Raw genomic sequence first — 72,089 nt, forward strand, 5'->3', positions numbered from 1 at the left:
CATGGGACTAGCTGAATCCACTGAGCCACACCAGCTCAGGCCCACGTTTTTTTTGTTGTTGTTTTTTTTATCCTCACCAAAAGACATTTTTTTCGATAGAGGGAGAGGGAGGGAGGGAGAGAGGGAGAGAGAGAGACACACACACACATCTAGTGGTTGCCACCCACACGACCCAACGAGGACCTGGGACAAACTGCAACCGAGGTACATGCCCTTAGCGGGAACCGACCCGGGCCTGTCTGGACCGCAGGCCGACGCTCTACCTCTGAGCCAAGCCGGCCAGGGCCCACGTTGTTTTTATTAATGGTGGCTGAGGAGCGAGAGGAGGAGGCAAGAGCTGAAGAGAAGTGGGTTAGTTAACTGGGTGTTGTTTTACTGTCTCTTTCCATCATACGCTCAGCGATTTTTGAAAATGTATTGTTTTTGCGTAGCAATTCTAGAGGCTTAACAAAGCAGCAAAGTTATGACAAAACCTGGTCAATAGGTTAAAAAAAACAAAAGAAAACCTTGAGTGCTTAGCCCCGCCCCCTACAAAAGCGTCCCGGAGGCGTGGGAACGGGCGGGGCAGGGGCTGTGTCCCGCCGGAGCATTTATAGGTCACCGGCAGGCCGTGGAGGCCGCGCGCGAGCTGGACCTCCCGCGCACCGCAGCCAGCCCGCACCCTCGCCGCGGCCCAGCGCGTCCGGCGCCAGCGCCGCTGTCCGCCCGCTCTCGGGGAGCCTCTGTCGCAGCCGGTAGTTACCGGACCGGTAGTTACCGGACCGCCGGCCATGGCCGCTGCGGGAGGCGCCTGGCGTCTGCGCGCCTCTTCCGTGGCCCTCGGTGGCGCGGCCCGTCGGTGGCTGCTTCTCGCCGGAGCCCGCGCGGGAGCCGGAGGCCTCCCGGGAAGCCGGGGGCCGGGCGGTGGCGCCCAGCCGGGCCTGGGCGGCGGCGCGGTGGCGATGCGGCCGCTGAGCGTGTCCGCACGGGCGCGTTGCAGGTGAGGCGCCGCCGGCGCAGGGGCGGGTTGGAGTCCTTTACCCAGGGGCGGTCTCGGGCCTGATTTCCGCAGCCCCTTCCCCAGCGCCTGCGTGTCGGGCGTACGCCCAGAACCGCTTGCTCCTTGCCCCTCCTCCGGGCCCTGTGTGGTCGCTGGGCGCAGTCACTGTCTGACCTTGCGACACAGTTTCCTTTCCAAAGCCCCGACGTCTGGCGGGGAATGGGGACCCCCGATTTCCCTCTCCAAGGGCCTCGTGTACCTTCAGGGAAGTCGGGCGCTTTGCTGCCGCTGGTTGTCTTTGTGGTTTGGCTGGGTTCTAACCTTTGCTCTGCCCGGAACCAGCAGCGGCCTTCGTAGTAGATGCACCCCATTGAGATCCCGGCTAGCAATACTTTACCGGGCCCTTCTGCAACGTTGGGACGTTCTGTCTCCAGTTGTCAGGGGGATGCCGTTTAGCACACAGCCACTCTGTCCCCCAGGCTTCCCTGAATACTCTCTTCTGGTTGACACAGCGTTAAAAGCCCTTGCGTTGGAGTGGCAAGGCAGCTTTAAAATGGGCTTTGGCACTTACTGTCTAACTTCCTCAACCTCTATGAACCTCACTTTTCCATTTTGTAAATGGAGGATAACAATATTATAGGTCTCACAGAATTATTTGAATAACAAGTGGGAGAATACAGGTAATACAGGAAGTCTTGTGCCTGGCGAATAGCAGGGCTCAGGAGATGTTGCCTGTTAGCAACAGCAGCTTCTTGCCCCACATTGTTGCTGTTTTGAGTTTCAAGTGAAAGTAAGTTTATTAGTGAAGCAATGAGAGAGAGTGGCTACCCCACAGGCAGGGCAGCTACAGTGTTTTTCGTATTAAATGTTGAAAAGAGATGTGAAAAAAATTTCCCCAACTATGTTGAAGTTTAAAACAATTTTTTTTTCTTTCTTGACTTTGAGAGAGAGAGGAAGTGAGAGGGGGAGAGAGAGAGAGAGAGAGAAAGAAACATCGATGAGAGAGATCATTGATCATCGGCCATCTCCTGCATGCCCCCAACTGGGGATTTGGCCCACAACCTGGACATGTGCCCTGGCTGAGAATTGAACTGGCGACCTCTTGGTGCATGGGTCGATGCTCAACCACTGAGCCACACCAGCTGGGCTATGTTGAAGTTTTATATTCTTGGGCATATTTGTTTTTCAAACAAATCTCCTTAGATATAATAGAGATAAAATGTACTAATCATGTTAGATAATAGGAACATGATGGGGCCCAGTAATATTGCAGAACTGCTCTGACCCCTGTTAGCATGTAGTAGGAAGCTAGAACTGGAGGGAGGGAGTACTGTTGGATTTGTATTCTGCCTTTTCTAGTTTCTTCTTGATGGAAATTATCTCCTCCAAACTTATTGTTTGTATTTGGGTATTATGAAGTTGTCTTAAGGGGAAGCACCTTTGTTCTGTTTCCTCACTATCCTGCTTTTCCCCTGGCAGACACAGTTTCTATTGATGGCCTTGTGCTTCCTGTCACAGGCTTTGGAGCTACAACTAGTATTAGCTGAGATTTGTGCTGTCCACTACGATCACCATGAACTAGATGTGACTTTGAAATAAAGTTAAAATGAAAGAATTGGTTTCCCAGTTGAACTTTTTTTCTAAATATGTTTTTTTAAAAATTGGTTTTAGAGAGAGAGGAAGGGAGAGGGAGAGAGAGAGAGACAGAAACATGGATGAGAGAGGAACATGAACTCTGAAACACTCTGACACAATATATTTGTAGTGATTTAAGTTGCAAAGAGATTTCCATATATTATTTCAGTTGACTTAAAAAAAGATTATTTATTTTTAGAGAGAGAAGAAGGGAGAGGGAGAGAGAAAGAAACACAGAAATGAAAGTGAAACATTGATCGGCTGCCTCCCACATCCTGCCTACTGGGGATTGAGCCAACAACTGGAGCATGTACCCTGACTGAGAATTGAACTGGCAACCTTTCAGTGCACGGGATGACACCTAACCAACTGAGCCACACCGACCAGGGCTCAGTTGACTCTTAAGAGAATCCTGGGAGGTAGATAAATGAGAATAAAAATTCCATATTAATTTGCTGGCATAACTAGGACTAAAGTTCATGTAGTTTTTAAGCACCAAAATGGTTGGTAATTCTTTAGCTTATGGGGTCATTTGCTGTAACTTAGCTCTAGAGTGCTTCAGAAGAATAGCATCCCTACACCTTTGGCTTGCAGTAGTGAGTAAAAATGGCATTCCTTCTGTCGTACTTTTACCAAGCGTGTGTGGATGTCAGATCTCTAGACTGCTCTGCTGGGCTCAGATCCATATTTCTATCTGGCTTCTGGACATTCTCATCTATTTTTTTTTTCTATTATTAAGTTAAACAGGTCTAAATTCAAACTCATTTTCATCTTCCCAAAGCTCCTTCTCCTCTGTTAACCCTACCTTAAACTGTACCTCCTACTTGCCTAGCTGGAAACGTCAACATTATTTCTTCCATCTCTCTCGATCCATCTTACAGTGATAGCCACCAGAACCTTTTAATTCTACTTCCTGAATATCTCTTAAGCCAATGTCTCCTATATCCTTGCTTAGTTTGTACTCATTAAAAGAGTACAGACTGGTCTCCCTGCCTCCCGAGTATCTTCATTCTTAGCCATTATACCTGGAAAATCATGAACAATATTCAGAATACTTATTTTTAAGCATTTTTTTTCTATGAAAAATGTTGGAGTGCACAGGCCCTTTTGAGGGACTTTCTCACATATTTTTGATAATTTTTAATTAATGGAATTACCTTTTGAGGGACTTTCTCACATATTTTTGATAATTTTTAATTAATGGAATTACCTTTTTTCAGTGTTAAAATATTAGGGAGGCCATTATCTAATAGGGACTTCAGTTGCCTCATTTGTGAAATGAGATAATTGGATTTGATAATTTGAAAGTCATTTTTAGCTCTGGAATTACTTAAGTCTAGGCTTTGCTTGTATTGAAGTATTCTTTGATATGGACTGTTACCATCTACTGGCAGTAGTGAAAATTACAACTAATTATTTTAAGCTGAAGTTCATATTTTCAACTGTGAGGTAAAAATTATGACCAATGGTGGAGGATAAGAATCTAGTCACTTGTACAATTTCTTTTCCCAAATTTTCTTGTGATGTTTATGAGAAGGGAAAGAAATTTAAATCAGCTAGCTGATACATAATATAATATCCTATAATAAAACATATAAGGAGGTGTTATGTTTATCTTCCCACAGATTCGAACAAACAAATGATGTTTTCTAGTCCCTTTGATTTTTATGCACACAATGTGGACCAAAATAAGATGTTCAAATACTCAGGAAACTATCAGACTGCTATCTGTAAGCCTGTCAGACACATGCACAATGGCCTATTGATGGCAGAATGGTTTGTTTTTCTAACGCTCCCCACAGCCGTGGTCTAGTCTTTTAGGGACGCATTCATAGAGACATTGTGTTTTAGAGAGCTGAGTGAGAGCAAAGTACACTTTCATGAGTGATAAGATTGCTAAATGTTTTCATTGGACTTTGACTCATGACCATGACCACTAGGGAGACACATGATACACAGGGAAATACATGGCCTTGGTAGTGATGTAGTTGCCATTTTTTTTAAGGTGGTAGAGTTCTCCTGGTTGGTGGGCAGATAGACATGCCTTTGGAAAGTAAAGAAAATACTGGAAGAGTACATTTGTATGCGCGCGCGCACACACACACTCTGCTATTTCTTTGACCTTAAAAGTTTTGTTTTTTGTTTGACCTTACAGGTTCTTCAAACGATTTTTTAAAAGTATCTTTTGAAATTACTGAAAATAATAAAGGACTGCTTCCTTTTCCAGCTCAGAAGATAAAATAACAGTCCACTTTCTAAACCGTGACGGTGAAACACTAACAACCAAAGGAAAAGTCGGTGACTCTCTGCTAGATGTTGTGATTGAAAATAATCTAGATATTGATGGTTTTGGTGAGTATGGAAGATTCCTTAAACTTTATAAGTGAAACTTTGAATGGATTTCAACTCTTTGTTCTTTTGAAGAATTTTAACCTATAACATACTGAATAAAATATTAGAATTCAGGATGTATTAGTGTTATATTCTAATTTTTAAAGAATAAGAGTAACGGCTGTATTGCTATTCTTTGTACATTTAATTGGCTGTGTGCCCCTAAATTTACTGTTGCCTCATTACCTTACTTTTACCTGTATTATGTAAAGCCAGAAAATAGCAAGTGGAATTGAAAGATAATAGAGATAATAAATATATCCCAGGGGTAATTAAATAGTTTTAACTTAGTCTTGAATGTTAGCTTACCTTCCTAGGAAGAGTAATTTATCTATCTATCTCTTTTTCTTTTTGAGAGAGAGGGAGAAAAAGAGAGAAACATCGATTGGTTGCCTCTGGCATGCGCCCTGACTGGAGATTGAACCAGAAACCCAGGTATGTGCCCTAACCAGGAATAGAACCCACCACCTTTTGGTGTACAGGACGACGCTCCAACCAACAGAGCCATACCAGCCAGGGCTATCTAACTGTTAATAGAGGAGAAAGTGTTTTATTGAGAAAGTTTTTATTTCTAGACTTCTGATCATATTCCTTAACCACTCACACAAAGCCCATGTCCCATACACTGCTATATTATAGAGCTCAGGGATACCCTGAATAGCACCTACCAGTTTTGCTCAAACAGTCTGTCGAGAGTTTTATTACTGCTCATTATAGATTATGGTTCATAAACCAACATTGTCCCTTACAAGCCATGAGAGCAAGCCACTTTAACATCTTTATACCTCAGTTTCCTCTTCTGTAAAATAGGATTATAATAGTTCTAACCTCATGTGTTGTTAAAGATTAAATGGGATATTGGAAGTAAAGTGCTTAGTTAGCACAGTGCCTACTGTGTAAGAACAGTAGGATTTATGGCATTTTAACTTTGCCTACTCTTTCTCTTCCCCCCAGTTCCAAAAGCCTTAAATTAATACTGGCAGCCTTTGAACTATAGTGGCTATAAAAAGCAAGTGCTTAAAATAAACATTAGCTCTTATTATTAACATAGTTATTAATACAGGTTCACTGTTCATTATAGTAAATTAAAAATATAGTGAAAAAAAGTGTGGGTAGACCTGGAGATGATTATGCTAAGCGAAGTAAGTCAGTCAGAGAAAGACAAGTATTACATGATCTCACTTATATGTAGGCTCTAATGAACAAAATAAACTGAGAATAAAATATAGGACCAGTGGCGTGGATACATGGAACATACTGACAGATCTCAGAAGGAAGGTGGGAGGAAGGGCGGGAAGAAATTAATCAAGAACTTATGTATATAAATGAAAGCCCATGGATACAGACAGTAGCGCGGTGAAGGCTGGGGTAGGGTGGGAGAGATGGATGGAGGGAGGTGAAGGGGGGAAAATAGGGAACATCTGTAATACTCTCAATAAAATAAATTCAAAAAAAGAAAAGAGAGGTTTTAGAGAAATATATATATACTATATTAAATATAACATATTATTAAATATATATAATATATATTTTAAAAGGCTTCCCATAATCTCATCACACAGAGATAGCCACTAAAAGAATTTTTTTCCTTGGTACACCAGAAATATGGCATATTTAATACCAATGCAGTCTTTTTTTTGAAAAATTATTTTTATTAATTTGTTTTTGTTACAGATGTTTCTCCTTTTTCCCCCATTGACCCTCCTCCCCATCCCTGCCTCATCCCCAGCTTTGTTGTCTAGGTCCATTGGTTATGCATACATGTGGTTTATCCCCCCCCAACACCACAATCTTCTGAGGTTTGTCTGTCTGTACCCTACCTCTATGTCTCTGGGTCAGTTTTGTTCATCAGTTTGTTTAGTTCATTATATTCCACAAGTAAGCGAGGTCACGTGATATTTGTCTTTCTCTGCTTGGCTTATTTCGCTTAGCATAATACTCTCCAGGTCCCTCCATGTCATCTCAAATAACAAGAGATCTTTCTTAGCTGTATAGTATTCCATCGTGTACATGTACCACAGCTTTTTTATCCACTCATCTACTGATGGACACTAGGGTTGTTTCCAGATCTTAGCAATTGTAAATAGTGCTGCTATGAATATAGGGGTACATATATTCTTTCTGATTGGTGTTTCAGGACCAATGTAGTCTTTAGTTGTTTAATGAGAATTTGCATTCACTTATACAGACTTAGCAGAGAGGCTTTAAAGATCAAGGATCCCAACATGTCCAGAATTTTGGCATGTAAATATTAGCTTAAGATAAGCTAAACTAGGTTCATAAAAGATAAGAGTTAAGCCTAAGTCACTTTGTAGAATAAAGATGAAAAGGAAAGAGATCAAGAAGTCTGAAATGTTATCCTTATAAAGAAGAAGTTATTGTAACAACACGTGAACAGCTATTTCATTAATTCTTTTTTTTTTTATCCTCACCTGAGGACATTTTTCTATTTTTTGTTCAGGTAGAGTGGGAGGGAGAGAGAGGAACAGAGAGAGAAACATCGATGTGAAAGGGACACATCGAGTGGCTGCCACCCGCACGACCAACCAGGGCCGGGGACAAACTGCAACCGAGGTACATGCCCTTAGCGGGAACCGAACCCGGGTCTCTCGGGACCGCAGGCCGACACTCTAACCGCTGAGCCAAACTGGCCAGGGCTATTTCATTAATTCTTAAAGTTGAATACAGGAGACCCTTTAAATACTGCTCTTGTCAAAGTTGAATACAGGAGACCCTTTAAATATTGCTCTTGTTGTAAGTCATACTCACAGATGAACACCATACACAAATGAGGCTGACCAAGTACAGAGTCTCTTTACAGATTCTCCCTGGGTGATCTCATCCCTTCTGTGACCTTAAATCCCACGGAGATGCCCATAAACTCTTAAATTTACATTGTTAGGTCACACCTTCCCTCTGAGCTTTGGACTACAGATCCTACTTCCTCCTTTACATCTCTTTTTGGAAATTGCACATGTATTTTATTTTATTATTTTTTTCTTGGTCACATTCTTTTTTATATAAAATGAAAACAGAAGTTCTATAGAAGAAAATGTATATTTTTATTTTATTTTTTTAATTTTATTTTTGTCACAGATGTTTCTCCTTTTTTACCCCATTGACACCCTCCTCCCCATCCCCCCTGCCCCGTCCCCAGCTTTGTTGTCCATGCCCATTGTTCATGCATACATGCATATAAGTTCTGTGGTTTATCTCCTCCCTCCCCCCTTCTTCTGGGGATTGTCAGTCTCTACCCTACTTCCATGTTTCTGGATCTACCCTATTCCTCAGACTGTTATGTGCATTATATTCCATAAATGAGATCATGTGGTATTTGTCTTTCTCTGCTTGGCTTGTTTCACTTAGGATAATACTTTCCAGGTCCGTCCATGTCATCTCAAAGGATAAGAGATCTTTCTTTCTTACAGCTGCATAGTACTCCATTGTGTTTATGTACTACAGCTTTGTTATCCATTCGTCTACTGATGGACACTTGCGCTGTTTCCAGATCTTAGCTATTGTAAATAGTGCTGCTATGAACATGAGGGTACATATATTCTTTCTGTGCACATGTATTTTAAAGTTAACATATTTAAACAGTTTTTGATTTTCACCCCCCCACTGAAACTTGTCCTTCCTCAAGACTTTTCTATCAGTAATGAGCATCACTCAACTGCTGAAGCCCAAAACCAGAGAGTGTCTTTTTTTTTTTTTTAATCCTCACCCGAGGACATTTCTCCATTTTTTGTACAGATAGAGTGGGAGGGAGAGAGAGAGAGAGAGAGAGAGAGAGAAACATCGATGTGAAAGGGACACATCGAGTGGCTGCCACCCGCACGACCAACCAGGGCCGGGGACAAACTACAACCGAAGTACGTGCCCTTAGCGGGAACCGAACCCGGGTCTCTCCGGACCGCAGGCCAACGCTCTAACCGCTGAGCCAAACTGGCCAGGGCCAGAGAGCGTCTTTTATTTTTCCTTCTCCCACATCCCCTACCTCCAGTCAGCAGCTCCTGTTGTTGTGCCTCCAGAGCATGTCTCCTATTCAAAGTGTGTCCTGCTCACTCATCTCTGCAGTCACTACTTGGGGCTGGGCAGCCACTGCATCCCTGGAGCCATGCTGGTCTGCTTCTGCTCTGAGCCCAGCAGTGGCATGATCTGTAATAATACACATCAGACATGTCCCCTGATTAAAAACCATGAATAACTTCCCATTTCACTTAGGATAAAATCCACGCTCCTTACCCTAGCCTAAAAGGTTCTGCATTGCCCTGGCCAGTTTTGCTCAGTAATTAGAGTGTTGGCCTGTGGACCAATGAGTCTCAGGTTTGATTCTGGTCAAGAGCACCTACCTCGGTTGTGGTTCGTCCCCGGCCCTGGTCAGGATTGTTCAGGAGGCAACCTGTTGATGTGACTCTCATGTCGATGTTTCTCTCTTTCCCTCTCCCTCCCTCCCACTCTATCTGAAGATAAATAGAAAAATATCCTCAGGTGAGGATTAAAAAAAAAAAAAGGGTCTACATTATTTGGCCCTATTTGCCTCCTCCCCCTTTTCTACTCATTCTTTTTTCTCACTTTTGGCCATGTTGGCTTTTTCTTAAGAGTAGAACTCACCCAGAATTTTTACATTTGAGACTTGGTATAAACTTTACAATTTTTTCTGCCTGGGACACCTCCTCTATCCCCATCCTGAAAATCTTCCTTAGTGAGGCTTTGCCCAACTTCCCAGTCCCATGTAGGGTTACGCTTATTAGATGAACCCATTATTTTCATTACAGCATGCTATTCATTTCTTTCATAGCATTTCTCACAATTTATTAATTATGTATTTCTTTACTTGTGTATCTTTCTCCCAAAAGATTGCAATGAAGATTAAAATCATTCCTGTTTTATCACTTATTGTATATGAAGTGATGAATGGATAAATGAGTAAAAAGAACAATTATAAATTCTGGAAGCAACACAAATTTACAAGCATTCTTGTTTCCAACTTTTATGATCTGTAAGTTTTCAGAATGTATTGTAATGTTCTGTCACTGGGGGGCAGTTATACCTCTCTGATCAAATTTATCTAGTTTACTATCTCAGACTTCTTTTCTTTCTTCTGCATTACCTATATACTTCATATGTCTGTTTTGAGGAAAATTATTCAAATTGAGAAATTGTGATGATGTTTATATAAGTCTGTATTTTTTCCTGTTTATTGACTCCCTGTTCGTATAATGCATTTCTGGCTGTGCTAGATCAAACTTTATTTTTTAGTTTGCACTTATTTATTTATTTTTTGTTAATTCTCACTCAAGGATATTTTCCCCCTGATTCATTTTAGATAGAGTGGAAGGGAGGGAAAGAGGGAGAGAGAGAGAAACATTGGTGTGAGAGAAAACATCGATTGGTTACCTTTCATATGTGCCCCGACCAGGAATCAAACCCAAAACCTAGGTATGTGCCCTGATTGGGAATCAAATCTGCAGACATTCAGGATACAGGATGACGCTGCAACAACCTACTGAACCACACTGGCCAGGGCTCTTTGTAAAAACCCTAAAGCTGAGAGCCACCGGTACCGCTGTAGGCTGTATATAAGCATAAGTCATATAATGTTTGCACTTTTCACTCCCTATCTCTCCACATGTCATTATATTAGTGTACTCATATTAGTTTTAGATTGAAGACTCTAGTGGTTGTTACTTTTGTATCCTTTTTTCTTTTATAGATTGCCTCCCATTGCTTGTTTGTAGAGTTCTTTTTCCTGTGTGTGATAAGAATAAAAACAACAGATACTCCCCATTTTATGAACAGGTTTTATTCTCCAAGTCCATAGTCAGCCAACTAAGTAGCATTTGGAATTTGTTTTCCCATGAAAGTAATGTGATATATGGTGGCAAAATTTTTAGGCCCACCGTGAAGAACCTGTTTCTTTATAACTACTTAATATTTATAACCTGGTTTCTGTGAGAAAATGCACTGTAACATCTAACTTCTAATGTCAGGTCAAGAACACCTTAACTTCCTGGACATACCTATGACACATACACACTCTTTCTCTCTCTTTCTGTCTCTTTCTCTCTCTCGTACTATACATACCCCCACACTAGAGGGACTCCTTTTCCCACTTTGCACCTTATTCTGGTAGAGGGAATATGTGCAAAACTTGTTTTATGCCATTGTTGTTGGAAAATATAACAGTTATGATTTCAATCTTAAATTTTTAAGACTTATTTTGTGACCTAATATATGCTCCATTCTAGACAGTATTCATTGTATTCTTGAGAAGAATATGTATTCTGCAGTTGGGAGGGATATTCTGTATATGTCCGTTAATTCATTTGGCTTGAAGGGTAAAGTCCAACATTTTCCAACTGATTTTCTGCCTGGATGAAATGAAGATATGAAGTTCCCTACTATTATTGTACTGTTGTTTGTTTTTCTTTTCAGATATGTCACTATTTGCTTAATATTTTGGTGCTCCCATGTTGGGTGCATATATTTTTGTGATTGTTATGTCTTCTTATGTGTTGACTCCTTTATTATAATGTATTTGCCTTCTTTATTTCATTTTATAGCTTTTGAATTAAAGTCTATATTGTCTGGAAAAGCATATATAACTGTTCTTTCAGTTTCTACTTGCATGAAGTATCTTTTTCTATCCTTTTACTTTGAGCCTATGTGTATCCTTGAAGCTGAAGTGAGTCTTTTGTAGGTAGCATATAATTGGTTCTTGTGTTTTTATCCATTCATTCACACTATGCTTTTTGATTGGAGAATTTAACCCATTTACATTTACTGTAATTACGATAGGTAAGAACTTTCTAATGTCAACCTGTTTATTGTTTTATGGCTATTTTATAGTTCCCATATTCTTATATTTCTCTCTTGCTGTCTTACTTTGTGAGCTGATAATTTTACATAGTGGTATACTTTGATTCCCTTTATCTTTTGTGTATCTACTATAGGTTTTTACTTTGTGGCTACCATTAGGCTTACATCAAACATCTTGTAGTTATTACTGTCTATTTTGTGCTGATAACTTAACTTTGATGATATACTAAAAAACTATATCCTTTTACTTCCCACTTTTTTATTTTTTGATGACACAATTTATTTTATATCGTGTTCATTAGCAAATTTATTGTAGCTATAGCCTTTTTTTAATCATCTGAGGATATGTTTATTGATTTTAGAGAGTGAGGAAGTGGGGAGAGAGAGAGAGAGAGACGGACAGACAGACATTGATGTGAGAGAAACATTGATTGGTTGCCTCCCTTATGCTCTCCAACTGGGGACCAAACCCGCAACCTAGGTATGTGCCCTGAATGGGAATTGCACTTGCAACCTTTTTGGTGTATGGGACAATGCTCCAGCCAATTGAATCACCTGGCTGGGGCTATAGCTATTTTAAAATACTTTTTTAAAAAAACTTTTCTACTAGAGTTAAGTGGTTAACACACCACCATATTACATAGAGTATTATGAATTTGACTATATAGTTACTCTTACCAGTGTGTTGTGTATTTTCGTATTTTTTAATGTTACTAATTCGTATCCTTTCAGTGTCAAGAATTCCTTTCAGTATTTTTAATAAGGTGGGCAGATCTAGTGGTGAAGAACTCCCTCAGCTTTTGCCTGGGAACAGTCTTTATCTCTCTTTCATTTTTGAAGGACAACTTTGCCTGATAGAGTATTCTTGGTTTGAGGTTTTTTTGTTTGTTTGTTTCTTTTATATGTCAGTATGTTGAATATGTAGCTTCTTTTTTCTTGCTGCTTTTAAGATTCTCTCTTTGTCTTTGATTTTTGACCGTTTTATTATAATGTATCTTGGAGAAGATCTCTTTAGGTCTATCTTGTTTGGAGAACCTATGAGTTTCATAAACTTGGATGTGTGAATCTCTCCCAAATTTGGGAAGTTCTCATCCATTATTTCTTGAAGTAAGCTTTTTGCCCCCCTTTCCCTCTGTTTTCCTTCTGAGACTCTAATAATTTGCAATAATTTCTTTTGATGATATCCCATGCCATAGATCACAGTGTTTCTTCTTCTTTTTTTAAATTTCTCTTACTGGATAACCTCAGATGTCCTGGTCCTGTCATGTATTTCCCAGATTCTTTCTTCTGCTTGATTTATTCTGATGTTGATGGTCTCTGTTGCACTTTTCACTTTATTCATTGTATTCAGTTCCAGAATTTATGTTTGGTTCTCTTTTTATTGTTGTTTGAAAAAAAATTTTATTTTTAAAAGCTTATTTTGCAGTTGTAGAAGTCTAGGTTGAGAGTTCTCCCAGTCATTACAAATGTCATTCTACAATGTCTTCTGTTTGTGACTCCTATCATTGTTCTTCTGTATATAATGTATTATTTTTCTCAGGTTGCTTTTTTTCCCCTTGTTTTATTTATTTTTTAAATTTTGTTTATTAATTTATTTTTGTTACAGATGTTTCTCCTTTTTTACCCCATTGACACCCTTGTTTGGTTCTCTTTTATGATTTCTAGCTCTTTGTTAAACTTACCATTTTGTTTGTGCATTCTTTTCTTGATTTCATTGACTTATCTTTGTTTTTTGTAGTTCATTGAACTTCCTTAAAACAGCAATTTTTATTTATTTATTGGGTAAGTAGCAGATCTCCATGTCTTTGGGATCAGCTAGTGGAAAACTCTTGTGTTCCCTTGGCGATATCATGTTTCCTTGATTTTTCATGTTCCTTGAAACCATGTGTTGTCTCTGCACTCGAAGCAGCAGTCACCTCCTTCAGTCTTTACTGACTGACTTGTGCAAAGAAATACCTTTCATTGGCCCTGTTAGGGATTCGGAGGCTTTCCCAGGCCTTCGGTGGTTTCACCTGCTCCACACTTACTCCCTCTCGTGGTGGAATTCTTAAACTTATATAAGCTTATGTAAGTTTCTCTCAGTTCTGCAGAGCCAGGTTATGTGCTGACAACCTCCCTTCATTTTCTCGAGGGCAGTCTTTCCCAGTCCTGCAAATTTATGCTGGCCTTCTGTCATGAGAAGCTAGCTGTTTGCCTGAGCTCACTATTGCCATCGTTGGGAGTATGTACAGGGAGTTGGCCACACGTGGGGAGATATGTGGGTGAATGTATGGAGTGCTGGGGGTGCCATAGGCCAGCTGGGTGGATATGTGGGTGAGGGTGTCCCAGCACTCATGAGTTGGCCTCCCATTGGTGTCCATGACATGGTTAGTAAGATCTATGTCCCTTTGCTACATTTCAAGCCATGGCTGCTGATCGTCCAGCCGCTCACTGCCCCCAAGCTGTTCAGCTCACAGCTGAACTCTGGATGAGGTAATAGAGAAATTGGTCTCTTTTGGTAAATGGCAGATCTTCTCAAAATGGCTCTCCCCATTCTTGGTCCACACTGGAGCTTTATTGTCCTACCTGGATCCCAGAGCTCCCAGGAAGGCACTTTGTCTGTGGGTGGACACCACGTTGTTGAGAGGGAAGTGATTCAGGGACATCTGTTTTGGCCATCTTGCTGCTGTCACTCCCTTACCACAATTCAGTTTTAAACATTCTCATCACTCCAGATGGAAATCCCGTATTCTTGAACTCTTATTCCTGAACCCCTCCATTTCCCTACCCCTAAACTACCACTTATTTACCTTTTATATCTATAAATGTGCCTATTCTGGCTCTACATATAAATGGAATCATATATGTGGTCTTTTATAACTGGCTTTTTTTATTTAGTATAATATACATTTTTTTTTTCTTTATTGATATTAGAGAGAGGAAGAGAATGGGAGGGAGAGAGAGATACAAACATCGATGAGAGAGAACATTGATTGGCCGCCTCCTGCATGCCCCCCACTGAATATCAGGCCCACAACCAGGGCCTGTGCCCTGACCAGGAATCGAACCGGCTACCTCTTGGTGCATGGGTCAGTGCTCAACCACTGAGCCATACCAGCCGGGCATTTAGTATAATATATTTTTTTCCAGTTTTTTTTTTTTATCCTCACCCGAGGACATTTTTCCATTTTTTGTTCAGATAGAGTGGGAGGGATAGAGTGAGAGAGAAACATCGACGTGAAAGGGACACATCAAGTGGCTGCCACCCACACGACCCAACCAGGAACGGGGACAAACTGCAACTAAGGTACGTGCCCTTAGCGGGAACCAAACCCAGGTCTCGCTGGACCGCAGGCTGATGCTATAACCGCTGAGCCAAACCAGCCAGGGCTAGTATAATGTTTTTTTATTATTTTTTATTTTTAAATTTATTTTATCCTCATCGGAAGACTTTTTTTCATTCTTTATTCAGACAGAGCGGGAGGGAGAGAGAAGAGAGAGAGAGAGAAACATCGACGTGAAAGGGACACATCGAGTGGCTGCCACCCGCACGACCAACCAGGGCCGGGGACAAACCGCAACCGAGGTACATGCCCTTAGCGGGAACCGAATCTGGGTCTCTCTGCCCCGCAGGTCAGCGCTCTAACCGCTGAGCCAAACCAGCCAGGCTAGTATAATATTTTTAAGGTTCATCTATGTTAAAGCATATGTCAGTACTTCATTTTTTTATGGCCAAATAATATTAATATTCCATTTTATGAATATGCCACCCTCTGTTTACCCATTCATCACCTGGTGGATATTTGGATTGTTTCCACTTTTTGGCTGTGGCCAGCATACACAGGCAATTAATGAAGAAAACATATTCTTTTCAACAAAGAGTATATGTTGGAAGATTGGACAGTCATGTGGAGGAAAAAAGAAAGAATCTCGAACTAAACTGAACACCTTATACAAAATAACTAAAAAATGAATTAGATCTAAATGTAAAAGTTAAAACTGAAACTTTAAAAAGAAAGCTTAGCCCTGGCTGGTTTCGCTCAGTGATTAGAGTGTCAGCTCTTGGACCAATGAGTCGTGGGTTCGATTCCGGTCAAAGGCACGTACCTCTGTTGTGGTTCGTCCCCAGCCCTGGTTGGGGTCATGCGGGAGGCTACCAGGCAATGTGTCCCTCTTACATCAATGTTTCTCTCTCTCTCCCACTCTATAGAAAAATATCCTTGGGTGAGGATTAAGAAAAAAAGAAGAAAGCTTAGGAGAAAAATCTTTGGGACCTAGAGATAGGCAAAGAGTTCAAAGAAATGCTAAAAATACAATATATATTTTTAAAAGTGTATAAATCAAAAGCTTTTGCTCTGCCAATGACATTGTCAAGAGAATAAAAAGATAAGCTACAGAAAGGGAGAAAATACTTGCAAATCACATCTCTAACAAAGGACTTTTAACTCTAATATATAAGGAACTCTCAAAACTCAGCGGTAAAAAAACAACCAGTTAAAAATATGAGTAAAAGACACGAAGAGATACTTGACCAAAGAGAATATAAAAATGATAAATAAGGACATAAAAAGATAGCCAAGGGCAGCAGAACCTGAACTTGTTGTACATGTGTACAACTTGGTGCCATCTAGAGCTTTCTCCTGATGGTGCAAGACATGAATGATGATGTCATTCTCATGGCTTTGGAGAGGAAAAGATATTCAAGCTCTTCGATTTTTGGAGAAATGCAAATGAAAACCACAATGTGATACCAAGGTAGGGGCAACTTGGATGAACTGAAAAACACTATAGTGAAAGAAGTGTCTCAAACAGTTGCATACTGTGTGACTGTGTTTCTGTGATAGCCTGGAAAAGACTAAACTCTAGGATGGAGAACTGACCAGTGGTTGCTAGGTATCTAGGGGTGGGGGAGGGTATGATTCCAAAGGGGTAGCCCAAGGTAATTTTTTGGGGTGATGAAGCTGTTCTGTGTCCCAGTTGAGGTGCTTACACAAACTTATACATGTGTTAAAATTCATAGAACTGTATATCAAAAAGACACAAGTCAGGTGCTTTTTAATTAGGGACTATCTGTAACTATAAGACCACGAAACTACAAAATTGGAGAAAATAGCCATCATGAAGAAGAAATTTTTATGAAATTAATGAACAAAAAAAGAGTAACTACATCCCCAGAAATAGCCTCTTGTTCTCACAGTTTTAGACTTTTTTTTTAAAATCCTCACCCAAGGATATTTTTCTATTTATCTTCAGATAGAGTGGGAGGGAGAGAGAGACAGACAGACATGGATGTGAGAGAGACACATCAACTGGTTGCCTCCCACAGGACTCCAATCAGGGCTGGGGACCAAACTGCAGCCATGGTACATGCCCTTGACCAGAATTGAACCCATGCCTCTTTGGTCTGCGGACCGACACCCTAACTGCTGAGCCAAACTGGCCAGGGCTTTTAGACCCTTAACATTTTTTTTTTTCCTTTTTCTTTCTCCTGGTCAGTGTGGCTCAGTTGGTTGGAGCAGAGTCCCATAGACCAAAAGGTGGCAGCTTCGATTCCTGGTCAGGGCACATACCCAGGTTGTGGGTTTGGTCCCCAGTCGGTCTGTGTGCAAGAGGCAACTGATCAGTGTTTGTTTCTCATGTTGATGTTTCTCTCTCTTTCTCTTCCCCTCCTCTCCCTTCCTCTCTCTCTCTCAAATCAATAAATATATTTTAAAAATCTTTTTCTCTAATTACTTTTTTTAGAGACATGTCTTCACTGTTCTCTAAAATTCTTCCTTTTTTTTTATTTTTATTTTTTATAGAACATATAGGTTAAATCTAAAGAAAAAACTTTAAAAAACTGCCCAGATTGTCTTCTTATTTTGTGGTTTTATAGGATTGTCTATTTCTTCTAATAAGTAGTATGGGGTCTTGTAAACTTTTACTGCAGATTTTTTTTTATTGTAGTCATTGTTCCACAATATGACCATTACTATGTTCCTCTGGTCCAGAGTTAACCATCTTATTCAGGCTGAGTTATTTCATTCTGAGTGTTAGAGTTACTTTTATGTTTGAGTTTTTTCTTAGTATGAAGAATAAGAAAAACATACCTGGTCACAACTTGTGATGGAAAAAGTTTGAAAGCACCTATAAAATAAGGAGGGATCATGAATGTGATACATTTATTTAAAGAGTAGACATGGGACTAGCATGTTTGATAGGAGCTTAGCATGTAGGAACCAAAAGCTAATCTTCTGTGTACACTCAACATTTGTCAAATTCTTACTAGAATGCTCTCTTCAGATCTGTGCTTGGCAACTTAAGCAAGATGTGGAAACACTTGGCAAGGTTCGTAAGAGAAGGTTAGAAGAATTGAAGTTTCTTAGGGAAGGGATGGTTTAAAGTGTGTGAAGAGCTGGATGGATGGTAACTTTATGTCGTCTGACCAGGTGGTACAAATATGAATGTCCTAAATTTTTCTGGAAGGATTTATGGGCATATGAACTTTTTTCTTCATTCCAAGATGATTCAGACCATATTGTGTGCACTTTCTTCTTCCCTGGGCTTTTCTGACATTGCACTTTTCTGGCTCTCTGTCTACCATTTGGGACATTCTTGTTTTGACTGCCTCTCTGAGAAGGGGTCTCACCTTGGCTCTCTCTGCTTCTGATCCTTCCTATCCTCTTTCCCGTCCTCTGTGAAGCTGCAGGGCTTTTGCTTCTGTCTTTTTCATCTTAAATGCATCCTTAACACAACAACCAGTGAGATCTATCCAAAATAAAGTTGCCATGTCACTTTCCTGCTTAGAATCCTTTAGTAGCTTTCTGTAACCATAGCCGAGGTTCACAACTAGTCTCTCCAGGGGCTGGATCTGGGAGAGGAGTGACAGGTGTTCATAATCCACCGGCCAGTGTAATGTCCATGGCAGCTCACCATGAAAGATGGGTACCTGAGCATGTGTTACCCACCCAGTGTGGGAAACAAGGTGGAGAGGAAGGGCTTATAGAACAAGTTTGAGCTCCTTAGGAAGCCTGGGAGACTCTCCATGCCTGGTCCTCTGCCTCTGCAGCCCCCACGCCTCATCCTGCCCTGGACTGTGAGTTTTGCTTTCCTTGCATCTTCTGTTATACTTGGCTTGCAGTTCTCAGGATTTGTTATTTTAATAACAAATCTGAAAAAAGTTGCTGAGAATATTTTGTAAGGATTGTTTTACTTACATTTTGAAGACAGAAGGAGGCTGGATTTCCTGATTTTTGTCCTGCAGTATTTCCAGAGGGATTTGCCATTTTAGTTTTGAGTTTGTCTGCATTGGGTAGTGATGAGATTAAAAACAGAAATCAAGCTAAGTATATATTTATTGAGTACTAGTGAATAAATACATTAAGAGCCATAGAATATAAGAGCCAACAAGCCCTTAGAGATCATCTACCTTGATCTCTTATTATACATATGAGAAGAAAACAGGCTGGAGAGGCTTGCCTAGGACACAGCAGGTGGTGTGTAGGTCCATCTAGACAGCTTGGCCTCTGACCTCAAGGTTGCACAATACCGGTTTTTTTACTGCAGGGGTTTTTGAACTTTATATCTATATCTATCTATCTGTCTATCTATATAAATTTTTAAGCAGAGAGCCTTTTTTTAAAAAAGAGTAAAGTATATCCATTTACCTTTTGTGTGAAGTATTTCAAATTTACACAAAAATAGAAAACTAGGCTACTTATTCAAATAACCAGTTGGTATGTATATATATCTGTGTACTATATATATGTATATATTTATATTCTATCTAACATTTAAGTAAGGTGACTTAGATTGTTGAGTGGAAGGATCTAGTTGTCTTCAGCACTGGGAAACTTAGTTGAAGTCACGACTCATCTCTAACAAGTAGCATGACCTTAGTGTATTTATATAATTTCTTGGGTTTAATTCTTATTATGTTTATAAAAAGAAAGTTGAATTCCTCTTATAACTTTCAAATAATAATTACCAACAGTTGAATAGTGCTTACTGTCTACCAGTTCTGGTTGCAAGTCCTTGTGCTAAGTACGTATTCACATATCGTTTTCACAACTACCAGGTGATGTTGGTGCAGGTGGAACTGTGAGGAAACTGAGGCATGGAGGGTTAAGTAGCCCAAGTTGATGCTGTTAGTGAAAGTGAAGCTGGGATTGAAGCCAGGGGTCTGGCTCCAGAGTCCACACTCATGACTCCTATGCTTCAGTGTATGTTGTCTCTCTACTCAGTCTTGTTACTTCTGTGAATTAGATTTTATAAACATGAACATTTAAGGAAGCTTCTCTCTTCTTTCTTGATTTTTTTAAGATAACAAAGTATGAATAAAAAATGTTTAAATTATGAGGGAACCATTCTTGTTAAAATGATCTATTCATTCAGAGGAAAAGTAAGGTTACCAGTTATTGGTAGTGGTTCTCTTACATATTTTATGTATTGTTCATTGAGCAAAAGAGAATCTAAATAAAACTGAAGTAACTCCTAGGAGTCTGTAATCTTCAAAGTTGTGTTATGGTTTTTACTTTTATTTACTTATTTATTTAATAAGTAGCTCTTTTACTTTATTCTTTTCTGATTTTTTTTAAGAGAGAGGAAGGGAAGGGGGTTGTGGACAGACATCGATGTGAGAGAGATACATCAGTCAATTGCCTCCCCTATGCTCTCTTGACCGGGGATCAAATCCACAACCTGGACATGTGCCCTCTCTGGGAATCAAACCTGCGACCCTTGGGTGCACAGGACAATGCTTAACCAACCGAACCACACCAGCCAGGGAGAAGTTGTGTAATGGTTTTTAAAAATTAGTATTAAAAACAAACCAGAGGCCCTGGCCGGTTTGGCTCAGCGGTTAGAGTGTTGGCCTGCGGTCCGGAGAGACCCGGGTTCGGTTCCCGCTGCGGGCATGTACTTCGGTTGCAGTTTGTCCCCGGCCCTGGTTGGTCGTGTGGGTGGCGGCCACTCGATGTGTCCCTTTCACGTCGATGTTTCTCTCTCTCTCTCTCCCCCTTCCTCCCTCCCTCCCTCCCTCCCACTCTATCTGTACAAAAATTGGAAAAATGTCCTCGGGTGAGGATAAAAAAACAAAACAAAACAAAAAAAAACAAACCAACCAGAGCCCTGGCCGGTTTGGCTCAGCGGTTGGAGCGTCGGCCTGCGGTACAGAGAGACCTGGGTTCGGTTCCCGCTAAGGGCGCGTATCTCAGTTGCAGTTTGTCCCCGGCCCTGGTTGGTCGTGCAGGTGGCAGCCACTCGATGTGTCCCTTCACATCGATGTTTCTCTCTCTCTCTCTCTCTTCCTCTCTCTCCCTCCCGCTCTATCTGAACAAAAAATGAAAAAATGTCCTTGGGTGAGGATAAAAAAAATTAAAAACAAACAAACAAACAAACAAAAAAACAAACCAGAAAAAACGATTTCTAAGGTAGAATTTAATGAGAACACAGTTTTACACGATTCTCCTGTGGGCGCTCTCGGCTGCCACAGGGTGAGAGGAGCCTGGCCAGGCCGAGTGCAGGGTGCGGGGCTGCTGTGTATGAGCCTGAATGGCTTGGGCGTGCTGAGCCTGGGGAAGAGGAACAGTCTCAAATATATGAAAATATATTGTTTAAAGAAGGGTTCACTGAACAATCAGTACAGTTTTCATAGAAACAGAGAGTAGAAAAGTGGTTGCCAGGGGCTAGAGATGGGGAACAGGAGAGGTTGGTGAAAGGGCACAAACTTCCAGCTGTAAAGATGTCCAGGGTCTGAGAAGCTGAAGTGTAACGAGGTGACTGCAGTTGATAACACTGTTGTATAATCGACATTTACTAAGAGAACAGAAAAATGTTTCCACCAAACTTTTATGTATGGGGTGGGGGGTTGTCCCTAATTCTCATTATTATTCAGGAATAAAGTCTTATTTATATCTGCTAATGCTGATTCTAAAATTTAGAAATAATTACTTGAATTCAAACCAGGTTTGAACTGTGTTGAATGTAGAGCGGAGTATGTCCATGTCTGTTGCTTTCGTAGGTGCCTGCGAGGGAACCTTGGCTTGCTCTACCTGCCACCTCATCTTTGAAAAGCACATATACGACAAGTTAGAAGCAATCACTGACGAGGAGAATGACATGCTTGATCTGGCGTATGGGCTAACAGATAGGTAAGATTTTAGGACCACTTCAGTTGTACTGATAGTCGGGGAAGATAAAGGTTTCACGAGTTCATGTCTAAGATTAGACCTGTGTGTGTAATAGTGTTCTTTCTGCGTAGACAGGTAACAGGTACAACTTCTGAATGGAAAATATGTGACATTTCTCTTTGTTTTCACTATTCTGTAGGTTAGCCCTTGTGAAACTTTGCTTTTTTATAAAAGTAAAAAAATAAATCATCTTGTCTATTTTTATTCCAGGAATTAATATTTACCACAATTTAATGAGTTAGGATTAAATTTAATGCTTTTTATGGTATTATCGAAGGACAGATTTGATAATTGAATGAAATTATTATGAAAAGTTTAACTTACTTGAGGACTGACTTTGTAAAGAAACAATATATAATAGTAATTATGTTAAAATTAATAGTTCTATTTCTAAGTAAACATTAAACGGCATCAGTTAGAGTTTATTCTTGTTATTAATTAATAGGTAGAATTACTCTTAAAAAGTGGTAAGGTTTAAAGTAGCAAGTGAGTGGTATCAAGTGATGCCTTATTCTTAAAAATTATCTAATTTTTTGGTTGGAGTTAGGGGAAGTAGCTAGTTGATTTACTCTTTAAGGAGCAAAACAATGAAGGTTTATGTGAGGTTAGGTTTGGTGTTTACCTGTAATTTGGTGACCCTAATGAAAAATAATTTTTAAAAAAATTAAAAATAATGGTAGTAGAAGTAGGGATCAGACTGACAAACCTCAGAGGAAGGGCTGGGGGGAGGGAAGAGATAAACCAAACAACTTATATGCATAACCAATGGATACAGACAATACTGTGAAGGGAGGACGGGAATGGGGAGGAGGGTGTCAGTGGGGGAAAAGAGAGAAATATCTGTAACAAAAATAAATACATTTTAAAAAAGCATTAAATGTATAAAAAGAAAAAAATAATGGTAATAATAATAGCTTTAGTTCATGTGTATTACATAACTATAGTTTTGTTAGACCCTTAACAAATAATCTTATCTGAAAACAAACTTTCTTATCCTCACAAAAATATTTAGGTCATTGATATTTCTTTAGAGGTGAAGAATAATTTTATTCCTTTTGTAGTTCATTTCCCTCTTGGTGGAGATGAGACTGATACACTGGGAAGAGAAACCAGGAAAATAATATCTCCTTAGACTCCCCAGCAAAGCAGATGTGGCTGCCATCTGCCTGTCCCCTCACACTTTCAGGGGCCACAGCCCCATCACCATCTTTTTTTTTCATAAAGGGTAATTAACATACAGAATACAACCAGAATTGTGTTAATTTGGTTCTAAGAATTGCTTTTCTTCTAACGGGAGAGGTAAATCCTGGCTAACTGCTTGCCCTTTAATTTAGATATAATTTGTAGGTGCATGGAACAGATAATATTCTAAGTGAGAAGAGGAAGAAAACTAGAGAAGAGCTACAGTTAGGAGAGAGAAAGATTCAAAAGATCTAATGTAAATGTGAACTAGCCAAGAACTTTGATAATAAAATTCAGAAGTTTTAGAACAAGATAACGAAGAGTTTTATGGCATTCACAATAGGACATCACCAACTATTTGTGGAATTATTGGTTGCCAGAAAGAGAGATTCAAGAATTATCTGTGACTCTGCATTTGATGATTGTCAGTGCTATTGCCTCCAGTTTCCTTGGTGATCCACAGAGGCCTCTGTTTCCGTATGTGTGAGCTGAGAATAAGAACAGCTACTTCGTAGGGTTGTATGAAGCACTGTGGAGAAAGCATTCCTTAAACAGTAGTTGTTAGCATTGTAACTAATCATATCAGTTTATATGTCAGATGCTTATTGTAATGTACAGGCACTTAAAGATTATTTCTTTTTTTAAAAAAAGTCTTAAATCTTTAAAAGAAAAATTTTTTTTTTCTTTATTGATTTTTAGAGAGAGAGAGAAAAACATGGATGAGAGAGAACATCCATTGGCCGCCTCCTGCATGCCCCCATTGGGGGTTGGGCCCACAACCTGAGCATGTATTCTGACCGGGAATTGAACCTGCGACCTGGTGCATGAGTCGACACTCAACCACTGAGCCTTACAGGCCGGTCTTAAAGGTTATTTCTGGCTGCAGAGTTAGGCAGTATTTATCACCATTTTGTAGGTTGGAAAACAAGGTTTAGTTATCAGAAGTTTGCTCAAGGCCGCTCAACTACAGAATGATTTGAATTAGTTAATTTGAGCCCCAGAGCCCTTGAGTTTTCACTTGTTTAAGCTTCTCTGACCTTGGAAGTAAACACAACACCCAGTCACCCTGTATCTTTCCATTGTCTGGTGTATATGACAAGGGCGACTAGAGAAAGTACCTTCAAGGTTTGCACAAATGTCAAAGTTTTGTGGGGCTAAAAGATCAAGGAAGAAGGCTAGCTGTCTGTCTCCTTCTCTAGTGGTGTAAGGCACATTCTACACTGGGTAGACCTTAACGCCGGACACCTGTAAGGAGGCGGAGAAGTGGGAGAGTGAGAAAACAGCCTCCGTGTGCCCCTGCCTTATCTTCCAGGGTCATCAGGCCAGCAGGGGCTCTCTGCCGCCTCCCTGGATTCCCATAGCACACTTTTTTTTCTTCTTCTTTATTGATTTTAGAAAGAGGAAGGGAGAAGGAGAGAGAGATAGAAACATTGATGAGAGAGGACATCAACTGGCCACCTCCTGCATGCCTCCCATTGGAGATTTGACCCACAACCTGGACATGAGCCCTGACCGGGAATTGAACGAACAACCTCTTAGTGCAACAACCTCTTGATGCTCAACCACTGAGCCACACTGGCTGGGCCCCATAGTACACTTTTTACTGAGTTCTACCTGTTTCACTGACAGCTGTTTCCACCTCTGTTTCTACCTCTGTTTCTTTTACTAAATGTAAAGTGCCTTGAAGACTAGCATTATCCTACTTATCTTTATATAAATACCAAGAATAACCACCTGTTTCTCTAGGGCTCGCCACAGTGCTAATGAATTGGTCTAAAAGGTTTGCCTCATTTTCTTTCTTGCACACAGAGCTTAATGCGTACTTGAGTGTTGTCAGGCTGTTGCTAATTCAGCAAATAGGAACTCTTGGTAGAAGGGGATTTCTTTTTCTGTCAGCAATCAATATTTCCCATGACTATACTTACTCCTTTATGCAAAAACTTCCCAGTGGTTCCTCATTGCTCACCAGTTAAGATCTGAACTCCTTCATTGGTGTTCAGAGCTGTCTGTGGCCCAAATGTCTTCCCAGCCCATCACTCTCTAGTCCTTGTCTGTCATGCGCAGCGACCAAGCTGAAAACCCACGTTCCCTCATATGTACCTTGAATTCTGTTCCCTTTGCCTCAAATGCCTTTTCTTTATCTTTTATTAAGTATTAACTCCTACCACCCTTCAGAGCCTATTCTAAACCGATGTCTCCTGGACAGAAGTAAGTGCTTTCTTCCCAGACCTTTTGGCATTCACTCTCTGTGGCATTTGTCACAAACTCATGTTGTATTATCTGCATGTGTGTCTCATCTCTTCTGTTTGATTGAAAGTTCACTCCTGTAATAATACTACTGATATTAGCAGTGAGGAAGCTGTTTATTAGCCATCTTCAGGATGAGATCAGGAAATGAGTGTTTGGGGAGGGGCATTAAAAAAGTGTGCATACCAGGTTTAGTCTGGATTCTGGACCACTGGTCTGTTTGGCTCTAAGGCTCTACCCCCTGCTTTCTCTTTATTGCATCCCTTGACACCCAGCATGCAAGAGATGTTCAAACCATTGAAGTGAGGTGCTGTTCTTTGTTCCCCACTGACATTTAGTACTGTGCCTTTAGATGCTCAGTAAATGCTTGATGAATATGTGAATGAAACCAAGACCTTCATATCACATTCCATCAAACTGAAGACAGTTGGATTGCAGGACTGGTATTTATTTTTGCTTGCCACTAAGAAAGAAAAAAGCACTCATAGTAAAAATATGACACAGAGTTAACCTACTTTGTGCATAGTAAAAGAGCTATTTTGAATTACCTAGACATATATTGTACATTATGGTTAAAAAAGGAAAATATAAATAAAATTGGTAGTAATTCTGAAAAAAAGAAAATGGAATTATAGTTATTACAATGACAATTGCTTTATGAATATCACACGTACCCTTTTATGATCAAATTTACTCTCTGCTTTGTTTCTGTATTAATTTTTTCTTTTGAGATTTTTTTGCATTTATTTGGACTGTTGATTAAACTCTACACTGTAGTAGTGACATACTGCTCATCACTGATTTGGAGACATCTGCATGAATGTTGAAAGTGAGTTTGCAGCTCTGACGTGACCACCACTTAACAGTGTCACAGTGATTGTTAGACACCATTGATTTTTAGATTGATCTTGACTTTAGAGATGTTAAAAATGTGGGGAAAATATGTATCTGATAATTGATGACTTAAATCTGTGTTTGTTCCAGATTTATTATTCTAAAGACTTTCTTTTATAGTTGGCATGGTTTTAATTATCTGGGAATTGATTGATCGTTTTCTGGGCATTGCTAATACTCCAGTTCTTTTCTCCACTGTTGTGCCTTCTGATTATTTCATTGCTTGTGAGTCCTTTCACTGAAAAGCAATAGTTCTGGTGAAACAATTAGTTGATGATGGAGACTAGCAGCTAAAATGAAGCTGTGGGCCACCAGGCTTTTTGTTTCTCATGTTCACATCTTGCTGCCCTCTAGTTGAGGGTTCAGTGTATCTTTTTCAACTTAGTAGAAATTTATCCTCACCCGAGGACATTTTTTTTTTTTTGTTCAGATAGAGTTGGAGGGAGGGAGAGGAAGAGAGAGAGAAAGAGAAACATCAACGTGAAAGGGACACATTGAGAGGTTGCCACCTGCACGACCCACCCAGGGCTGAGGACAAACTGCAACCGAGGTATGTGTCCTTAGTGGGAACCAAACCCAGGTCTCTCTGGACTGCAGGCCGACGCTCTAACCACTGAGCAAAACCGGCCAGGGCCAACTTAATAGAAATTTAAAAGGTAAATAAATTCTTAACTTTTTTGGGTAAGAAAATGTTCTATACAACTGCATTGTTTTATGAATAATACATACTTAATACTAACCACACCTCCCCTTTTATACAGATCCCGATTGGGCTGCCAAGTCTGCTTGACAAAGTCTATGGACAAAATGACTGTACAAGTGCCCGATGCCATGGCTGATGCCAGACAGTCCATTGATGTGGGCAAGAACTCCTAAGATAAAATAAATAGGAATTATTTTCACAAAATTTTACCTATTTTTATAATTGTCATTTCTTAATGTAATTAAATGAGAGCATGGATAAATGGGTTTACTACTATGACTAACTTTACTACTTTAATTCACCTTATAAAATTACTGAATTTTGTAGTTTGAAAGTATGCAATCTTTATTTTGGTTAAATTATGAAAAGCAAATCAAATTTTAGAAAATAGTATGATAAAATGATACATATTTTACCTTATGTTTGTTTAGCAACTTTAGCAGTGTTTTCGCATAATTCTTGTGCCTACTTGCCTGTAAAGTAGGTTTAAAAAGGTATTATGCCGTGAGATGTGGTTGAAGGCAGAGGTCTAAGGTGGCTTGTCTAGGGTCAGAAAGTAAATTGGAAAATCTGTACTGGAACCTGCATCCTATTACTACAAATCAGATGTTTAGATTGAGACTGGAGAAATTATGAATATTTCATTTGTAGTAGCAATTACTGTGAATGTATATGGAAAAAACTATTGCTTTGTGAACTGATTAATTTTAAAGACAGTTGTAGCCTTATAAATAAATATTTCAAAATCTTCATTCAGTGAAAAGTGTAAGTCTGAGCACAGGCAATATAACGCCATCAAAGAAGTTTGGTTTCAGTTCTGAGTAAACTGGAGGAATAAACAAAAATTAGGTGCTTTTATTCTTTTCTATCCTAAGCAGAATGGTCTTTCTAATATTTAAAAAATGATGCTGATCTATAAATCTCTGCTTGTAACAGAGTAGAGATCTTGTGGATTGGGTTTCCTCTGTCTCGAGTTGCAGAAGGACATGAGCAGGTTTCAGCACTGCACAGCCGGGCAGGGGCCAGTCCCCACCCACCTGGACAGGTGTGGGTGCAGTGAGCCCAGCAGCGTGCAGTCCCGGAGATGAGGGAATGGCTTGATCACCACCGATGACCAATTACACATGGCAGACATTTGTGTCTTTATCTTGACTCTGAGTAAACTTATAAATGATAGAAAGGGGTACGTATATGCTCTTGGAAATATAATAAGACATTGACTCGCTTGGACTACTTGTGGGGAGGGGCAGAACAAGTAAGTAGAAGAAAAAAGTGAACTATAAGACCCTTGAGTTAGCTTGAGGCACATCTGTGCACTTTGACCAGTTGCACAAAGTATTTGTTAAGTACAATATTTGGCCTACAACGTTGTGTTGTGTCCATGGGGGAAGACAGAGGTGAACATGGTAAGGATGCCCTCGGGGAGCTCACCATTTATTAGGACATGTATACACAAATAATTTGCTTGAACTAAGCTGACCAATTTGCCAAATAGAATACTTTAAAAGTCATATGTAAAAAGTGATTAGGAAAATTTAGGGCTTCTGATATTCATTTGATGTGTTATAACTATCTAGTGCCTTCTATGTGGAGAGCACTCTACTTTAAAGTACTTTAAAATAATTTGATATTTTAATTAGCTTCAATATTTTCATTTTACTCTTTTGTGGATTACCTAAACTCTCCTTTCCAGAACTTTAATGATGACACTTGGCCTACACACTCTAAAATTTAGATTCTGATTTTCTCAGATTTCAAATTAGAAAAGTTTACATTAATGAAGTTTAATTGTGTTACTTAAATAAAATCTACCAGACTTACTTAATGGAGGATATATCCTAAGTTTAAAGATTTTTTTTTCAGTTTGAAAGAGAAAATTCTGTCATATTTAATGGTATGTGCATTTGGGTAAGTAATAGTTATCTATTGCTGCAAAACAAATTGCCCCAAAACTTAGTGGCTTAAAACAACAATAATCTTTTATTTTCTCCATTTCTGTGGCTCAGGAATTCACAGTGCAGAGCAGAGATGGTTCATCACTGCTGCACAGTGTCTGGGGCCTAAGCTAGAAGACTGAGGCCAGGTGCTGGAATCATTTGAAGACTGATGATTCCCTCATGTGACTGGCAAGTCTGGGGTTCCAGCAGAGCCTGTTGACTGGAACACCCACATGGGGCCTCTCTGTGTGGCCTGGGCTTCCTTACAATAGGATGGTTGGATTCTAAGAGCCAGTACCATGAGGAAGCTTGCATGCCAGGCAGAAGCTGTATTTTGTTTTTTAATATGTTTTTATTGATTTTAGAGGGGGGGAGAGAGAGAAACATCAATGTGAGAGAGAGACGATCAATTGCCTCTCAATGAACTCGAAACCTGGGTGTGTGCCCTGACAAGGAACTGAACTACTACCGTTCAGTGCATGAGATGATGCTCAACCCACTGAGCCACACTGGCCAGGGCAGAAGCAGTGTCTTTAATGACCTACTCATGTAAGTTACGCAGTCTCACTTCTGACTTTGTTGTAAGTGAGGCACTAAGCCTGGCCCACCCATCATTTGAAAAGAGGGGTGTCAAAGAATTTGCATACGTGTTTTAAACCATTCAAAGACATTCAAACATTGCATATCGACTTGTTTCCTATTAGAGAAATATTTAAGTATAGAAATAAGATCTTGGTTAAGCAAAACAAAAGGATTCCTTCAATGTGCCCACACTTCACATGATAGCGAGTTATTTTTATCAGATTTTTTTCCTGTTTATAAGTTTATAAAAACTGAAAAATTAGAAAACCAGCTGGAAGGAAGAAGGCATGATTACTTGCAGACAAATAAATGTGGCTAAAACAGAACAGAAACGGAGTGAGAAGATAATTGAGGTCTACTAGCAGCATGTTAGAAGAGAAGTTGACAGGAAGGATTTACTGTCAACAGTGAGAGGCATTACTTCCGCAAAAACTGTTCATAATCATCTAATCAATGACTCCCATTTGTTTATCTTATTATCTGGATGTATTGTCGTTTCAGTTTTAGGCTTGTGTGTTATAAAATGAAGCAGAGCCATTGTGCCTTTCTGGCTCCCTTTGTCTACTGGTCGTTTCTGAAACTGTCAGCACGGAGCCTGCTGGAGGCTGTGTTGCTCCCTCACCTGTGCCAGGGCCCTGCCTCAGACAGCCCCTTACAGTGTGTACTACGTGGGTTACATGACATTGCATAAGGCAACATTTGCACTTACCGCATTTTCTCCCCGATAGATTAAGCTTTTTAACAGTGAGGACTGGGTCATGTTCAACTTTGTAACTGCAGTGTCTGTCATGTATTTAGCCCACAGTATGTAATATATGTGAATTAATCAAAACCTGGTCTTCTTTAATGTTGTTTATCCTCACCTGAGGATATTTTTTCCATTGATTTTTACAGAGTGAAAGGTGGGGGGGAGGGTGGGGAGAGAGAGAAACATCGATGTGAGAGAGATACATTGATTGGTTGCCTCTCGCACATGCCCTAACCCAGACCAGAGACTGAACCTGTAATCCAGGTACAACATGCCCTTGATTGGAAATTGAACCCGTGACCCTTTGGTGCGGGCTGACACTCCAACCACTGAGCCACAAACCTGATCTTATAAGAAATACGCTTCTAGCATACTGCTCTGGCCTCCGCCTGTTGTGAGTGAGTGAGACTGCTTGAGCTCAGCACACCCTGTACCCTGAGCCTGTGTCCTGACCCAACTTGGCAGGAGGCAGGATATGTGGGAATGTTTTGAGAGATCAGGTAATTTCCACTTTTAAAAAGGACTGTTCAATTTGTCATACTTTTTAAAAACATTTTAGGTGAAACAGCTTTTATATGGGCTGAATGCAGGTCCCTCTGTTGGTCTTAGGTCTTATAGGTCATTGATGCTTGAAATCTGAATGCCGAGGTCCTCTGGGTGGACTGCACCCTTGAATCATGGACACTGTCACAGCCATGACAAGTGGGTGCTTCTCGATCTTGGAAGGGCCTGGCATCGTGTCCTTCTGACAGCCCTCGGCAGCTTCCCCTCAGCACGAGGCTTCCTGTTGGTCCTGATGAGGACTCCTCAAGGCAACAGAGGGGAGCGGTGGTGCGCAGTGTTTTCCGAAACCGACAAGCCAGAGGCAGAAACATTGGGGCACTCTTCTTAGTAGTTTTGTTTCAATGTTACCTCTTCAGTAAAGCCTTATTTTGTGGTTTAACTGAAGTCCAGAGACAGCAGAGTAAGGTCTCTTATTGGGGAGGGGGCCATGGGATGTGTTGTTCGAAGACCTGTGTACTGTTTTTTTTTTTTTTTTAATTTTTTTTCTTTATTGATTTTTAGAGAGGAAGGGAGAGAGAGAGAGAAACATCAATGAAAGAGAACAGCGATTGGCTGCCTACTGCATGCCCCCCACTGGGGATTGGGCCCACAATCTGGGCATGTGTCCTGGCTGGGAATCAACCGGCAACCTCTTGGTAGATGGGTCCATGCTCAACCACTGAGCCACACTGGCCAGGCCTGGGTACTGTTTTAAAACTGATCTAAACTTGGAAATAAAGCAAAGATTACTGCAGGTCTCTTCAAAGTTGTACTTAGAGGATTGTAACGGGGACATTGGCAAATTATTTCCTGTGGGTCAAATCAAGCCCACGACCTGTTTTATGTAAATAAAGCTTTATGGGAACACAGCGGTATTCCTCCATGACTTACTGCTGTGGCTGCTTTCAGTCCACAGCAGCAGAGCTTGAGCAGTCACGACGAACCACGTGGCCTAGAACACCTGGAATACAGGCAAAGGTGGGTTTTCAGTTTGTATGGGAAATGATAGTGATTAATAATACTAGAAGAATAAACTGTTTTATGCACTCACAACTGGAAGCCTACTTTTGCCCCACCCTGTATTTGCTATTTGCTATTTGATGATCCCTGCTCCAGAGGAGGTAACTTTGACTTAGTACTTTGTATTGATTGGGACCCAGTTCCTCTAAAGTTAAATGTGAAATAACTTAGAAAAGATTGATAAATCGCAAAGGATTTCTGTTTGGTAGAGAAGGCAAGTCCAGGAATTAGGGTTTTCTCGCCTTATGGGGCATCATCCAGTCCCTGTGGTCTTACCACAGTATTCTTTTTTCCACTGTGTACATGAGTTTCTCATGTTCTTTGAACTGACTTTGTCTTTCTGCTGAATTACATCTTTGACACATGCTCACTATATATTTGTATGAGAGTCCTTTATAGTTTGTAGAAAAATATACAGTGACTGCTTGAGACCTGGCTATGCTTCCTCACTTATGTTCCATCTTGAGGTATCACTTAAACCTGCTCAGCCCCTGGTTACTTGTTAAGTAGAGATAATTATACCCACACCTCAGTTGAACTACTCTCACCCCTATAGGAATATCCACTGGACAAAATTGTGTAATTATTTAAATTAAAAGATGATGTTCATAGACACTTGGTTTACTGCAAAGCACGACGTGATTGTTGGTTGTTACTTCTTGACAAAATCTGGACCTCAGGTACGAAAGCACAGGTCATTCTTCTGTTATATATGAATTGTAAACAAACTCAATTCTTTTTTTTATCCTCACCTTAGGACATTTTTCGATATTTTGTTCAGATAGAGTGGGAGGGAGAGAGGGAGAGAGAAACATCGACATGAAAGGGACACATCGAATGGGTGCCACCCGCACGACCCAACCAGGGCTGGGGACAAACTGCAACCGAGGTACATGCCCTTAGCGGGAACCAAACCCAGGTCTCTCTGAACCACAGGCCGATGCGCTAACCGCTGAGCCAAACCGGCCAGGGCCAGACTCAATTCTTTAACTTTAAATTTAGAATAGTTATTTTTAAAAAGCAAATGTATCAAGGGATTAATTTTAAGTCTTAACTACCCATCTGATGAATGCACTAAAAATGGAAGGACTTTATTTTATATTAGAGGAATATTACACTGATAAGCACATCAAGAAGTGGTTACGAATTGAAAATTTCTAGGCTATAATAACTACAAATGGAAGTGAATTCCAGAATACAGTTGTGTATGTGGACTGGAAAGAACTCATTGCCTTTTTATTGAAAGAAAAAGTAAGGGGTGATACTTCCAATAAAACTAAAAGAAGGGAAGTACATGTTGCTGAATAGAAATATACATTGTTTACTCTTTGGAGCAACAGCAGCTATTTCAAGCCACACGGTTCCTTTTAATACTCCTAAGCAAACGGCTATACAGAAGCTTGTTTTGAAGAGGTCCCATGGATCAGCTTGCTCCTCACCCACTACATTGAAGCATACATAAGAGTTTAAATATGTTTTTAAATCAGCCTCAAAAAATATTTTACGTATTTCTTGACAGCCCCATCTGATTTTTTTGCAGTATGATCATTGGGTAGATCTTGTGTGATAGATAAACCATTCTCCGAGCAGAAGCTAAAAAACTTTGAAGAAAGTTGTAACAACCCCAGAAGGCTTCATCTCATCTGTTAATGGGAGGAGCTGTGTGCTGTTCAACCAAGTGACATTGCCAGTAAGATCCTGTTGTGTACAGTGATTCCAAGTGATGTGGTCTACCCAAGATCAGATGTGAATTACAAAATCAAAAGTGACAGCTCCTGGGGTCTTTTTAAAAGCCCACTCTCTTTGTCACTGTTACATTCCAAATGCCTTGAGGAGTGTCTGGCACATAAGGTGGTTACTCAGTACTGGTTGAATTTGTTAAATGAAGCTCCTATGAAAAGACCTTCATTTGCTTACCACTGTGCCCTGAAAGGATTTGAGGGTAAAATAGTAGGGACCCAGGAGAAGAAAATCTTGGGTTAGACTTTTGGATTAAATAAGTGCAATTACGTTAAATGAGTCTGCTAAACCAAACAAAAAAGCAGGAAGGTTATATGCCAACAACAGCTTCTGAGGTTCAGGTCTTGGGTTATAACTTTATCAGAACAAGGAGACAAACTCTCACGTGCTTTATAAATTTTCAAAATAATTATTCCTTTTAAGAATGCTACCAGAGCCAGGCCGGTGTGGCTCAGTGGATTGAGCATTGGTCCCATGGACTGAGAGGTCCCAGTTCAATTCCTGGTCAGGGCACATGCCTGGGTTGCAGGCTCATTCCCCAGTAGGGGGCGTGCAGGAAGCAGCCAATTGATGTTTCTCTCTCCCTTCCCTTCTCTCTAAAAAATAAAAAAACATACAAAAAAAAAAAAAAATGCTACCAGAATGTACTAAACTGAAGTGTTCATGTACACAGCTAGGGTATGCTGCCACGTGAGCACAACTGTGAGGTATGCAGGGAGGCTTCTTTTACTGTAGAGGACAAAAGAGAACAGCCCCAGGATGCTGGTTTTCCCGGCTCTCCTTCCTCCACCAGGGATTTGAACGTTTGTCTAGTTGTTGCACCAGTTCTCAGCCAACTGGCTGGTTGCATTTGTGCAGTGATCATGCACAGTCTTGGGGCTCTTCCATAGCCCCAGTGAAACCCATCCTTTGGGGGGCAGAGCCTCATCTTTATGTGGTTAATGTGCATGCCTCAGAACGTCCATCATCAAGCTCAGAATCCATGCCAAGCAGCAGGATAACAGAACTTATCACAAGGCATTAGATTATGAAACCACCTGTTGGCACTCTGTCTCTGCTGTTACACAACTTACTTTATGCCACAAGTCCAGTTTTGTGGACTGACTGCAGCCTTCCAACCCAAAAGTTATTTGGAGAGAGAGCAAAGGAAAAACTAAACAGGAAATAAGTAAGCCAACAGTCATCACCTAATGCAACTGCACAGAAAAGTTGAAAATATTTTAAGTGTTTTCAAAATGTTTGTAGATATCAAAGAGCCAAACCATCTGGGCGAAACATTCCACAAGTCTTATTATTATTTTTTTGTAGGGGCATTAATTTTGAACTGGAAAAAGCTCATCTCTGCCCAAGTTAACATATTTTGCACTTAACACCTCATTCAAAACTCCCAAGCATGTTAAGTTCTAATTAGTAATAGAACTTAGAAATGCATGGCTATTAATATTTTTATTTTATACATTTGTCCATGAGGCTTAAAAAGGAGAAAGATTCCTCTTTATCTCTTGGCACTCACAAGTCCTGCCAATGTTATTAGTTCTATTCTAGCTACTCCACTGCCCATCCCCCTTTCATGTCTTTCCTTTTTATATTGACCCAGCTCCTAAGCCCTCTAATCTGATTCTCTGAGTGGTTCACCTGTGCCTCCCTCCCTCACCTGATCCTACGCTCAGCTCTGTGCTCCCTTTACGTGGTGTGGTGCCTGTTATGTCCTCCTTTCCGAGGCATCACCCCCTCCTCCCTTCAACCAAACTAGCACTTTGTAATTACCAGGAGAGAACTTATTGGTAGGACTCATTGGGACTTGGCAGAACTTTTCAATTTGGTCACTTGATAAAGCTGGTCTGAGATGAGGAGCTATGATTTTGAATAAGGAGATGTTTAGGGTCAGTCTCTGAAGACTCAGCAGTCAGCTGTAAGGTCCCATGTTGGGTCTGGCAAATGAGGCCAGGCCCCACCTAAGAAGAAGAGGAGGTAGACAGGAAGGTGGTGGCGGCGGCTATTGACCCAGCCAGTTGCCAAATAGGAAGGCAGACCAGTATTTTCAGAAAAAAAAAATTTTTTTTTGAACAAAGGTTTGGACCACATTTTTCTATGTTTGCAAGGATTTTAAGTTGTTTTAGTTTGTTAATATATGGGGTGAATTAAACAGCCAAAAGCAGATATAGTGGGCTGCCACCTTGTAACATCTGGTCTAGAGAATCCCTGAGAAGTGGGTCAATTGAGTCTAATTACTGGGACTTGCATTGTGCTCAGAAAACTCTGCAATGTCAACATGGTTCTCTTTCAGTGAATTTGATTTGTAAGGAACCTCAAAACTGATTCACCTGCTAGGGGATTCTCTGGTCTTAGGAGGCTGGCCTGACCTGAGATGAACCTATTGGTTGACCATGGATTAGAATGGATCACCTAGTCTGTCTAGGCTTTCTGCCTGATTCTAAGGTGGCCCCTAGGTTACACCGGTTTCTGACAGATCTGTATTCTCTCTGGCCATCCTGTGAAAAGGGCCAGGTGTGTCATCAAGATTTCACCATGTCTTGCTTTACTAGACCTAAGAAACCTTTACGAAGCCTGGATTAAAAGTATCCTCCATTAGGGAGATCAATTTGAAAACAAGGTAGGTCATTTCACATTCCACAAGGGCAGTCCAAGCTCCTTCACAGAGTGTAGGAGACTGTGAGCCTCATGCGTGATGTTCTGGAGACAGAATCCCTGCAGTTCCCTGCACATCGTGTAGTTTCATAACTGCCTCTCGTAGCCTGATCCCCGGTGTACCCTCCTGCCCCTTCCAGGCCAGGCTAATTCTTGCTGCTCTTTTAGACATCTCTGGGCAGGCTTCTCCGAACTCCCCGCTGGTGCTAAACACCCCTCTGTAGGCCCCATGATACAGTTTCATCTTAGTATTTACCATATTAGAGTGTGTTGAGGTCAGCTGGTGTTTGTCTCCACAACTAAGCTGCAAGCACACCCTGTGTATCACCCTGCGCGGAACCTGGCGCCTCATGCATGAGGCAGTCAATAGATGCTGGTACTAAAATGTTGGAAAGCAGAGAGTGGACAAGACATGTGAACACTAAAAACAAACAAAAAAGTAACTGTATAAAATCCTAAATATCCCAAACTCAGGAAGGAGGTACAGTGTGGCAAAAGAGGCCCTAGTAACATTACTTGTTCTGGTTTGGACGTGATTTTTGTCTTGGAGCCCAGTAAATGTGTTTCATTACTCACAGCTAAGCTTTTTCTTGTCTTACAGTTTGAAAGAACAGACACTTCTGATCTAATATGTGTAACATTGGAAGAGGAAGCAAGGGAGGATGGAAGAGAATATCTATTTATTCATTTAATGACTAATGAATATCTGCTAGGTGCTGGGGACTCAGCAAGGACTACACACAAGTCCTGTCCTTACAGCTTACTATACAGTGGGGCACACAGGAAATACATGAGCGTACAGTCATTGAAGTGGTGGTGGGTGCTTTGGAGAGCAGCGAAGCAGAGAGCAGGGATGTTGGTGTTGGGTGGGGGGTCAGGTGCTACAGTGTTTAAATAGGGTGGTCTCTGAGGTGGAGCGTATGCTGGGATAACTTGCCTAGAGAGCAGGCTGGGGCCAGGGGACTCGGAGGGTGGTCAGGAAGTCAATGTGTGGAGCAGGGATTTCCAGGTGGTACAGGGCCTGTAGGCACAGTGAGGACTTGGCTTTTCTCTAATGGATGGAAGCCTCTGGGAGTTTAGAGAAAAACAGCGTAATACTCTGACTTATCATATGCCCGGCTTCTTTTTCTAGGTGTTCACCTAAACCACCTCATTTAAACTTGTAAAGTACCCTGCCAGGTGTGTGATGTTACCGCAGGTGAGGATTACATGACCTTCTCCAAGGTCAAATATGTAGTACGTGGGGAGCTAGGAAGACAACTCTGAAAGCCCTGGCTTTGTTCTCTGTAAAACAAGAATGAAGTTATTAACACTATACAATTATTGTGGAAATCAGATGGTAAAAAGGGCTCAGCAAAGTGCTTGAGGAACTCAATAAATGCTCATTTTCTTCTTTGTCACAAGATCATACAACACAATAACAAAGTCAGCACCAGCCCGGCCGGTGTGGTTCAGTGGTTGAGCGTTGACCCATGCACCAAGAGGTCGTTCGAATCCCAGTCAGGGCACATGCTTAGGTTGTGGACCAAATCCTCAGTGGGGGGGTATGAGGGAGGCGGCCAATCGATGTTCTTTCTCATCAATGTTTCTATCTCTCTCCCTCTACCTCTCTCTCTCAAACCAATAAAGAAAAAAAAAATTAAAAACAAACAAAAAAAGTCAACACTAGAGAGAACCCCCTGACTTTGGAGAGCCTAAACCTGGCACATCCATGCACAGCATAGATTTTGGTTTCCTTCTCTCTTCTTCCCCTTGCTGTCCTTCCGTTCTGTTTCCTTATCTCTCTACTGAGCCTGCTGGACTACCCTCTACGGCAATTTCCATTGGAAAGCTCTTTATGGGTCCTACATATTCCCTGATCTGTCACACCCCTTAACCAGCCGAGTGTTATGCACACTGAGGGAGCATTATCAATCCCCAATGTATGATCTGAGAGCTGTGGTCCCAGAATGGTCAGGGTAAATGACTGTCACAATCAAGTTTGGTCGTGTCAGTGGTCTTGCCGAGGGGCCATGGCTAAGTGCCCCAGGGAAGATCTCAGGGTTTCTGAAAATAATGCAAAAGACAAAATGTGACTGCTTCCCAAGTATGAGGGGAGTGATTCTGCCCCGCCTATATCATTTTTATTTCTTTATAATTACCTTCCGACCTTCACTGACTCTGACAGTTGTGGGTCTTTAAAAAAAGGATTCAAGAATATTACCATTATGCAGTTGCCTAGAAACGGGGCCTAAAATACATCTGGCTTTAATAGAAGAGGTAAAATGAATTTCCACTTTTTGGCATTGCCTCTCTCCCTTCTCCCCCCACCTTTTCTTTGCATCAACCATGAATTGCAAGAGAATTTCTCACTAATCCTTTCTGAACAGTCGAAGCCAAGATACTGAATGTCGAGAGCATTTTTCCATCATGGGAAGCGTTAGCAACACCCACGTAGTATCTGCCACCGAATCCCTTTACCCACTCTAGGCCCACGTCTACAATCTGTGCGGTGGGCTCACTCCCCACTCGCTCTTCGAGGAGGCCTTTGCGCTCCGGGGACCGCTGGAAGGAGGAGACATTTGTCTCTTCATCAAGGCATGTTCTAGTACAGTTTGCCAAATAGCTACAAACATAATTTTCTGACCCATAAACGTGTATTCACCACGCTAACCTCTGTTCCAGGAGTCAGTCTCTCCCTTCTACCTCCTTTATTGTTGCAGCGGTCAGCCCGCCTACAGCTACCGAGTGCACTTGCAAATGGACCCTTATAACCCAATAACAAGAGAAACAAAAGAGTGAAAAGGAGAAACAGAACATATCCCATTTCTTTCCTGTCCGCTGTTTTATCTCTGCCTGTGGAAACGTACTGATTTGCAGCGATGTCTCTGATGGCAAAGGTCACATACCATCTTATTTGTCCAGAAGTCAGGAGGCCAGGTCAGTGCACCAACCCCTTGATGGAGGTTCAGACTATTCAGACACTCTGTGGAGATTCAAGGACTCAGTTCTGCAAGGGGAGGGATGGAGGTACCCACGTTCACACAAGAACTGGTCTAGAAGTAGTTTCTGTGGCCCAGCATCACCTTCAGGCGGTTTCTACACTTGCCTGATCATAAGACCCACCTGATGGCTGGTACACCAGCTGCTCAGAGCCTCTCCCCTGAAGCCTGAGGCAGCGCCCTGGCTACTACTTGGAAAACAGCATTTAACAAGCTCCCTGGGTGATTCTTATTAGGCAACTTGAGCAAACACGCAGGCCCACAAGGTAGAGTCAGGAGCCTTAGGGCTACAGACAAGGCTTGCTCTGACCTCACTTCTTTCTAATCCCACTTTTTTCTTGCTCACACTTTTGGTTCAGACATAACACCCATATGTACCATCCTGTTGCATGATTCCAACCCTTTGCTTGTGGCTCCACACACCCTGCGGGCCACACACCCTCCTCCTCAGGCTTCCTGTGCTTTAAGAGTCCATTCAGGCATCGCTTTCTGTTGTTTGTGGAATGCCCTGCTCTTGCTTCAAACATGGGAACAACACCTACCCACATTTATTACAGTTACCGGGTTTGTTTTTTTATTGTTAATCTTTACCTGGATATTTTTTTTCTTCATTGATTTTAGAGAGAGAGGAAGGAAGAGGGAGAGAGAGATGGAAACATCGATGAGAGAGAACATCGATTGGCCACCTCCTGCATGCTCCCCACTGGGGATCGGGCCCACAACCTGGGCATGTGTCCTGATCAGGAATCCAACCGGCAACCTCTTGGTGCATGGGTCAATGCTCAACCACTGAGTCACACCAGCCGGGCTCACCCAAGGATATTTTTTTCCACTGATTTTTAGAGAGAGTGGAAGGGAGAAAGGAAGGAGAGAAAAAGATTGATGTGACAGAGACACATTAATTGGTTGCCTCCCATAGGTACCCTGACCGGGCCAGGGATGGAACCTGCAACCCAGGTACATGCCCTTGACTAGGAATCAAACCTATGGCTTACTGGTTTGTAGGCCAATGCTGTAACCATCGTGCCAAGCCAGCCAGGGTATCCAGTTTCTTTATTTCATTCATTGTGTGCTTCATGCCAAAGTCTGGAAGAGGACCTGCAGGGAACATGGTAGGTCTCTTTCACTGTTGATTAGCCATTGTCTGCAAACACAGGGCTGTGAACTCCTGGCGAGCTGGGTCCTACATTTCTGCACACTCCAGCACCTTGATCAGTGTCAGTCATTCGAACCTTAGCTGAGTGAATCACTGAGAAATTTGACTTCATAACCAGCTTGGGTCCACTCAAGGCTCTTAGTGGAGGGGAGATTAAGCAAATGCAATTTTGAAAGTAAAGGAGGAGCCAAGTGGGGGAGAACCATGGAAATGGAAAAAGGATAAAGGAAAGAGATCAGAGGGAGAGTACAGGGGAAGTTGCCATAGTGAAGGGGGTGAGAAAAATATTGAGAAGGGAATTATTTCTAAACAATGCAGTTTTGTTGGTGGTTTCTGAAGACAGCCCAGGGGTCACCAGGGCCACCTCCCCTTCTGGCTCTGAGAGAGTGAAAGGGAACCTAACACGAAGCGAGCACCAACACTACCTATGGTTAGGCAGGTGGATTTCAGAGTCAGTGCCCAGGGCCCCATGTCTGGTTCCAACCTACTGACCTTAGGCAGAATGCTCAAATATTCTATACTTCAGTCTCCTCATTTGTAAAATGTCTATGCCAATGGTCCTTCATTACAGGGCTGTTGCAATAATTAAATATGGCAATTCATACAAAGTATCTAATAGAGTGGTTGGCATCTGGTAAATAGCTGTAGTATGTGCTAGGCACTGGGTCCAGTAGCCATTAAACAGGAGAGTGGCCGAGAAAACAGGCTTTGGAATAAGACAGGTGTAGTTTAGAGACCTAGCTCTATCACTTCCTAGGATTGTGACCTCAGGCAAGTTACTTCTCTGAGATTCAAGGGTAAAGTGGGGAAAATGGCTACTGTTTATCGAGCACTTACTGTATGCTGAGTACTCTTCACCCATTAGCTTGTATGAGTCACATGCACGTTCTATAAGAAGAACATTACCCTCATATGCCCATCACCCAATTTCAACATTATCAACTCCTGTGATCAGTGTTTTGTCTATAACCCCCATCTCCATCCAACTCCCACCCACATACTGGGTTCTTTTCCACCAAACCCCAGACAGAATTTCACTTCATCTGTCAATATATTTTGGTAGTTTCACCACATCTGGATTTATTCTAATCTAAGTAAACAGTCTTGGTCCTGGACAGGAAACAGTCCAACACCCTAGATGCTGTTGCCATTCTTGTCTTTCAACTTTGGAACCACCTCTCAGCCCACTGAAGAGCTGAGATTGGGCTGTAGGTGCTCTGGAAGAAGAAACGGAATGAGGCTAGATACCCTGCTCGCCAAGGGAGGAGGCCGCCAACAGACAGGGAGTATAACAGGAAATTACCTCTTTTCCTTGGCCCTGTGCAGATAAACTGGATAAGAGTGCCTGGGGGACTGTTCCAGGCCACAGCCAAGCCAGAGTCTCCCTGTATAAACCTGCCCCCAGATCTAAAGCTCTGTCCACATGGCACATGGCCACAGTTGCTTAGAAGAACCTGGATGCTCTCCTGGGGACTGTTCAGAGGCCACTGAGACCTCTTTAGAGCCGGGTTCCTTTAAGTAACAACAATGAGCTTTTAAGTTGCTGCATAGGCAGACTGGCAAAGCAAACACACACACACACACACACACAAAAACCCATTCTGACTAAATTGTCACTTGATCCTGCCACATCAGGTTATCATTGAGGCTAACTTGTTAAAAGTTTCTCACATCCCCAGTCTGAAAGAATTCTAAAATACCCAAGCCCTCCGGTGAGCAGAAAACTGTCCTGAGTACCTTTCCTTCTCTTAGACATGGATGTTTTTGCCATTCCGACACGAATGCGCTGTCGAAAATTCCTTTTCTTGTTCTTTTTTTTTTTTTTTTTTTCCTCATAGCTCACCTTGCTACTTAAGCAATTAGCTCTAAATAGATTGGTTCACTGCTGCTCCAAAACAAATAGCAATCCTTATATAAAAGGAAATATGGTCAAACTGCAACTTCTTAATTCTCTCCGTAGATTAGTATCAGTTTGAACCCTGATGGAATCTCCTCATGTATTCTTTGTGATAGCTGTAAGGCAACTCTAAGGTAAGCTTGGAGCCAGAGAGTTTTATTTACTTATTTCTAATGATGCTGCCAATATTCCTATGGCAATATAATTTCTAAGGGAGGCAGTATTATGTAACCACTGCATCAGATAAAAATCACCTCTGGTCTTTCCACCGAGGGAGAGCTTCTCATTCTTCCTTGATAATAAGCTCGAGATTGTCAATGGTGAACAGGCAAGTACCATACTGCTTTCTTCTTGTTGCAGAAAAGTCTTGATGTCATCCCTTGGCATGAATGGGAAATGAGTGTGTCTCTGGCAGAAAAGTCTGCTTATCTGGGCTCTGCCTAAGGGCTAGCAGTGGTTTCTCACCCCTGTGTCGCCATTCAGAGCACATCAAACAAGTAGATGATGAAGTTCTCAACTTACAAGGGTTACTAAAATGTCTGTTTCAAGATGTCATTAATACCAATGTCACCCCAATACATTCAATAATATATGTATTCACAGAAAGGCTGCACCCCTACCTCCCGCTTCCCGTCACAGTTCTCTGAATGGTCTCTGTGAGCCCAGTTTTGAAACCAAGGGTCTTTATGGCTTTGATTAAATTTAGTTTTAAATCTTAGCTCTCAAAATCATATCTATCTATCTATCTATCTATCTATCTATCTATCTATCTATCTACACATACAAACATATAGCCTCTTCCTCCATAATCAGCAACCCCCAAGACAGCAGAAGACAAGAGCCTGAACCTGATTAATGGTCACAAGGTCAGGACTCTGACAGGCTAAAGATAACATCTGATGTAAGCAATGTTTCAGTTCCTGAGCCCTAAAGTGGAATGACCCCCTGGCTACTTTCTCCTGAGACCTCAGAGCTGTCCTCAAGCCATGGAGAAATGATTCATGGGATTTTGCTCTACCTGATCTGTAACCTCCATGCTGGCTGGGAGTTGGGCTCTGGAGCTTCAGCTTCCGGTTCTGGATGGCGCCAGTCATCATAAAATAGCCGATATTTCTCCTTGCGATTCTCCATGTCCAGTGTTTGGCTCTGCTAGTGCCAAGTGGACAAACTCTTTCTGTCCTAAAACAGTTTTACCACTAGTTGAGGAAAACCTAACACATAAAGGCGGCTCTAGTGGCCCTCTGCATGTTAGCTGACAGCACTCGCCGACTGAAAGCTCTGCTCCTCCTGACGCCGTCATGTGCCGAGAGACCGTTTCTCAGCTCCGTTAGGAGGCTTGGTTATATCATTCAGATAAGTAACAGTAGCTGCCTTAGCAGACAAAGCCCTAACCTCAGTGACTTAATACAGAAAGGCTTATATCTCATCTCCACCAAGTCCCACCATTTGGAGTGGAGGTGAACAGATTTTCTCAGGTGCTACCGCTGGACCTTTTCTTTATCACTCTGGAAGGAAGGGGCCAGATCCGAGGTGGCTTGGAGAGGGAGGTTCTTTCTCTTGAAAGAGGTTTTCAGTCTGTGACCTAGATGCCACAAGTTCTTTGGCCCTGGGATTTAGGTAGTATCTTTCCATAACATATTAACACAACATAATAGCATCAATTTCACTGCCTGTGGAGGTCCACGAGCAAATTTCTACTGATTTTTAGAGCCCTCCCATGGCCCTGTGCTCTTGGCTCCATGCATATTGCTTTGGCCCTTGTCATGTTGACAAAAACACAAAACTTTCAACAGTTTTCAAACACACACACACAGCACAAAAATATTTATAAGCACATATTTATAACTTTATGGAAGATCTGGCTACTGAAGTCAGTACACACCAAGTAACATTTTAAAATCCATTTTTTGGAGAGCGATGCCCATTTCATGGACTAGAAGATTCAATATTGTTAAAATGCCCATCTCCCTAAACTGATCTGTGTATTCAACACACTGCCAATCAAAACTTCAAGAGTCCTTTTTTTTTTTTAAAGAAATTGACAAGGTTATTCTAACATGCATAAGAAAATGCAAAGGACCTAGAACAGTCAAAACGATTTAAAGAATAAGAACAAAGTTCGAAGACTTACACTCCCTCAGTTCAAGATGTATTATAAATTCACAGTAGTCAAGACATTCTTATATTGCTGTACAGATAGTTCTATGGATCAATGACACAGAATAGAATTCAAGATACTCACATGTATATGGTAAACTGATTGTGATAAAAGCACAGAGGCAATTCAGCAGAAGGAGGATTTTCAACAAATGGTGCTGGAATCATTGGTGTCCATATGCAAAAATATGACCTGTGATCCATACTTGTTCCATGTGCAAAAATGAACTCCAAATGGATTAGAGATCTCAATGTAAAACCTAGAAGTATAAATTTTCTAGGAGAAAAGACAGGATAATATCTTTGTGACCTTGAGTTAGGCAAATATTTTTTTTCAGTTATGACACCAAAAGCATGGTCCATAATAGAAAAAAAAAATAGATAAATGGATTTTATCAAAATTAAGAACTTCTGTCTCAAAAGACACTGTTAATAGAATGAAAAGCCACAGACTGGAAGAAAATATTTGCAAATGACATCTGGTAAAGGACTTGTATCCAAATATATAAATGACTCTCAAAAGTCAATAAAGCAACTCAATAAGAAAAACAGAAAAATATTTTAATGAACATTTCACCAAGGAAGTTACATACATGGTAAATAAGTGCATGAAAATATGCTCAACATAATTTGTTATTAGAGAAATGCCAATTAAAATCACCATGAAATACTACTACACATTTTCATAATGTTAAAAATTTAAAAGACTGATGATACAAGTGTTAGCAAGGATGTGGAGGAATGGGAAATCTCAGACATTTCTGGTACAAACATTTTGGAAAATAATTTCTTAAAAAGTCAAACATAAGCCTAAAATATGACACCATCATTCTACTCCCACTGGAATGAAACATTTCCCCCCCCAAACAAGGACAAACAGGACTGTTCAGAGAAGCTTTATTTGTAACAGCCACAAACTGGAAGCTACCCAAATGTCCATCAACAGGTGAATGGATAAACAAGCTTTGATATATCAATACAATGGAATGCTTCTCAGAAGTGAGAAGGAATAAACTATTGACACACACTGAAAACATAAATTAATCTTAAAATAATTACACCGAGTGAAAAACACCAGATAGAAAAAGAATATGTACTGTACAATTTCATACATATGAAATTCTAGAAAATGCAAACTAACCTATCGAGACAGATCAGTGGTTGCCTGGGTGGGCGGGGGTGGGGGAGACAAAAAGTGCAGGAGGACACTTTGGGGATGATGGGATTGTTTGCTATCTTGATTGTGGTGATGGTTTCAACTTATAAATCAGTGAACTTTACATATGTACAGTTTGCAAATTGTACCTCAGTAAAGCTGTTGTTAAAAATCCACTCACTGCAGACATTCCTGCTCTCTAAAGTTGTATTTTAGGCTTCGCCACCATGGGGAAGGTCTCCTGTTGGCCTCCCCACACTATTTCTTGACTCTTCTCATCTCCTCCAGTATTTCTCCCTACCCACCTTCTCATGCTTCAACAGTACATTTCCTTCCTTGTCTCATGCTGCACAGTTCTGCTCATCCCTGATCCAAAGTGTACCTCTAGCTCAGCCCTCAGCCCTTGGGCTTACCATTCATCTCATGGTGGTTCAGACGCCAAGTTCTGGAGCCAAAGTGCACGATTCACAAGCCTGTTCTCCCACTTTCTAGCCAGGAGCTTCAGCAAGTTACCCATTATCTCTGTAACCAAGTTTCCTTACCTGCGAAATGGTGGTGAAATCAATAGTACACACTCTTCTTATAAGATCTGCTGTGAGGGCCAAATGAGTAAATTAATACAGAATACTTGTAGTCAGTATAGAATGCATGTTAGCTTTTATGACTTCCAGGACTTAAAAACATTTTTCTAAGTTCAGACAATTCCTTCTTTAAGAGGAATTACAGTAGTCCCCCCTTTCCCACGGGGGATATATTCCAAGATCCCCAGTGGATGCCTGAAACTACAGATAGTCCCGAACCATATATATATACACATACATATATGTACACACACTATTTTTTCCTATGTATTCATATCCATGAAAAAGTTTAGTTAATAAATTAGGCACAGTTAAGAGAGTAACAGCAATAACTAATAATAAAATAGACAATTATTACATAATCCTGTAATAACAGTTATATGAATGTGGTCTCTCTCTCTCTGAAACTCTCTCATTGAATTATACTCACCTTTTTTACTTAAAGGAAGCAGTTTATGGCTGCTCTCGGGCATATCCGAATTGCCAGCATCACTACTCTTGCACTTTGGGGACATTATTAAGGAAAATCAGGGTGACTTGAAGACAAGCACTGAGACACCATGACCATCCATCTGACAATGGCTATGACGTGACTTCTGGGTGGGAGAATCTACAGCGTGGAAACCCTCGACAGAGGCATGATTCATGTCCTGGGAGGGAAGGAGCTACTCAGAATGACATGCAATTTAAAACTCAGGAATTGTTTATTTCTGGAATTTTTAATTTAATATTAAAATTTTTTTTTAATCCTCACTGGAGGATATTTTAAAAAATATCTTCAGATAGAGTAGTGGGGAGAGAGAGAAAGAGAGGGAGAGAAACATCAGTTTGAGAGAGACACATCGATTGGTTGCCTCTCACACGACCCGACCAGGGCCTGGGATGAACCGCAACAAAGGTATGTGCCCTTGACCGGAATCAAACCCATGACTCCTTGGTCCGTGGGCCAACACTCTAACTGCCAAGCCAAACAGGCCAGGGCTATTTAATATTTTTAGACCACGGTTTACCGCTAGTAATTAAAACCATGGCTAAGGTGGTGGGGACTACTGTATGACAATAGAGAGGCAGTTAAGTCCATTATGGTCTATCCTCTCAGTGGAATATTATATGTATCTTAAAAATGATCCTTCCTAGCCCTGGCCAGTTTGGCTCAGTGGTTAGAGTGTCGGCCCGCAGACCAGAGTCCCGGGTTCAGTTCCCGCTAAGGGCACATGCGTGGGTTGCAGTTTGTCCCTGGCCCTGGTTGGGGTCGTGTTGGTGGCAACCACTCAATGTCTCTCTCTCACATTGATGTTTCTCTCTCTCTCTCTCCCTCCCTCTCTCCCTCCCACTCTATCTGAAGATAAGTGCAAAAATGTCCTCGGGTGAGGATCAAAAAAAAAATGATCCTTTTTATGGGTCTATAATAAAGTGGGAGACATGCTAGTTAAATAAAAATAAAACAGGCTTTATAACAATTCATTCAGTGTCATCTTAGTTGATTCAAAGTCCAAATGAAAATTATGCACCAAGTCAAGAATAAAAGGAACTATACAAAAATGTTCACAGTATTGTCCTTCATAATGAAAAAAAGTGTTTAAAAAGAACCCTGTAGTTACTAGTGAATACCTCTGCAGGAAAACCAGTGCATACCGTATACTTTTCTAGTCTCGTATCTAGCCAAGCCCTTAGCAGGAGAGTGCAGTGTAACCCAGGGTGGAGAAATGTGTTAGAAAGCGAGGGGAACGGATAAAAGAAGAGACATGTGAAAGTTGAAGAGGACACACAGTAGAAAAGATGAAAAGTGCCAAGGAAGTGTTTGTTTTCCTGTTGTACCAGGAGCCAGAAGCATTCACTGGCAGCCCCACCCTCAGGTGGGCATGTCCAACAAGCCTGTTGCTGAAAACCACCCTGGTACCATCTGATGTGGAACCCCTAAAGAAGAGCTGTGCCATGCTGGCTGCTTATGCATTTCTCTTTGGCTTGAGGCCTGTGACTATGACTAAATTATTAATAAGCTGTATAAATCACTGCCTGATCTTCCATCTCAAGCAGAAATGCAACTTTGGTCACACTGGCAAAATTTTGATCCTCATTTATGCGTTAGTTACACATATTTAGTTGCAGGGAGAAGACAGTCTTCCTCTTTTCTCCTTTCCTGACCCTCTCTTACTCTGGTTTCTGGGTTGGGTAATTTGTTTTCCTAATCACATGCAGCTCACAAGTTGAGGCAATGCAAGGAGTCATCTCAGTTTTTGAGCTCTGGATCCCTGGGCAGCCAACCCTTTGTCATCTGGAGGGATTGGTCATTGTAGCTGGATGTCTCTATTAGTCATAAGACCCTCAGTACTGTGGATGGAGCACATAAGCCACGTGGACACATGTTCTGTCAGGGACTCGGCTTATCTAACTTCAGTCTGCTACCTGCACCTCCCAGGCTAAGAAACTGGAGACACCCCTAATGCCCTTTGCTCAAGAAATTAAGAAAATAGAGCTACCATTATATAGGCTGCAGGGTAGGCACTGTGGCCTCACTTTGTGAGGGAGCCAACTGATGAAAGATATTTGGAGCATTTCTGTGAGGCGGCCTGGTTGTAAATTATCCAAAGAACCCTGGCAGCCAGCCTGGGACGCACCTACCACGTGTGCCCGGGGCAGCTGAGACCCAGCTGGAGTGAGGAGGCCCAGACTCGGAGAGGGTGTCACCACTCTGCCACATGCCCAAGGGAGGTCATCATTGAGGGCAATCTGAAGCTGCATGGTTTTAAACAAAATTATATTAATTTTGTCTAATTACTAAAACATGAAAGCTCATTGTTGATCTGGAAAATACAGAAAAAGAAATGATAAAACAATTTTTTGAGTGTTTATTTCAATAATATTCATTGTCCTTTTTTAATAATTTTTAAAAATTTATTTATTTTTTATTAATTAATTTTTGTTACAGATGTTTCTCCTTCCCCCCCCCACTGATTCCCTCCTCCCCCTCCCTCCCTGCCCTGTCCCCAGTTTGTTGTCCATGTCCACTGTTCATGCATACATGCATATAAGTTCTGTGGTTTATCTCCCCCCCCACCCCCTCTTCTGGGGATTGTCAGTCTGTACCCCACTTCCACGTTTCTGAGACTACCCCATTCCTCAGACTGTTATGTTCATCATATTCCACAAATAAGTGGGATCATATGATACTTGTCTTTCTCTGCTTGGCTTGTTTCACTTAGGGTGATACTTTCCAGGTCCCTCCATATAGTCTAAAAGGATAAGAGATCTTTCTTTCTTACAGCTGTGTAGTACTCCATTGTGTATATGTACCACCACTTTTTTATCTGTTCATCTACTGATAGACGCTTGGGCTGTTTCCAGATCTTAGGTATTGTAAATAGTGCTGCTACAAACATGGGGGTATATATATTCTTTCTGATTGGTGTTTCAGGCTTCTTAGGGTATACTCCTAGACGTGGGATTACTGGGTCAAATGGAAGTTCAATTTTTAATTTTTTGAGGTAACACCATATTGTTTTCCATAGTGGCTGCACCACTCTGCATTCCCACCAGCAGTGTACTAGAGTCCCCTTTTCTCCACACCATCGCCAACACTTGTTGTTTGATGATTTGTTGATGGCGGCCATTCTGACAGGTGTGAGGTGATACGTCATAATTGTTTTAATTTGCATCTCTCTGATGATTAGTGATGTTGAGCATTTCTTCATATGTCTCTTAGCCCTTTGTATGTCCTGTTTGGAGAGGTGTCTATTTAGTTCCTCTGCCCATTTTTTAATTGGGTTCTTTGTCTTCCTTTTGTTGAGTTGTATGAGCACTCTCTATATATTGGAAATTAACCCCTTATCTTATATACCATTGGCAATTATGCTTTCCAATACAGTGGGTAGCCTTTACATTTTGATGATTGTATCTTTCACTGTGCAGAAGCTTTTGAATTTGATGTAGTCCCATGTGTTCATTTTCTCCTTTGTTTCTATTGCCTTAGGTGATGTATCAGTGAAAATTCTGCTGTGTATGATGTCTGAAATTTTGTTGCCTACAGTTTCTTCTAGGATTTTTATGGATTCATGAGTCACATTTAAGTCCTTTATCCATTTTGAATTTATTCTTGTGTATGGTGTAAATTGCTGGTCTAGTTTTATTTTTCTGCATGTAGCTGTCCAATTTTCCCAGCACCATTTATTAAAAAGGCCGTCCTTACTCCACTGTATGCTCTTGCCACCTTTGTCAAATATTAATTGAGCATATTGCCTTGGGTCCATTTCTGGGTTCTCTGTACTGTTCCACTGATCTATATGCCTGTTCTTGTGCCAGTACCAGGCTGTTTTGATTATGGTGGCTTTGTAGTATAACCTGAAATCTGGTAATGTGATCCTTCCAACTTTGTTCTTCCTTTTCAAGATTGCTGTGGCTATTCGCGGTCTTTTTTGGTTCCATATGAACTTTTGAAGTACTTGTTCTAATTCTGTGAAGTATGCCATTGGTATTTTGATGGGGATTGCATTGAATCTATAGATTGCTTTGGGTAATATGGACATTTTAATGATGTTAATTCTCCCAATCCATGAACAGGGTATGTGCTTCCACTTTTTTATATTTTCCTCTATTTCTTTTTTCAATGACATACAGTTTTCTGCGAATAGGTCCTTTATTTCTTTGGTTAAGTTTATTCCTAGGTATCTTAATTTTTTTTGCTGCAATGGTAAATGGGATTGTTTTCTTAGTTTCTCTTTCTGTGAGTTCATCCTTGGTGTATAAGAATGCCATCGATTTCTTGACATTAATTTTGTATCCTGCTACTTTGCCAAATTCATTTATTTAGTCTAGTAAATTTTTGATGGAGTCTTTGGGGTTTTCTACATATAGTATCATGTCATCTACAAATAACAACAGTTTCACTTCCTCCTTTCCAATTTGGATCCTTTTATTTTTTCTTTCTGTCTGATTGCTGTGGCTAAGACTTCCAGTACTATGTTAAATATGAGTGGCGAAAGTGGGCATCCCTGTCTTGTTCCTGTTCTTAAGGGAAATGTTTTTATTTTCTGTCCATTGAGTATTATGTTGGTTGTAGGTCTTTCATATATGGCCTTTATTATGTCGAGATATGATTCCTCTATTCACACTTGCTGAGCGTTTTCTTCTGAAATGGATGCTGGATTTTGTCGAAGGCTTTTTCGGCATCTATTGATATGATCATGTGGTTTTTATTCTTCATTTTATATATGTGGTGTATCACGTTTACTGATTTGCGAATATTGTACCAACCTTGCATCCCTGGGATGAATCCCACTTGGTCATAGTGGATAATTTTTTTTGGTGTATTGCTGGAGCCAATTTGCTAGTATTTTGTTCAGGATTTTGCTGTCTATGTTCATCAGGGATATTGGCCTGTAGTTTTCTTTCTTCGTAGTGTCTTTTTCTGGTTTTGGAATTAGAATTATGCTGGCTTCATAAAACAAGTTTGGAAGTCTTCCTTCTTCTTGAATTTTTAAAAATAGTTTGAGGAGAATGAGTGTTAGTTTTTCTTTGAATGTTCGGTAAAACTCCCCCGTGAAGCCATCTGGGCCTGGGCTTTTGTTTGCTCGAGAGTCTTGATTACATCTTCAATTTCTTCTGTTGATATTGGTCTGTTCAAGTTTTCTATCTCTTCCGGGAATAGTTTTGGGAGACTGTGTGTTTCTAGAAATTTGACCATTTGGCTTAGATTGTCGAATTTGTTGCCATATAGTTGTTCATAGTGGTTGTTAACGATCTTTTGTATTTCCGTGGTGTTGGTTGTTACTTCTCCTCTTTCATTTCTGATTTTGTGTATTTGTGTTCTCTCTCTTTGTTTCTTGGTGAGTCTAGCTAAGGGTCCATCAATCTTGTTTATCTTTTCGAAAAACCAGCTCTTTGTTTCATTGATCCTTTGAATTGTTTTTTTGGTCTCTATGTCATTTATTTCTGCTCTGATCTTTACTATTTCCTTCCTTCTACTTGCTCTGGGGTTTTCTTTTTGTTTGCTTTCTAATTCTTTAAGTTGTGAGGTTAGTCAGTCAATTAGAAATTTTTCTTGTTTTTTGAGGTAGGCCTGTAGTGCTATGAACTTCCCTCTCAGAACTGCTTTCGCTGCATCCCATAGATTTTGTGTTGTTGTGTGTTCATTTTCATTGGTTTCCAGGAAGTTTTTAATTTCTTCCTTGATCTCCTCGGTGACCCATTCATTGTTTAATAACATGCTACTTAGCCTCCATGTGTTGAAATGTCTTTGCATGTTCTTGTTGCAATTGATTTCTAGTTTCATGCCATTGTGATCTGAGAAGATGCTTGATATGATTTGTCTTCTTGAACTTGTAGAGACTTAGTTTGTGCCCTAACATGTGGTCTATCTTTGAGAATGTCCCATGTGCACTTGAGAAGAATGTGAATTCTGTAGTTTTTGTGAATTCTGTGTAATTCTCTGTAGATATCTATTAAATCCATTTGGTCTAGTGCTTCATTTAGAGTCTCTGTTTCCTTGCTAATTTTTTGTCTAGAGGATCTATCCAGTGATGTCAGCGGGGTGTTGAAGTCCCTTGCTATGATTGTATTGCTACTGATTTCTCCTTTGAAGTCCTCCAGAAGATTTTTAATATATTTTGGTTCTCCTATATTGGGTGCATATATGTTTATCAAGGTTATATTTTCATGTTGGATAGATCCTTTCAATATTAGGTATGGCCTTCTTTGTCTGTAGTTATGGCCTTCATTTTGAAGTCTATTTTTATCAGATATGAGTATTGCTACCCCAGCTTTTTTTCCCTTTTCGTTTGCTTGGAATATTTTTTTTCCATCCCTTCACTTTCAATCTATGTGAGTCTTTTGTTGTGAGGTGGGTCTCTTGTAAACAACATATAGATGAGTCATGCTTTCTTATCCAATCAGCTACTCTGTGTCTTTTTATGGGAGCATTCAGTCCATTTACATTTAAGGTGATTATTGATATGTAATTATTTATTGCCATTTTTGTTTAGTGGGTTCTATTTTTCTTCCCATTTCTCCTGCTAATTACATTTCTTGCAGTGCTGGTTTGGTGCTAATGTATTCCCTTAGCGCCCCCCCCCCCCCTTTTTTTTTCTCTCTGGGAAGCTCTTTATTTGACCTTCCATTTTAAATGATAGCCTTGCTGGGCATAGTAGTCTTGGATTCAGATCCTTGTTTTTCATGACCTTGATTATTTCATGCCATTCCCTTCTGGCCTGTAGTGTTTCTTGTGAGAAGTCAGCTGAGGGCCTTATGGGGTTTCCTTTGTAGGTAACCTGTTGCTTATCTCTTGTTGCTTTTAGGATTGTCTCTTTGTCTTTAATTTTTGGCAGTTTAATTACTATGTGTCTTGGTGTGGGCGTGTTTGGGTTCTTCTTACTTGTGGCTCTCTGCACTTCTTGAACTTGAATGCCTTCTTCCTTCACCAAATTAGGAAAGTTTTCTGTCACTATTTCTTTGAATATATTCTCTAATCCTTGCTCATTTTCTTCTTCTTTGGGGAGTCCTATGATGCGATTATTATTCCGTTTCCAGTTGTCCCACAGTTCTCTTAAGCTGTCTTCCTGTTTTTTAATCGTTTTTTTCCTTTTGGTTTTCTGATTGGTTGATTTTTTCTACCCTGTCTTCTAATTCACTGATCCGGTCCTCAGCTTCCTCTACTCTGTTGTTTAGACCTTCCAATCTGTTTTTCATTTCAATATGTCGTTTTTAATTTCCAACTGGTTGATTTTCAACCTTTCCTTGTCTTTACTCGTGGTGCTCATGTCCATACACATGTTGTTGAGCTTCCTCATGATCATGGCTTTGAATTCTAGTTCTGTTAACTTGCTTAACTGCACCTCATTTATCTCATCTTCAGTAGAGATCTCTTGTTCTTTCATTTGGCTTTTGTTTCCGTTTTACACCATTTTGGCTATCACAGTGGGCTTTGGAGTCTGCCAAATTTTCCCTGTGGGTGTTGGTATTCTGTTGTTTGTGGCTCCCTCTTCTGGGTTTGGATGAGGCAGGAGGACCCACTTTAAACACCACTGTCAAGTCTTAACTTTCCTCTAGCTTTTTTTTTGCCTGGAGGCTGTTAGTAAAGGTCACCTGAAGAACCTTGGTTTCTGAGTTGCCTGAAAAACTCCATTTGGTGCTCAGTGTAGGAGAATTTCCGAAAGGTGGGGCAGATGCTGGTTGGTAATGGGCCTTAATTAGCATTTCAATGGCCACCAGGTGGGGTTGAATCTCTGTGGGAGGGGCCGCCGCCTCCCCTGGGAAGGAGCAAGATGACCACAGTCCTGCGTGGCTGCACTCAGCAAAAGTTCTGAGCACCCTCCAAATCCCGAGTGTCCCCACACAGTTCCAGTCCAGTCTGCTTTCCCTCTGCTGGAGCCCAAGGTGAGTGGCTGCTGCCAATTTAGCCTCTGTCCAGACTCTGCATTGTGGAGCCGCCTGGAACTTTTAACCCGAGGGCGCTGCTCCCAGCTAAGGGCAGCGGAGTCTGTGGCACCAGCCGAGGGCGTGTCACCCAGCCTAGGCGGCAGCAGCTTCTAGCCGAGTCCTCTGGTCCCAGCCGAGTCCCCTGGTCCCAGCCCAGGCCGCTGTGGACCGTGGGCTCCTGGCCCCCTCTGGCGTCCTCAGTGTCCCTTGTTATGTGGTCCTCCAGTCTGCCTTTCGATTGCCCCTTCCTGATGATTTGTCTTTATTTTCGTTGTAAATCCAGTTTGGTCCTGGGAGATGGTCTGTGTAGCTTCATTCACTCCGCCACCATTTTTTTCAATCCTTCATTGTCCTTTTTTACATAGTTAAGCACATCCAATGTAAATGATTTTTGTTTCCTGCTTTTATTACTTTATGTAACATGAATTTTTTTTATAGTGTTTCTGTACTTTGTAATCATGAGCTTTAATGGTTGCTTAATATTCTCTTCTATTATAGTTTCTCCAGCCATTCTTCTATGGTTGGACATTTAGGTTACTTGCTGTTTTTCAGTATTACGAATGTTATAGCAATAAACACCATTTTTATGTTTCAGGTTATTTTCCTAGAAAGGAACATCAAAAGAGGACTCTATGAGTGAAGATATTAAAAATGCCTATCATTTATTAACCACTTATTATGCATCAGGTACTTTACATTTATTATGTAATTTAATTCTTATAATCCTGCAAGATTTGTATTATTATTTGTGTTTGACAAATAAAGGAAGGTTCAGAAAATTATACAGCTCTTAAGTGGCAAAATTGGAATTCAAATGCTGGTTGGCCTAATTCTAAAATACATTGGTGAGATGGTCATAGACAACAAAACGGGGTTGGAGGAGACAGGGAGGAGGGAGTCAATGTGGGGAAAAGGAGAAACATCTGTAACAAAAATAAATTAATAAAAAAAAAGGAAAAAAATACATTGGTGATAGTTAATTTTATGTGCCATTTTGGCTGTACCATAGTGCCTAGATATTTGATCAAACATTATTCTGGGTGTTTCTGTGAGTGTGTTTTGGCTTGAGATTTACACTTAAGTTAGTGGACTTTGATGAAAGCAGATTGCTCTTTATAATATGGGGGGTCCTATACAATCAGTTGAAAGCCTGAATAGAAAAAAAGTAAAACTGACCTTCCCCAAACAATAGGGAATTCTGTAGCAGGTGGCTTTGGACTTGAACTGCAGCCTCTGGCTCTTTCCTGGGTCTCCAGACTGATGAGCTTTGGACCTAAACTGTAGCATTGGCACTTCTCTGGGTCTTCCACCGGCCACTCCATCCTGTAGATTTTGGACTTGACAGTTTCCATAATTGCATGAGCCAATTTCTTAAAATAAATCTTTATATTTATATTTGTACCTTTCTGTCTATAGATGATGTGTACATACACATCCTATTAATTGTGTTTCTTTGTAGAACCCTGAATAATAGAACATTCTCTTGTTGAAATATTTTCAAAGTTTTTGATAGCTATTTTCAAATTGCTTCTTGAAAAGCTGAACAGTGAATGTCCCCTCTGCGATGCATGAGAGGACCCAAACTGCCAAGTCGCAAAAGGAGAAATACAGGGCACTGTCTTACCTACACCGTTCGACCTTCTTCTTTTGAAAAATCTATTTATATATTACATGGAAAAGGACATTTCAGTGTTTGAATTCACATTTCTTTTTCCAGCTGAAGTAGTTGAGCATTTATTTATAATTTTGTAACAGATAAATACTCACATTTTCCCCCATATGTCTTTGATAAGGATTGAGTTTTCTACATTTGCGTTTCTGGAATTCATTCGGTGTATAGCGCCTGATGAGGATCGGATTTGATTTCTTCCAAAATGGCTCCTATAATTGGTCTAATGTCGTTTACTGACTAATCCTGGGGGCTGTGGTTTTCTCATCTAGGGAGAGGGTTGGACTAGAAGGGTTCTCACACTAGTATCACCTGGGCACTTTTCAAAAACACTGTTGCTTGGGCTTCACTCTGGAGTTTTTGTTTCAGTTGGTTTGGGGTAAAAATCAGAGATTCTAGTTTCTCTTTCCTGGTCTTTTAAATTAGTTAATGTGCAGCTAGTGTTGAGAATGACTGAGCCATATGGCCACAGAGATCATACCACTCCTAGAGTCCAGATTTGAGGTGAAACCACTGTGCATCTGGGAGTCCACTGCTCTCCAGGGTGGTGGAGTTTGGGAACATGGGGAAGGATGGGGATATTTCCCTCCCCTCTTCCCTGCAGCTTATGTGCACTTCCCAGAACCTGCTGGTCCATGAAGATACTGGCCCAGCTCTGTTTCCTGCTAGGACTTCAATGATTCCACAGACTTCAATTTCTACAAAAACTTTATCAAAAGGAATTCAGTAGCAGAGCAAAGCTGTGTATGTTTCCCATTGGGAAAATTAGGCTCTGGTTGATTTTGTGCTGATTTGTGGCCCATTGGTTGTCCTTATCCACCTTTAAAATCCAGGATTGTCCCTGGCCCAGGGTCCTGGAGCCATCATGTCAACGTGACACCGTCTCCTTGGGAAGTGGCCCTCGAGCATGGCTGCACATTACATTTCCTGGGGAGCTTTAAAATATGCTAATTCTGAATTAACACGTATGAGGTAGGGTAAAAGCTTCAGTATTTTTATACAATTTCTCAGGTAATTCTAATGTGTAGTCAGATTTGAGATCTACTACCTGGAAGACAGTGATTAGATTCAAGTTGCATTTAGAGAGAAAATATTGTTGAGAAAGAAGGTCCTAGACAAATCAATATATATGTTTGGACAACCAAGTGGAAAGGGAAAGGAGTAGTAGGTGGCCTATATGGATAAACCACTTTCAAGGCCAAAACTGTTTTAATGTAGACTCAAGCAGGAAGCATACTGAGGCCTGACTTCATCACGGCCACGGAGAAACTGTACTGAGGAGATGGAGGTGGGAGATACTGGACTAGCTCCCATGGCAACCAGGTGAGCCAAAGGGCTTGGAGAACTGGGAGGGAAGCTGGCCTAGTATTTGGCTCTATGGAAGTAAAACCCAACAGGGAGACGCAGTGGAGAAAGAGGCTGGAAATCAGTTGGGCAGTGGCTCTCTTGTTCTGGGCAAACAGTGTATTCAAGGCAATGGCCCATCAGTGTTTGGGGACATTGAAGAGCAGGTTAACATCCCCCCTTTCCTCCTGCTCCAAATGAGTCAGAGAAGAGACTGACTTCGTGGCTTCATCTGTAGGAAGGAGAAGCAGGAATAGCAGCTGATGCAAGGTCATTCATTTCTGGGACACTGTTTCTATATAGTTTCTGCACTGAATGGAAGCTCCATGAAAGCAGACATCATTTTGTTAACCACTCCATCGCAGCACATTCTGCAATAACTTTTCATTGTGGTAGGTTCTCAATTATTTGTACTTGGTGTTGGCATGTGTACAAGCAGCAAGGCCCCGGCTCCATCCTCTCCTGATGTTAGGTATGTAGCATTCTGTTTGTGGTGCTCTGCTTTGGACACAGGTGTAGGTCCAGGCTGACAAACAGGTGTGTTGATAGATATGATATGGGAGCAGGGTGGAAGTGGTGAAGGGCAGGACCATTTCTGTCCGATTGCTACTTCCCCTGATCTGTGGGGTGGGCAGACAGTCTCATTCTTTCCTCATTTCCCTCAGCTCCTCAGCTTCTACCTGTGAGCGAGTCCCCTGAAGAGTTCCTGAGAGTGGAATGCCTGGGGCTACCTGTTTTGACATTGGTAAAGCCAGCAAATCTTCAAAGATGCAGGTTTTCTTTACACAGGCATTAAAGCTTTCCCAGTGCCTTGGCAACAGTTTGCATTTTAGTCAAACACTTCAACAATTGCTTTTCCAACTTGGAAGAGGAGTTCCTCAACATTAGAAAAGCTGGAAGGAGCTATCACCAAGGCAACCAGCAGAGGCCATAATATTTGCCCTCACACACTTGAGCCATGCCAAGTCAACAGGAGGGGTCGCGGGAAGAGGGAGCAAGCCCCTCTAAGTAGCTAATCTCTGCCCCATCCTGCCACTTCCCTTTGGCTCTTTGGGTAAATGCAATTTATTACATCTGACAGCTGGCTCTGCAGCTGTGGTGCAAATAGGCTTTTTCTTCTTTTATCTTGTGGTCTGAGGCTGTTCCCTTATTAAATACATGCACTGATTCAAAGAAATGGAGTTTTAAAACAGGCTTTCAGGGAAGTTCAGAGAAATCAATCTTTCCCATCAGCTCATCTTGGATAAAAGCAACAGCCTCTTAGCTGGCTTCTCTGCTTCCATTTTCACTCTCCTACAAGCCAGGCTCTTCACAGCCCAGCCATAGTGATCTTTCAGAACAATAATCAGGTCGTATCTCTTAATTTCCATTAGTGGGTTTAAAAGCCTCTAATGAGAAGAAAATCCAGGCTTCTTAGGAGGGAGGCCCACAAGACCCTGTGACACCAGGCCTGGCTGGCCCCCGGCCCCAGCCCACAGCGCTCGCCCCTCACTAGCCCACCCTTACACTCCTCCGGCTCCTCGTGCTTCGGGCTGGACTCTTCCATCCAGTCCTTCCCAGCTCCGTCAGTCTGAGTTCTGGTGATGCTGCCATGAGCGCATACCTTTCTCTAAACAGGTAACTCAAGTGATTCTCAGTTACTTCATGGAAACATCCAACATCAACAGATGTGCTCAAGGGACTGGACAATGGGACTAAAACCTGGCCTTACTGTTAGATCATCTGTGATCTGGGAAGGATGGAAAAGAGAAAGGGGAGAGAAAATGGGCACCCCGGGGGAGAAGAAACTGTAGAAACTAGTACAAAAAAGAAGAGGGGAGTTACCAAAATAATCTGTTGTAAGATTTAGTCTTTATATATGAAATGGTATAATATCAATTTTGGGTAGACTGTAATAAATTAAGAAACCATATTGTATCATAGAAATGTACACTTGAAACCTATATAGTCTTATTAACCAATGTCACGCCAATAAATTTAGTAAAAAAGAAAGCGATATTACAATTCTTAGACCAGCCACTTAAATATATACAACAAAGAAATATAGATAAATAAACCAACACAGGAAATACAATGGAGTACTAAAAAAGACTATACTAACTAAAATAAAACAGATAGGAAAGAGGAAAAGGAATAAAGAACAAAAACAAATATAGAATAAAAAAGTAAGACGGTAGACACAACCTCAACTATATCAATAATCACAATAAGTGTATTTGTTTTCTAGCATTAGCAAAATAAACTACCACTAACAATGTGGCTTAAAACAATAGAAATTTATTCTCTTGTAGTTCAGGTAGCCAGAAGTACAGAATCAAGGTGCTGGGCAGCCGGGTTCCTATCAGGGACTCTGGGAAAGAATCTGTTCCATGCCTCTCACTTAGCTTCTGGTGGTTGCTAGCAGTTCTTAATATTTATTGTCTTATAGCTACATCAGTCCAATCTCTTCACATGGCTTTCTTCTCTCTGTGGTTCTGTGTGTGTCCTCTTCTTTTTTTTTTTATAAGGACATCAGTCACTGGATTTTGGGTCAGTTCTAATTCCCAATGACCTCATCTTAACTAATTATCTTCTACAAAGACCAAATTTCCAAATAAGATCACATTCTGAGATTCTGAGTGGATATTAATTTTTACAGGGACACTATTCAACCCTCTAAAATATTAGTGAATTAAACCCTAAAATTAAAAGGCAGAGGGTATTAAGACTTTTTTTCATTAATTACTTTATTTATTTTTGTTACAGATGTTTCTCCTTTTCCCTCCCACTGATTCCCCCCTCCCTCCCCCTCCCTGCCCTGTCCCCAGCTTTGTTGTCCATGTCCATTGTTCATACATACATGCATATAAGTTCTGTGGTTTATCTCTCCCCCAGGACCCCTTCTTCTGGGGATTGTCAGTCTGTACCCCACTTTAAGATTTTTTTTTTAAAAAAAGCAAGACCACTATATGTTATTTATAAGAGATATATCTTAAACATAAAGACACAGATAGATTAAAAGTAATTAATAAAAAAAATGTCTACCATGCAAATTGTAGGATTTTCTTTAGATGTTTAGGGCATTAATTCCTTATCAGATACTTAATTAGCAAATGTTTCCACATTCCATGGGCTGCCTTTTTGTCCTATTGATGCTGTCCCTTGACACACAAAAGTTTTTAATTTTGATGAAATCCAGTTTGCATATATATATTTTTTATTGCCTGTGCCTTTGATGTCATATCCAAGAAATCATTGCCAAATCCAGTGTTATGTAGCTCTCCTTCTACATTTTCTGATGGGAGTTTTATAATATTAGTTCTTACTTTTAGGTCTTTGATCCATTTTGAATTAATTTTTGTATAAGGTGTTAGGTAAAGATCCAACTTTTTTTTACAAGTGGATATCTAATATTTCCAGTACCATTTGCTGAAAAGACTGTCTGTTCTTCATTTAATTGATCTTGGGACTACTGTCAAAAATCATTTATATGTGAGGATTTATTTTTGGGTTCTCAGTTCTACTCCATTGTTCTGTATGTCTGTCTTTATGCCAATGTCTTACTGTTTTTTAAATATGTTTTTATTGATTTTAGGGAGAGAGAAAGGGAGATAGAGAGAGAGAAAAACATCAGTGTGAGAGAGAAACATTGATCGGTTGCCCCCTGCACACATTCCAACTGGGGATCGAACCCACAACCTGGGTATGTGCCCTGACCAGGAATTGAACTGGTGACCTTTTGGTGCATGGAAGGACACTCTAACCAACTGAGCCACAGTGGCCAGAGTGGTGCCACACTGTTTTGATTACTGCAGCTTTGTGGTAAAATTTGAAACTAGGAAGTGTGAGACTTTCAACTTTGTTCTTTTTCAAGATTGGTTTGACTCTTCAGGTTCCCTTGAGATTCTGTATGACTTTTAGAATGCAGTTTTCTATTTCCGAAAAAAAAAAAAAAAAAAAATTGGATTGCATTGAATTATAGGTCACTTTGAAGAGTCTTGCAATCCATGAACAGTGTTCAGGTTTTTTACCTCCTTGGTTAAGTGAATTCTTAAGTATTGTCCTCCTTTTAATGCTACTATAAATGGAACTGTTTTCTTAATTTGCTTTCACATTGTTCATTACTAGTGTATAGAAATGCAAATGACTTTTGTGCATTAATTTTTAACCTGCAACTTTGCTGAATTTGTTTATTAGTAAGAACTTGTATTTATTTATAAATAAGATGTATTTAACATCTGATGAGCACTTACTATGTGTCATGCACTGTATAAATTACTTTGTTGAAGGTATATCTAAACTTTTCATTGAGAATATAGCTTATTATAATGTTCATTTTGACAAATAGGGGACCGTCTCATCATCTATAAACCCAATAGAGTAATACATTGAAAAGAAAAGATCTAGCAATCTAGTGAGTGAAACTGACAGGGACGTTTAGCTGATGAGACGTCTGACTCTAAAGCACACGTTTCTAAATCCTGTTCTGCACAGCCTCCCTCCGCCACCCTGCTTCTCTTCTTTATTCAAGTGAAAAGCAGTGGTTTGCAAGGAAGTTACCAAAGCTCACCTCAACCCATTTTCTGTTTAGCAAGACAAAGGTGTCAATCAAATGAATGAGTTTCTATGAGGCCAGTATCAGGGACCTTGGCAGCATAACTGGCGAACAACCCCCTAAGTTCTTCCCTGCTGAAAACTGATCAATCGCTCTCTGCCACCTGTGGAAAAGACCTACAATACTGTCATGCCCAGTCGCTCTTGACTGAACTGGCCCCCTCTCATCCCCAGCCCCTAGGTCATGGCCCAGGCTTCAAATTACTGTCTGTTCCCACCTTTGTGGTTTTGCCTGAGGTGGTTGCTGGGCCAGGAATTGTCCAACTGTATCGCTCCCACTTCTCATTCCTCTTCCTGTAACAGGCTGGCTCTCACTCTTCCCTCCTGGTGAGGACCTCTATGCATCCGCTCTTGCTGCGCTAATTTGACTGCATTGTCATGGTTTGCTGGCCTCTGTCTCCTTGGCCAGACTCTCAGTTTCTCATGGGCATAGACCAAGTCAGATTTGTCTTTATGTGCCAAGCAGAGAGCACAGCTGTTTGTTGAAGGAGTGAATCAATACATGAAGAAGTGTATTGCCCCGGCCGGTTTGGCTCAGCGGTTAGAGCCTTGGTCCACAGAGACCCAGATTTGGTTTTCGCTAAGGGCATGTATTTCAGCTGCAATTTGTCTCCAGCCCTGGTTGGGTTGTGCGGGAGGTGGCCACTCGATGTGTTCCTTTCACATAGATGTTTCTCTCTTTCTCTCCCCCTCCCTCTCTATCTGAACAAAAATGGAAAAATATCCTCAGGTGAGGATAAAAAAAAAAAGAGGAAGTGTATTAGGGGTGGAGACAGGCTTGAGGGCACGTTTGGAGGCTGAGGCGCTGCCTACAGAAGTTAGATAATGATGATGGTGACCATTTATTGAGTCTTTGCTATTTATCTGGCACTGTGTTATACACATCACATGCATCATTTCATTTAATCCTCAGGACAACCTGTGAAGTAGATGTTATATCCCTTCTTTCCCCCAAACCGAAAGATGCTCAGAAAGGGCACAGCCAGTAACACAGAGCGAGGACTTGAAGGCAGATTTTCAGTGGAAGGTGCAACCAACAGGTGTTTCCTTCTGTGACAGCTGTGCACAGGACCAGCCTTACATACCACTGTCTTGAGCACTGTGTGCCCAAGTTCAAATTACAGAAAACCTGACTGTCCCCTCAGCGAGGCAGATTCCAGGAATTCGGGGGCTGATCAAGGAAAAAGACGTAACCATAATGGCAGCAGCATGCACAGGCTCTATTTGGGTGCTGCATTCACAGGTTTGCATGGGGGAGAAGTCCCTCCCAGCATGAGACTGTCCCGGAGCTATATAGCCTGGGGCCACCACTCAGCCAGGAGGAGAGCAAGAGAACTCGCAGGGAGAGGGGCAGAGAGGGGGCTTGTGTGTCTGGGTGTTGTCCCTCAGGAAGGTGAGGAGCCTCTGGGTCAGAGAACTTGGAAGGGCAGCAGTGGCTGGGGTTCTTTATCCCCTCAGGATCCACGGCCAGTAGATTCACAGGGTATGTAAAAACAGGCAGGCTCTAAATGGCTCAAAGTCTGCTTACCTGAGCTAAGTTTAAGGGAACTGGATGTGTAAAAATTTGAGTTTGGTGTCATCAGGGTTTTGCTCGGAGTGGATCCCAGCCTGCTGTGAGGAAGTATGCGACCCCGGGGCCAATATGCAGTGGCTGTCTGGCTCATTTCTATAAACTCAGGGAGCTCTAGTGCCTAGGAGAGAATCAGGCCAGCATGGTAGGCCCATAGCAACCCACCCACGGCTGAATCAGCCTTGTTATGCAGGGGGCCTTAGGAAAGGAAACAAGTGTCTTAAGATGACCACTCAAAATGTAGAACTTCAATCTAAACAGAATGTCAATAAATTTAATAATTAGTTTTGGTCAGAACCCTACTAGTGAAGGGTAAATACAGAAACAATACAGTTACTTGGAAGACTATTTTTCTCTCTTTCAGTGCATTTGCTCGACAAATGAAATCTCTCTAGAGTTGGCTAACTCTGTATGTGTGATGGTGGGCCTGCGCCTTGTGTGTGCAGAGGACTCATCATCACAGCAGCTCACCCTTGCTCACCCTTACTCTTGTGCTGGATGCTGTGATTCTTGGAGCATGATCGGTGCCCACACATGATCTGTTTGTCAGTGGTCCATGACAATAAGTACTTTAACACTGTTATAGCAATTTGACATTGCTGCAACTTCTAAGCATGAGCTCAATGTTCGAACATTTTATTTTTATTGTATTTTATAAAAATATCAGTCTTGCCCAGCCAGTATGGTTGCTCAGTGGTTGAGTGTTGACCCCTGCACCAATAGGTTGCCAGTTTGATTCCCTATCAGAGCACATGCTCAAGTTGTGGGCCAAATCCCCAGTGGGGAGCATGCAGGAGGTGGCCAATCGATGTTCTCTCTCATTGATGTTTCTATCTCTCTCTCCCTCTCCCTTCCTCTCTCTCTAAAAATCAATGAAGAAAAAAAAAGTACCAGTTTAAGTTAGAAAAAAACTCTACAAAAACTGAAAATTGGTTCTTTCCTTCAGATAGTTGTATGATATTATTTCCATTTTGTAGATGAAGAAACAGAGGCTCAAAGGGATGAATTTGCCTCAGGTTACACAGTTAGGAAGTCTGTGCTGGGATATGAACCCAGCTTACCTACCTGACTTTAAGCAGAGGCTGTGAGCCCTAATCCTCTGTACTTCAACCAGCTTTTAGCAGAGCCTTCCCCTTGCTGACTCCAAAGCCCATTACAGAACGTGCATGATTACTGGGCAGGAAGAAAGCAGGGGGCTGCCGGCAGGGCCTGGCCACTAAGGTGGAAAGCTAGGGCATGGGTATTTGGGTTATTAATCACTTGTGGTCAGGAAGCCAGGGGTTCCAGCCACAGAAATGAGGATTTCAGTACTTTGCACTAATTACCATGGTTTCACAGCTGTGATCAATTCATATTTTCTCACATTGTGCTCAAGCCTGGTCTATGGGGACTGATGTGAAGATGTGTAAAAATAAGTTCTGTTTCCAGCCAGATTAATTATGGGCTCTGCAGAGGCCCCACTGCAGCTGCCTGGGCTACAGGATGGATTGGCTCAGGCCCCAGGTCCAGCTTTGGGAAGGCCACACCGGCCGGCGCAAGACTGTCCAAGGGGGTACAACTGAAGCTGGGGGCAGTGGCCAGCCCAGCACCCAGTCCTGGCTCTCACTGCAGACCCCAGTTGAAAGCTCTTTATCCCTTTCCCACCTACCCAGCTTGGCGATGTGCTGGGAAGATGAAAATGAGACCGAATGTCTGTAAAATTCCTAGGACCTAATGTGGAATTTCGGGATGCTCAACACAGGTAGTTGTTACTATTACTAGTGTTACTTATTTTTAGTTGTTATTAATTTTTGAAAGCACTTGTCTCTTCCTACCAAACTCTGAGCTCCTCAAGGTCAATCACTGTTTCTTATTTTCTTTAATTCCTGGGACCTAGTGTGGTGTTAGGCACAGGTCAGATGCTCTGTATGTGCTTGTTAAATGAATAAATTAGTTGACCGAACTGACTCCAATTTGCATTATTTCCTCCTTATAACTAATTCATTTCACTATTACTGGCTTCCTTCCCCATAATATTCATATCCTGGAAATAATTCATTAATTCTCAGATGGGCTTGCCCCACTATTCCTGGGAACCCAGCCTCCAGTCCTTTTATGAAATAAGACATCTTTCCATTCAGTGAGGCCCCTCCCTAGCCATTTAACTCATTCACACACATAAATTCAATCCATAATTATTGAGAGCCTATTTGGATCAGCACTGAGTTAACAGCTGGAGAAACAGCTAAAAGGACACAGTCTCTGTCTTTAAGTTATGTTTTGATTGGGGTAAGCACATAGGAGGAGGATGGACCCAGGTCTTAGGGGCTGGGGAAGCAGTGCTGGGCAGAGGAGGGCTGGCTGAGTGCTGCTGTATGAACTGGAGGTGAGAAGAGCTGGGGGTGGGGGCAGTGGTGAGCTGGAACCAGATAACAGTGGCCTTTGTAAGTCCACGGGGAAGGTGAACTGCTGAGGAAGTGGGTGGGGTGTTGGAGATAGGTACCCGGGAAGGAGTTGGGAGGCTGACACTGTTGGATTCAAGTGCAGACAGATCACTTTCATTGCAAAATGGGGAAGTGGACTGGAAGAGAGAAAGCCTGGAGGAAAGAGGCAAGTTTTGTGTCAGATTTTGGTAGACTGGTCTCGCTTCTACAGAAAGCTGAAAATGCAGATCCCTCCTGTTGCCATGGCCAGAATTCTAACAGGTTCTTTTTACTGAACAAACAGCTGCATGAGCCCTGATTCAATCCGCAAACTGCTTAAATAAATTATGCATGTCAGTACTCCAAAGACAAGCAATATGGCACTGTGTATTTCATGAGGCGGTGAGTGAAGGAGGTCGTGGGCGCCACACATGGGGTGTGTGTGTGTGTGTACCTCTAGAGGAGATGGGGAGGTCTCCTTTTATGCAGGGAAGTAGAAAAATCTTCAAGACAGTGGAATCCGCTGCTGGACATGTGGAGAGGAAGCAGGCAGCGGTGGTGAGAGCTTGATCAAGCTGAGTGGCACACTGAACACTGGTGCTTTCTGAGGGTCGCACTTCTGGGAGACGGAGGGCAATGGCTTGATGGGGACGTCCAGGGAGAAAGCAGGCAGTGTGTGTGTGTTTTGGTGGCAGAGAACATGTAAATGTGTACTCTTTAGATGAATAATTTCCAAGCTGCTAACTGAATTATAAAGTTAAGAAATGACACCTCTGAGAAACAGCTAAGGAGATTTGTTCTTTGCTAGGGTCAGAAGTCCCAGGTGGTGGGGCGGGGGTGATGCTGGGGGACATTTACAGTCTCATTTGTGTGAGGAGACAGATTGTGGGTGACCAATGTGAGTCATGTTTTCTATGCCTGCTGACAACAGGGGGTCAATACACTCAAAATTGTTGGAGTGAAATGTTTTTCCCAAAACTAAGTTTTCCTAGGGATGCGAATGTGTGTCCTGGGGGAAAAGGCAGGGGTGGCGAGAGTGGCTTCCTGAGAGGAAGGCCCCTGGCCCTGCTGGGGAAGACCTGCTGAGTGGTGGCTGCAGACCCTGTCCCTATGCCACAAAGGGTCAGAATGACCCGGCCGTCCTGCAGCAACGCGGCCTGTCCTGAGCCTGCAGGCAAACAGCCCAGGCCAAGCGGGGCCTCTGAACAGAGGCTTGGACCAGCCAAGAATGGGAGCCGTGAACAGCGGGGGCTCAGATGTACTGAGCACCAGCTGCAGGCCAAGCACTGGTCTAAGCACCTGCCCTTCCTTATGTTATCGATGCCCCAGAACAACCTCTTGTGGTATTATGATAAGCCCATTTTACAAATGAGCCAAGTGAGTCCTAAGCCTTAGTAAGTAGCTTATTCAGTGTCACTAAAATAAACACGTTTTGGGATTTGTAGAAGTGGATTCTCTCCAGCAGCAGCTCTGGGACAAGATGGGAAGGATGTCAGGGCCAACCTGGCTCCTGTTTTGGTTCCCAGCCACGACCCTTTGGACTGAAGTTAGCCAGAATCGGTTTCTGTCCCTGGAGACTGCTGAGCTCTGACTGACATGATCACAAGTTGGCAAGAGAAGCACTGGGGTTTGGATGCTGGCAGGCTGGCTCCAGAGCTTGTCCTCTTTGTCACTCCACTGTGCCCACGGGCAGCCACAGAGCCACCTCTGTGGACCCTCAAGGTGGAAAGAAGACCCACCGAGAGCCACTGCTTCTCTGCCTCTTAAAGTGCATTCAGAGCTAGATTCCGTGTCTCTAAGTTATGTTCTCACCATTCCAGATGTGCCTATGTCTTCCGAGTGAAGTACCGATGCTGTGACCCTGGTCCCATCTCCTCATGGCCACAAACCTACTCAGGCCACAAGCTTTGTTTCTAGGGTGGTCCCTGGAAGCCACAGCCACCCACCTTCCCCCAGGTCTTGACTCGTTCCTTCCACTTCCCCACAGGTTCCTTCAGCTCCTCAGCTCCTCCCCTCCTATTCTTAACAGGCTGTGGTGTGGTGCCACCCAAGGTCAGTCATGGTCATGCCTCCTCTCTGCCATTCATCCTGGGGGAAGGCTTATCTCTCAGGTGCAGAAATACGATGTTTCCGGAAGCAGTGCAAGACGGGCCATGATTGGAGGCCACGATTACACTCGTCTGTGAGAGGTTGGGCCGTGTTCTGCTAATGATAGCTGCCTTCAAGCAAATGCCTCCGCTTTTGTGGGCTTCTCTGACTCCTTTAAAGATTGTTCTGTCCAACTGACCAGATCTGCTAAACAGGCAAGCCAATTTGGTCAGGAATGCCAGCCTGATCATTTTTTAGTCTGGTATGTGTCCTTGCCCATCCTAAGCTTCTTCCATCTGACTCTGAATTTTTTCCTATTTTTCCTGGCTCGTTACACAGCTCTCTGGTCCATCTCTTGGGCATCAGACCTCCTAGAGTCTTGTATTCAGTGTCCTGGGAAGCCAGCAAAGAAGCCCAGGGTGGAAAATGGGGCTTAAACACACACACACACACACACACACACACACACACACACACACCCTACTTAGTTCAAAAGAACAAAGGCATAAAATTTGTGATTTGGTGAACTTGTTCAGCAATGTGGAAGAGATTAGTTTCTAATTACCAAAACTTGAAAAGAAAAATAAACACTAATAGACCAAAGAAATCAATTCATTAATCTTATAATGTCACTTTTCATAGGCCATGTAGTATAGTTGATTAAATTCTTTTTCATTTTCTTTTATTATTGAATAGGTGAGATGTGTATGTGGTCCACAGATCAGCTAGTATAAAAACTTATGCAGAGATAAATTCCTACACAGCCTTGTTCTCCATCTGCCCTCCCCATAGATAATCACTAATTAGAATGTTTTTGAATGACTAAAATCTATCTTTCAAATGAATATTTGTCCTCCTCTAGGTTTACTTTAACTTAATTTTATCCCAAAGATTTAAAAATCTATTTTCTCACATTATCTTTGGAGATGACCATTGCCTTAAAGATAATAACATGTGCATGTTACATAACAAGACTGTGCTACCATCTTTGAAGTCCTTGTCTCTGGTGTTTTTACAAGCCAGTGTCTCCACTGACTTCAGATGTCCTGATAAAAGGTTTTGTTTTTTTTTAATCCTCACCCGAGGACATATTTTCCATTTTTTGTTCAGATAGAGTGGGAGGAAGAGAGAGGAAGAGAGAGAGAGAAACATCAATGCGAAAAGGACACAGAGTGGTTACCACCCACATGACCCAACCAGGGTCGGGGACAAACTGCAACCGAGGTACATGCCCTTAGCAGGAACCCAACCCAGGTCTCTCTGGACCGCAGGCAGATGCTCTAACTGCTGAGCCAAACCAGCGAGGGCAATAACAGGTTTTTTGTTTCAAAACTCTAGTTCAGCTTGAATCTTAAGGTACATGTAGTCAATGATCAGTACCATGGAAAAACTTATCCACAGTGGCACTCAACTGTTGAAAGCTCCAAGAAGAGTCATGCCCTTCATCTGCTGAGGGTCTCAAACTGGCAGTAGGAGTGTGTTCTGTTAGAGGAAAGCAGCGAGATATCAGGAGCAATGGCTCCTTGAGAAATGCCTTCAATTCGGATCCACAAATATGGCCTGAGCACCACCAGGTACCAGGGGTGGTATCAGCTTCTGTGAAAGGGTAAAAATGGTTTTAGGTTGGATTTTTGGCCAGGTGTGGGTGTAAAAAGAGATAGGAAGAGAGAGAGAGAGAGAGAGAGAGAGAGAGAGAGAGAGAGAGAGAGAGAACGAACAAGAACAACAGAAAGAACAGTGTTCAAGTCTGGCTGCACATTGGAATCACCTAGAGGAGCTTTTGAAAACTATGGTCTCAAAGCCTCACATCCTAGATTTCTGACCTAGTTGACTTGGAACGGAGCTCAGGCATGGCTATGTTTTTAAAGCTTTTCTAGGTGATTTTACTGTGCAGACATGTGATGGATCACTACTCTAAGGTCATTAAGGTCCAAGATGTTCACCTAGAATTGCACTGAGATACAGAAGCATAATTATAACTTGTATTGTGCAAGTTTAATAGCACAGACACCAATTTACTTTGCTATCAGAGAAAAAAGTAAATGAGAAAAATGGTTTTCCCTCATGTAGAAGGATAAAGCCATCTGCTATCTATCTGGATTTGACTACATACCCTGGAGCCATGGTTAAAACTAAAATAAACAGTGCAGAACCCCCCTCCAACAGTTTGGCATAATGAAGATAGTCCTGACCTTTATGGCTTGGTGTCTTGCCATTCTTTGCTGGATTTCTCTCCCTGCTCTTCTCTGTAAGATGATCATTAGCTTCTTCTCTCTCTACCTGGAGATAAACACCACAGGGAACACATTATTTCCCAAATTGGTCCCAAAGTCACATTACTCTACTCTTGGAGAGTCACCATCCATGGCTGTGAGGAGATCAAGTGTGTAACTTTGTTTAGTCCAGTGTTTTCCAAGCTTCTTTGATCTCAGAATACTTGTATTCAAGGTGGTGAAGTGAGATGTTCCACAGACCTGACCTTGTATCTTGAATGAAGCACTTACCAGTCTCTACATGGCCCTAAGAGCTTCTCACTAACGGTGTTTATGCTGAACCAGAGCTGACCTGTGTGGCAGTGTAATACCATGTGAGTTAAGGGTATGCCTTCTAAGGCGAGTTAATCGAGGGCGTTGTGGCTTCCACTTTGTTTTTTTTGGGTTGCTCACTCTGGAGCAAGCCAGTTGCCATGTTGTGAGGACACTCAAGCAGCTCTGTGAAGAGGTCCACATGGGAGGAAACGAAGGCCTCCCATCAACAGCAGCACCTGTTTGTGGGGGAGCCACCTTGGAAACAGATTCTTTAGTCACATTCAAGCACCCAGCTGACTGTAGCCACGACCGTCTTGACTGCAACCTCATGAAAGTCCCTGAGCCTGAAACGCCAGCTGGTCTGCTCCAGAATCTCAGACTCACAAAACTGTGAGAGGGACTGATCACTCATATGACCATGGTTCAGAGCCATAGGACTACCTGGTTCCTAGCCTTGGAGGACCCATCTTTTCAGGTAAGGGTAGGTGGAGATCACAGATGATAGTGATGACCTAGAGCTTTAGGAATCTTACTACTCAAATAATATAGTTCCTATTTTCTAAAAGGTTCTCATCTTTCTCTGTTTGTGTCTGTTCTCACAGGTACCACTGTAGGCCAGGCCATAATCATCTCTTGCCTGAAGTATCAAATAGCTTCTCTCGGCTTTCAAGATTGCCCCCATTTCTATAATCATGTCCCAATTATGCAGGTAGAACAATCTTTTTAAAGTTTAAATTTTATTCTGTCACTTCTTGGCTCCAAACTCTTTAACATACTTTATAAAACCTTGAAGATTTGGTTCCTATCTATCTTTCATGTTCCACCTCCCCACATATATCTGCAGTTCCCAGATGTGCTCACTTCTTTCTAGTCTCCTGAGCTTTGCACATAATTTTCTCTCTGCTTCAGGTCATGTAATGTACAGTGTCCCCTCAAACACCACCATCATCAAAAACCCACAGCTCCCTCATTCCAGATTTGCTGTGGTTGCATAAAATCTCACCATTCACTGGTAGAGACACCCAAGGGTTTAATACAGTTGGATATCGTTTATCGCAGTTAATCAGTTCCAGGCTCTACCACAATAAATGAATTTCTGCGAAGTAGGATTCTTTATTTATATACCGTCGTCCCTTGGCAGTTCATGCCTCAACTCGTGCAGCTTCATTCTATCGTGGTGTTTTCAAATACTATACTATGCTATATTTGAAAAAACTGCGATAGAGTGAAGCCACAAAAGTCGAAGCACGAAGTGGTGAGGGACCACTGTAGGTGTTTTCTTCTGTTACATGGCAAGTAACTAGCATGGGGCAAGTGGGTAGGAATTGAAGAGTTACA

The 72,089-nt window shown here is 41.6% G+C and overlaps 1 protein-coding gene across 1 annotated transcript; it reads left to right on the plus strand.

Moving 5' to 3' along the window:
- The first annotated feature begins 755 nt into the window (after window positions 1–755).
- FDX1 (ferredoxin 1) lies at window positions 756–27,753 on the plus strand. Its single transcript, XM_036260074.1, has 4 exons — window positions 756–979; window positions 4,842–4,966; window positions 21,807–21,936; window positions 27,060–27,753. The coding sequence occupies exons 1-4, from the start codon at window positions 771–773 to the stop codon at window positions 27,172–27,174; spliced, it is 579 nt and encodes a 192-aa protein (XP_036115967.1). The 5' UTR covers window positions 756–770; the 3' UTR covers window positions 27,175–27,753.
- Window positions 27,754–72,089: the final 44,336 nt, after the last annotated feature.

This window comes from Molossus molossus, unplaced genomic scaffold (genome assembly GCF_014108415.1).
Source record: "Molossus molossus isolate mMolMol1 unplaced genomic scaffold, mMolMol1.p scaffold_m16_p_13, whole genome shotgun sequence".
NCBI lineage: Eukaryota > Metazoa > Chordata > Mammalia > Chiroptera > Molossidae > Molossus > Molossus molossus.

Coding starts and splice junctions, on each gene's coding strand:
- FDX1 (XM_036260074.1), top strand. CDS start 771: ATGGCCGCTGCGGGAGGCGCCTGGCGTCTGCGCGCCTCTTCCGTGGCC. Junction 980..4,841: donor TCCGCACGGGCGCGTTGCAG/GTGAGGCGCCGC, acceptor TTCCTTTTCCAG/CTCAGAAGATAAAATAACAG. Junction 4,967..21,806: donor TCTAGATATTGATGGTTTTG/GTGAGTATGGAA, acceptor TTGCTTTCGTAG/GTGCCTGCGAGGGAACCTTG.